The 72,089-nt window shown below is 41.0% G+C and overlaps 1 protein-coding gene across 3 annotated transcripts; it reads left to right on the top strand.

The window, feature by feature from the left end:
* The first annotated feature begins 33,602 nt into the window (after positions 1 to 33,602).
* Positions 33,603 to 69,701, top strand: LOC308629093 (signal-regulatory protein beta-1-like). Of its 3 annotated transcripts, none has more exons than XR_014017625.1 (6): positions 33,603 to 33,705; positions 49,849 to 50,202; positions 56,526 to 56,846; positions 57,425 to 57,754; positions 66,315 to 67,612; positions 69,586 to 69,701. XR_014017625.1 is itself a non-coding variant. In XM_081256563.1 (6 exons), the coding sequence occupies exons 1-5, from the start codon at positions 33,630 to 33,632 to the stop codon at positions 66,416 to 66,418; spliced, it is 1,185 nt and encodes a 394-aa protein (XP_081112689.1). In that variant the 5' UTR covers positions 33,603 to 33,629; the 3' UTR covers positions 66,419 to 66,420; positions 67,047 to 67,931. The 3 variants fall into 3 exon arrangements, 2 of the variants coding, with proteins under 2 accessions (XP_081112689.1, XP_081112688.1); XM_081256563.1 differs by lacking the exon at positions 69,586 to 69,701 and having other exon boundaries at positions 66,315 to 66,420; positions 67,047 to 67,931; XM_081256562.1 differs by lacking the exon at positions 69,586 to 69,701 and having other exon boundaries at positions 66,315 to 67,931.
* The last annotated feature ends 2,388 nt before the right edge of the window (positions 69,702 to 72,089 follow it).

The following is a 72,089-nucleotide window of genomic DNA, read 5'->3' as shown; positions in this document are numbered from 1 at the left end:
TTCGGTTGTGGCCAGATTTTGGAGTCAAATGGATCAGTGTCACCTGGCAGAGCTGCCACGGGCCATCTGGGTACCTCAGGCAAAGCACTGCTGTTTCTGAGCTCAGTTACCTCCTCTGAGCAATGAGGACTGTTATGCCCACCAGGTGGGGACCAGCTGGGACTCCTTCCCTTGACCCCTGCTTGGCATCCAGACACTGGAACGCACAGTGGGTGCTCTGTAAGGACTGATGGCAGTCTCCATGATGCCTAGACCATGCTGGGTTGAAAGTAGGAAATGATTGAAGTTCACTGATTATTATGGGGAAGCGATGGAGAAATAGAGGCAGCTGTGATGTAACAGAAAGGGCCCTTCACTTGGAGTCTGGGGTTGGAATGTGAGTTCTGTTTGCTGTGAGGAACTTGGGTGAGGTACTAACCCTCTCAGCCTTTCCCCCTCTAACATTAGAAATATGATTAATAACAATTCTTTAGGTGGTGGTTGTGAGTATTGGATGATGATAGTTATCATTTATAGAGTGATCATCATGTGTCTTATATTCTTTACTAGTTACTGTGTGTAATTTATTAATTAACTCTGAGAATTAAGAATCATCCCCATTTTACAGATGAGGAAACTGAGGCTTAGAGAGTTGAGTGGTCCAGGTTTATGCAGTAGAGGGGCTGGGAACGCAAACTTGGGCTGAGTGTGACCCCAAAGCCTGTGGTCCTACCCTGTCTCTGTGCTGTTCTGGGAGCAGTGAGACTCCTTTCCCTGTCCAGGGGCTGAGGACAGAGCTGAGCCTGGTCACTGAGCACAGACCCTGGGTCCTTACTTCCTGGCTAAGAACTCCAGCTCTACTGACCAGCTGTGGATCTTGGACAAGGTACTTAGGCTCTGGGCCTTAGTGTCTTTGTCTGTGAAATGGGGATAGGAGTAGCTCCCTCCTCCTAGGGCTGCAGTGAGAACTTGGTGGGATAGGTCTCAGAGTCTGTAAGCAGGGTTGTGGGATGTGGGTGTTGGCTGTGAGGTGTGGTTGGGAGTCGGACTCCTTACAAACTGCTGTGGTCCCTGTAGCTTCTTGTCTGGCCTCTGATATCAGCTTCATAACTGAACTGTCAGAATGTAAACTTTAAAGCCTATGGAGGGGAGGTGATGGGGCTCCTCCACGGTGATGCTGAGGATTTGTTCTCACTGAGTTTGGGCTCCTCTGCATCCTCTCACAGGTGGGGTCTCTCCTACAGGCAGGAGCAGACACTCTTATGTCCTGCAAGGCCCCCTTCAGTGATCTGAACCGGGCAGAAGCATCCAAGTGACCTTCATGTCCTCTGGATTCTGCACATGTCAGGTTACTGTGACCTGCATTAAAAACACCCACCAGCTATTAAAGCTCCAGACCAGCGTCCACCTTAGTGGAGACACCTACAGTGTGACTAGAAGTGTGCCCATCTCTCTGCAGGCTGACAACACGTACTCCTTTGTCCTCTGCCAAGTCAAGCACAGGTCCACACTGGTTTCCCAGAAAACCATCCAGCTAGACCAGTACCTCCGTGATAAGGACATTCTCTTTGTCCAGACGGGTTAGTGCAGAGTTGGGCTTGAAGTTTCTGAGCCTTAGTTTTCTCAACTGATAAATGGGATATTCCTCACTTTGTTGTGGCAAGAATTCACTGAAATGATACTGGTAAAGTAATTAACACATTTCTTGCTCATTAACCACAGAGAAGTGACAATTGTTATTTGTCTTTATCATTACTATTCACATCATTTCTCAGAACTCAGTTTCTTCAGCTGTAAAATGGAGAAAAAAATATCTTCTGGGAATTTAATTTTATTATTATAATTTTTTTATATGAAGAGGATTTAAAGCCCTTTGTGAACGTCTAGATTTTAGATGCAATGATGATTTTTTTAATCTTTACTCATATCTGGGTAAGGGCCTAATTTTCCATCAGTTTTTTTTTATTGATTTTGATTTTCTTGGCCTAGATCAATACTTGACTGGTCTGCAAATCACATTATATGAAATCCCTTCATAGTGTACCTAGTAGGAATAGTAGTGATCATCTCATTGTTTACAACTCTAAAGCCCAGAGGAGGCAAGTGAGTTGTCCAAGGCTGCACAGCAGTAAAATTAATTCCTTAAATATTTATAGGACTTTAAAGTTTACAAAATATTTTCCTCATTTTTTTTGCTATTATTGTGGAGGGAAACACATCATTTTATATGGATAAAACATTGATACTAATGACTCAAATGAGCACAGCACACTGCCAATATACACATTTGTATGGATTGGCTTATTTAATGTGTACAGCTGCCCTGTACTGCTTATTGTATTCATGGTTTATAGAAGGAAACTGAGGTTGTAAGAAGTGAAGTCTGCACGCGGCTGTGAAGCTGGTGAGTGAGAGACTTTTTGGCATGAATTCAGGCTCTGACTGCTATTCACCAGCTGTGGGATCTCCTGCTTGTTGTTTAAGTTCTCTAAGTCTCAGTATCTTTGAGTGTAAAATAGGAAAATGATAATGCAGGGAGTATTTTTATATAATTCCCTGGAGTTAGGACAATTGTTTGGAGAAGTAAAAGTCATAGATAATAAAAATATTAACAAATTGATTATTTATAAATTAGCTCCCTCATTAAACTCTCCCTGCTCAACACCTCCTGCATCTCAGGTTGGGTTTCCCATCATGGAAATAACTTTCTGGGTGTCTTTCTTTGTGTTTCCCTGGAGGCACAGCCTGAAACTAGGTCTTGGGTGCAGGTGGTTGTGAGATGATTCAGTGAGGCTGGGATAAGAGATGGAGCTAGTGAGACAGGGAATGAGGGCCACCCCAGAATGGGTATTATTGAACTGGGTGCCCCTGTGAGTGACTGAGGCTCAGTGCCACTGTGGACCCTCTGAGGAACTCTGTAGGCTCTTCCTCAGGGCTGTCCTTGGAGGAGGGAGGCTGGGATGTGCCTGCATGGGCTGCATGGCATTTCACGACTGTGGAGAACTCCTGAGGCAGAGCGTTGCGGAAGAGCTTCAGGAATCTGAGATAGAAGGTGGCACCACCCAGCACTGCTGCCCTGAGAGCAGGTGGCTGCAGGAGGTGGTGTGGCGCCCAGAAACTCTCTGCTCTAGGGGGTGGGTCTTTCCTTGATTGAAATGTGGCAAACATCAGACCACACTGTACAATTAGAATCCACATCCATTGCTAACTGAAATCAGAAACTTGGCAAAGTGCATTTCAAGCAATTGATGTAAATGATATTTTAGAACTGCTGGGATCCCAAGTGAATCTTCCCACATTTAAAGATGAAACAAAAAAGAAAAAAATCTATGATCATAATCATCCTGCGGGCACTTCAAAAGAGAACATTTTGACGAAAAGAGGCCCCTTAAAATTGATAGAACAGTTAAATAATTTCAAATAATTTTTCAAAATTACCTTTTTAATTTATTTTTATTTTTTAAAATTTTTATTTATTTATTTTAAACATCTTTATTGGAGTATAATTGCTTTACAATGGTGTGTTAGTTTCTGCTTTATAACAAAATGAATCAGCTATACATATACATATATCCCCATATCTCTTCCCTCTTGCATCTCCCTCCCTCACGCCCTCCCTATCCCACCCCTCTAGGTGGTCACAAAGCACCGAGCTGATCTCCCTGTGCTATGCTAGCTGCTTCCCACTAGCTATCAGTTTTCCATTTGGTAGTGTATATATATTCATGCCACTCTCTCACTGTGTCCCAGCTTACCCTTCCCCCTCCCCATGTCCTCAAGTCCATTCTCTGGTAGGTCTGCATCTTTATTCCCATCCTGCCCCTAGGTTCTTCATGAACTTTTTTTTTCTTAGATTCCATCTATATGTGTTAGCATACTGTATTTCTTTTTCTCTTTCTGACTTACTTCACTTTGTATGACAGACTCTAGATCGATCCACCTCACTACAAATAGCTCAATTTCATTTCTTTTTATGGTTGAGTAATAGTCCATTGTATATATATGCCACATCGTCTTTATCCATTCACCTGTCGATGGACACTTAGGTTGCTTCCATGTCCTGGCTATTGTAAATAGAGCTGCAGTGAACATTGTGGTACATGACGCTTTTTGAATTATGGATTTCTCAGGGTATGTGCCCAGTAGTGGGATTCCTGTGTCGTATGGTAGTTCTATTTTTGGTTTTTTAAGGAACCTCCATACTGTTCTCCATAGTGGCTGTATCAATTTACATTCCCACCAACAGTGCAAGAGGGTTCCCTTTTCTCCACAACCCCTCCAGCATTTATTGCTTGTAGATTTTTTGATGACGGCCATTCTGACGGTTGTGAGATGATATATCATTGTAGTTTTGATTTACATTTCTCTAATGATTAATGACTTTTGATTTGCATTTCTCTAGTGATTAATGACTTTGAGCATTCTTTCATGTGTTTGTTGGCAATCTGTATTACTTCTTTGGAGAAATGTCTATTTAGGTCTTCTGCCCATTTTTGGATTGGTTTATTTGTTTTTTGGATATTGAGCTGCATGAGCTGCTTGTAAATTTTGGAGATTAATCCTTTGTCAGTTGCTTCATTTGCAAATATTTTCTCCCACTCTGAGGGTTGTCTTTTAGTCTTATTTATGGTTTCATTTGCTGTGCAAAAGCTTTTAAGTTTCACTAGGTCCCATTTGTTTATTTTTGTTTTTATTTTCATTTCTCTAGGAGGTGGGTCCAAAAGGATGTTGCTGTGATTTATGTCATGGAGTGTTGTGCCTATGTTTTCCCCTAAGAGATGGATAGTGTCTGGCCTTACATTTAGGCCTTTAATCCATTTTGAGTTTATTTTTGTGTATGGTGTTAGGGGGTGTTCTAATTTCTTTCTTTTACATGTCCAGTTTTCACAGCACCAATTATTGAAGAGGCTGTCTTTTCTCCATTGTATATTTTTGCTTCCTTCATCAAAGATAAGGTGAGCATATGTGCGTGGGTTTATCTCTGGGCTTTCTATCCTGTTCCATTGATCTATATTTCTGTTTTTGTGGCAATACCATACTGTCTTGATTACTGTAGCTTTGTAGAATAGTCAGAAGTCAGGGAGCCTGATTCCACCAGTTACGTTTTTCTTTCTCAAGATTGCATTGGCTATTCGGGGTCTTTTGTGTTTCCATACAAATTGTTAAATTTTTTGTTCTAGTTCTGTGAAAAATGCCATTGGTACTTTGATAGGGATTTCATTGAATCTGTAGATTGCTTTGGATAGTATAATCATTTTAACAATGTTGATTCTTCCAACCCAAGAACACGGTATATCTCTCCATCTATTTGTATCATGTTTAATTTCTTTCATCAGTGTCTTATAGTTTTGTGCATACAGGTCTTTTGTCTCCTTAGGTAGGTTTACTCCTAGGTATTTTGTTTTTTTTGTTGCAGTGGTAAATGGGAGTGTTTCCTTAATTTCACTTTCATATTTTTCATTAGTGTATAGGAATGCAAGAGATTTCTGTGCATTAATTTTGTATCCTGCAACTTTACCAAATTCATTGATTAGCTCTAGTAGTTTTTCTGGTAGCATCTTTAGGATTCTCTGTGTATAGTATCATGTCATCTGCAAACAGTGACAGCTTTACTTCTTCTTTTCCAATTTGGATTCCTTTTATTTCCTTTTTCTTCTCTGATTGCTATAGCTAAACTTCCAAAACAATGTTGAATAATAGTGGTGAGAGTGGGCATCCTTGTTTTGTTCCTGATCTTAGGGGAAATGGTTTCAATTTTTCACCATTGAGGAAGATATTGGCTGTGGGTTTGTCATATATGGCCTTTATTATGTTGAGGTAAGTTACCTCTATGTCTACTTTCTGGAGAGTTTTTATCATAAATCGGTGTTGAATTTTTTCGGAAGCTTTTTCTTCATCTATTGAGATGATCATATGTTTTTCTTTTTTTTGCGGTACGCGGGCCTCTCACTGTTGTGGCCTCTCCCGTTGCAGAGCACAGGCTCCGGATGCGCAGGCTCATCGGCAATGCCTCATGGGCCTAGCTGCTCCGCGGCACGTGGGATCTTCCCGGACTGGGGCACGAACCCATGTCCCCTGCATCGGAAGGTGGACTCTCAACCACTGTGCCACCAGGGAAGCCCGATCATATAGTTTTTATTCTTCAGTTTGTTAATATGGTGTATCACATTGATTGATTTGCATATATTGAAGAATACTTGCATTCCTGGGATAAACCCCACTTCATCATGGTGTTTGATCCTTTAATGTGCTGTTGGATTCTGCTTGCTGATATTTTGTTGAGGATTTTTGCATCTATGTTTATCAGTGATATTGGCCTTTAGTTTTCTTTCTTTGTGACATCTTTCTGGTTTTGGTATCAGGGTGATGGTGGCCTCGTAGAATGAGTTTTTGGGAGTGTTTGTTCCTCTGCTATATTTTGGAAGAGTTTGAGAAGGATAGGTGTTAGCTCTTCTCTAAATGTTTGATAGAATTCACCTGTGAAACCATCTGGTCCTGGGCTTCTGTTTGTTGGAAGATTTTTTTTTTTTTTTTTTTTGCTGTATGCGGGCCTCTCACTGTTGGGGCCTCTCCCGTTGCAGAGCACAGGCTTGGGACGTGCAGGCTCAGCGGCCATGGCTCACGGGCCTAGCCGCTCTGCAGCATGTGGGATCGTCCCAGACCAGGGCATGAAGCCGTGTCCCCTGCATCGGCAGGCGGACTCTCAACCACTGCGCCACCAGGGAAGCCCTGTTGGAAGATTTTTAATCACAGTCTCAATTTCAGTGCTTGTGATCGATCTGTTTATATTTTCTATTTCTTCCTGGTTCAGTCTCGGAAGGTTGTGCTTTTGTAAGAATTTGTCCATTTCTTCCATGTTGTCCATTTTATTGGCATTGACTTGCTTGTAGTAATCTCTCATGATCCTTTGTATTTCTGCAGTGTCAGTTGTTACTTCTCCTTTTTCATTTCTCATTCTACTAATTTGAGTCTTCTCCCTTTTTTCTTGATGAATCTGGCTAATGGTTTATCAATTTTTTTTATCTTCTCAAAGAACCAGGCTTTAGTTTTTTTTTTTTTTTTTAAAGTTTATTTATTTATTTTTTTAATTAGTTTCTGCTTTATAACAAAGTGAATCAGTCATACATATACATCTGTTCCCACATCCCTTCCCTCATGCATCTCCCTCCCTCCCACCCTCCCCATCCCACCCCTCCAGGCGGTCACAAAGCACCGAGCTGATCTCCCTGTGCTCTGCGGCTGCTTCCCACTATCTATCTACCTTACGTTTGGTAGTGTATACACGTCCATGCCTCTCTTTCGCCTTGTCACAGCCCACCCTTCCCCCTCCCCATATCCTCAAGTCCATTCTCAAGTAGGTCTGCGTCTTCATTCCCGTTTTGCCCCTAGGTTCTTCATGACATTTTTTTTTTAAATTCCGTATATATGTGTTAGCATACGGTATTTGTCTTTCTCTTTCTGACTAACTTCACTCTGTATGACAGACTCTAGGTCTATCCACCTCATTACAAATAGCTCAGTTTCGTTTCTTTTTATGGCTGAGTAATATTCCATTGTATATATGTGCCACATCTTCTTTATCCATTCATCCGATGATGGACACTTAGGTTGTTTCCAGCTCCGGGCTATTGTGAATAGAGCTGCAATGAACATTTTGGTACATGTCTCTTTTTGAATTATGGTTTTCTCAGGGTATATGCCCAGTAGTGGGATTGCTGGGTCATATGGTAGTTCTATTTGTAGTTTTTTAAGGAACCTCCATACCGTTCTCCATAGTGGCTGTACCAATTCACATTCCCACCAGCAGTGCAAGAGTGTTCCCTTTTCTCCACACCCTCTCCAGCATTTATTGTTTCTAGATTTCTTGATGATGGCCATTCTGACTGGTGTGAGATGATATCTCATTGTAGTTTTGATTTGCATTTCTCTAATGATTAATGATGTTGAGCATTCTTTCATGTGTTTGTTGGCAGTCTGTATATCTTCTTTGGAGAAATGCCTATTTAAGTCTTCTGCCCATTTTTGGATTGGGTTGTCTGTTTTTTTGCTATTGAGCTGCATGAGCTGTTTATAAATTTTGGAGATTAATCCTTTGTCAGTTGCTTCATTTGCAAATATTTTCTCCCATTCTGAGGGTTGTCTTTTGGTCTTCTTTATGGTTTCCTTTGCTGTGCAAAAGCTTTGAAGTTTCATTAGGTCCCATTTGTTTATCTTTGTTTTTATTTCCATTTCTCTAGGAGGTGGGTCCAAAAGGATCTTGCTGTGATTTATGTCATAGAGTGTTCTACCTATGTTTTCCTCTAAGAGTTTGATAGTTTCTGGCCTTACATTTAAGTCTTTAATCCATTTTGAGCTTATTTTTGTGTATGGTGCTAGGGAATGATCTAATCTCAAACTTTTACATGTCCCTGTCCAGTTTTCCCAGCACCACTTATTGAAGAGGCTGTCCTTTCTCCACTGTACATTCCTGCCTCCTTTATCAAAGATAAGTTGGCCATATGTGCGTGGGTTTATCTCTGGGCTTTCTATCCTGATCCACTGATCTATCTTTCTGTTTTTATGCCAGTACCAGACTGTCTTAATTACTGTAGCTTTGTAGTATAGTCTGAAGTCAGGGAGCCTGATTCCTCCAGCTCCGTTTTTCGTTCTCAAGATTGCTTTAGCTATTCGGGGCCTTTTGTTTTTCCAAACAAATTTTGAAATTTTTTGTTCTAGTTCTGTGAAAAATGCCATTGGTAGTTTGATAGGGATTGCATTGAATCTGTAGATTGCTTTCGGTAGTAGAGTCATTTTCACAATATTGATTCTTCCAATCCAGGAGCATGGTATATCTCTCCATCTATTTGTATCATCTTTAATTTCTTTCATCAGTGTCTTATAGTTTTCTGCATACAGGTCTTTTGTCTCCTTAGGTAGGTTTATTCCTAGATATTTTATTCTTTTTGTTGCAATGGTAAATGGGAGTGTTTTCTTGATTTCATTTTCAGATTTTTCATCATTAGTGTACAGGAATGCCAGAGATTTCTGTACATTAATTTTATATCCTGCTACTTTACCAAATTCATTGATTAGCTCTAGTAGTTTTTCGGTAGCATCTTTAGGATTCTCTATGTATAGTATCATGTCATCTGCAAACAGTGACAGCTTTACTTCTTCTTTTCCAATTTGGATTCCTTTTATTTCCTTTTCTTCTCTGATTGCTGTGGCTAAAACTTCCAAAACTATGTTGAATAAGAGTGGTGAGAGTGGGCAGCCTTGTCTTGTTCCTGATCTTAGTGGAAATGGTTTCAGTTTTTCACCATTGAGGACAATGTTGGCTGTGGGTTTGTCATATATGGCCTTTATTATGTTGAGGAAAGGTCCCTCTATACCTACTTTCTGCAGGGTTTTTATCATAAATGGGTGTTGAATTTTGTCGAAAGCTTTCTCTGCATCTATTGAGATGATCATATGGTTTTTCTCCTTCAACTTGTTAATATGGTGTATTACATTGATTGATTTGCGTATATTGAAGAATCCTTGCATTCCTGGGATAAACCCCACTTGATCATGGTGTATGATCCTTTTAATGTGCTCTTGGATTCTGTTTGCTAGTATTTTGTTGAGGATTTTTGCATCTATGTTCATCAGTGATATTGGCCTGTAGTTTTCTTTCTTTGTGACATCCTTGCCTGGTTTTGGTATCAAGGTGATGTCGGCCTCGTAGAATGAGTTTGGGAGTGTTCCTCCCTCTGCTATATTTTGGAAGAGTTTGAGAAGGATAGGTGTTAGCTCTTCTCTAAATGTTTGATAGAATTCACCTGTGAAGCCATCTGGTCCTGGGCTTTTGTTTGATGGAAGATTTTTAATCACAGTTTCAATTTCAGTGCTTGTGATTGGTCTATTCATATTTTCTATTTCTTCCTGAGTCAGTCTTGGCAGGTTGTGCATTTCTAAGAATGTGTCCATTTCTTCCAGGTTGTCCATTTTATTGGAATAGAGTTGCTTATAGTAATCTCTCATAATCTTTTGTATTTCTGCAGTGTCAGTTGTTACTTCTCCTTTTTCATTTCTAATTCTATTGATTTGAGTCTTCTCCCTTTTTTTCTTGATGAGTCTGGCTAATGGTTTGTCAATTTTGTTTATCTTCTCAAAGAACCAGCTTTTAGTTTGGTTGATCTTTGCTATCGTTTCCTTCATTTCTTTTTCATTTATTTCTGATCTGATCTTTATGATTTCTTTCCTTCTGCTAGCTTTGGGGTATTTTTGTTCTTCTTTCTCTAATTGCTTTAGGTGCAGGGTCAGGTTGTTTACTCGAAATGCTTCCTGTTTCTTAAGGTGGGATTGTATTGCTATAAACTTCCCCCTTAGAACTGCTTTTGCTGCGTCCCATAGGTTTTGGGTCGTCGTGTCTCCATTGTCATTTGTTTCTAGGTATTTTTTAATTTCCTCTTTGATTTCTTCAGTGATCACTTCGTTATTGAGTAGTGTATTGTTTAGCCTCCATGTGTTTGTATTTTTTACACATCTTTTCCTGTAATTGATGTCTAGTCTCATAGCATTGTGGTCGGAGAAGATACTTGATACAATTTCAATTTTCTTAAAATTACCGAGGCTTGATTTGTGACCCAAGATATGATCTATCCTGGAGAATGTTCCATGAGCACTTGAGAAAAATGTGTATTCTGTTGTTTTTGGATGGAATGTCCTATAAATATCAACTAAGTCCATCTCGTTTAATGTATCATTTAAAGCTTGTGTTTCCTTATTTTCATTTTGGATGATCTGTCCATTGGTGAAAGTGGGGTGTTAAAGTCCCCTACTATGATTGTGTTACTGTCGATTTCCCCTTTTATGGCTGTTAGTATTTGCCTTATGTATTGAGGTGCTCCTATGTTGGGTGCATAAATATTTACAATTGTTATATCTTCTTCTTGGATCGATCCCTTTATCGTTATGTAGTGTCCTTCCTTGTCTCTTCTAATAGTCTTTATTTTAAAGTCTATTTTGTCTGATATAAGAATTGCTACTCCAGCTTTCTTTTGATTTCCATTTGCATGGAATATCTTTTTCCATCCCTTTACTTTCAATCTGTATGTGTCTCTAGGTCTGAAGTGGGTCTCTTGTAGACAGCATATATATGGGTCTTGTTTTTGTATCCATTCAGCCACTCTGTGTCTTTTGGTGGGAGCATTTAGTCCATTTACATTTAAGGTAATTATTGATATGTATGTTCCTATTCCCATTTCCTTAATTGCTTTGGGTTCGTTATTGTAGGTATATTCCTTCTGTTGTGTTTCTTGCCTAGAGAAGTTCCTTTAGCATTTGTTGTAAAGCTGGTTTGGTGGTGCTGAACTCTCTCAGCTTTTGCTTGTCTGTAAAGGTTTTAATTTCTCCATCAAATCTGAATGAGATCCTTGCTGGGTAGAGTAATCTAGGTTGCAGGTTTCTCTCCTTCATCACTTTAATTATGTCCTGCCACTCCCTTCTGGCTTGTAGGGTTTCTGCTGAGAGATCAGCTGTTAACCTTATGGGGATTCCCTTGTGTGTTATTTGTTGTTTTTGCCTTGCTGCTTTTAATATGATTTCTTTGTGTTTAATTTTTGACAGTTTGATTAATATGTGTCTTGGTGTATTTCTCCTTGGATTTATTCTGTATGGGACTCTCTGTGCCTCCTGGACTTGATTAACTATTTCCTTTCCCATATTGGGAAAGTTTTCAACTATAATCTCTTCAAATATTTTCTCAGTCCCTTTCTTTTTCTCTTCTTCTTCTGGAACCCCTATAATTCGAATGTTGGTGCGTTTAATGTTGTCCCAGAGATCTCTGAGACTCTCCTCTGTTCTTTTCATTCTTTTTTCTTTATTTTGCCCTGCATCAGTTATTTCCATTATTTTATCTTCCACCTCACTTATCCGTTCTTCTGCCTCAGTTATTCTGCTATTGATCCCATCTAGAGTATTTTTCATTTCATTTATTGTGTTTTTAATCGATGCTTGATTCATCTTTAGTTCTTCTAGGTCCTTGTTAACTGTTTCTTGCATGTTGTCTATTCTATTTCCAAGATTATGGATCATGGAAATAGAATCTTGGATCAGCTTTACTATCATTATTCTGAATTCTTTTTCAGGTAGACTGCCTATTACCTCTTCATTTGTTAGGTCTGGTAGGTGTTTATCTTGCTCCTTCACCTGCTGTGTGTTTTTCTGCCTTCTCATTTTGCTTATGTTACTGTGTTTGGGGTCTCCTTTTTGCCGGCTGCAGATTCGTAGTTCCCGTTGTTTTTGGTGTCTGACCCCAGTGGCTAAGGTTGTTTCAGTAGGTTGTGTAGGCTTCCTGGTGGGGGGGACTAATTCCTGTGCTCTGGTGGTTGAGGCTCGATCTTGTCTTTCTGGTGGACAGGTCCACGTCTGGTGGTGTGTTTTGGGGTGCCTATGGCCTTATTATGTTTTTAGGTAGCCTCTCTGCTAATGGGTGGGGTTGTGTTCCTGCCTTGCTAGTTGCTTGGCATAGGGTGACCCGCACTGTAGCTTGCTGGTCGTTGACTGAAGCTGGGTGCTGGTGTTGGGATGGAGATCTCTGGGAGATTTTCGCTGCTTGATATTATGTGGAGCTGGGAGGTCTCTTGTGGACCCGTGTCCTGAAGTTGGCTCTCCCACTTCAGAGGCACAGCACTGGCTCCTGGCTGCAGCACCAAGAGCCTTTCATCCACCCGGCTCAGAGTAACAGGGAGAAAAAGTAGAAAGAAAGAATTAGTAGAAGAAAGAAAGAGAGAGGGAAAGAAAGGAAGAAGGGAAGAAAGAAAGGAGGGAGGGAGGGAGGAAGGATGGAAAGAAAGAAGGAAAGAAAGGAGGGAGGGAGGGAGGAAGGAAAGGAAGAAAGACAGGAGGGAGGGAGGAAGGAAAGAAAAAGAAAGTGGAAAGAAGAAGGGTGGGAGGGAGGAAAGAAAAAGAAAGAAGGAAAGGAGGAGCGGAGGGAGGGAGGGAGGAAGGGAGAGTAGGAAAAAAAGAAAGAGCAGGTAAAGTAAAATAGAATAAAGTATGAAATATAGTAGCGTTATTAAAATTAGAAAGTAATTATTGAAAAAAAAAAAAAAAAAAACCGGACCGATAGAACCCTGAGACATATGGTGGAAGCAAAGCTATACAGAGAGAATCTTACACAGAAGATTACACATACACATTCACAAAAAGAGAGCAGGGGGAAAAATCAAAAATCTTGCTCTCCAAGTCCACCTCCTCAATTTGGGATAATTCGTTGTAAAAAGAGGAAAAGGGCGAGAAGTCTGAAATCTTGCTCTCTAAGTCCACCTCCTTAATTTGGAATAATTCGTTGTAAAAAGAGGAAAAGGGGGGAAAGTCTTAAATCTTGTCCTCAAAGTCCACTTCCTCAATTTGGGATGATTCGCTGTCCATTCATGCACTCCACAGACGCAGGGCACATCAAATGGACCGTGGAGCTTTAATCCGCTGCCTCCGAGGCTGCACAGAGAGATTTCCCTGCCTCTGCTCTCACAGCTCCCGGGTCTCAGCCTTGGACCTGGCCCCGCCTCTGCGCGTAGGTCGCCGGAGGGCGTCCGTTCTTCGCTCAGACAGGACGGGTTTAAAGGAGCCGCTGATTCGGGGGCTCTGGCTCACTCAGGCAGAGGGGAGGGAGGGGCGCGCAGTGTGGGGCGGGCCTGCGGCGGCAGAGGCCGGCGTGACGTTGCAGCAGCCCGTGGCGCTCCGTGCGCTTTCCCGGGAAAGCCGTCCCCGGGTCTCGGGGACCCCGGTAGTGGCGGGGTGCACAGGCCCCCCGGAAGGCGGGGCGGACAGTGACCCGCGCTCGCACACAGGCCCCGCGGCGGCGGCAGCAGCGGCGGCGGCGGGCCGCGGCGGGCGGCGGCGGGCGCGGCGGCGGCGGGCCGCGGCGGCGGGCGGCGGCGGCCCACGCCCGTCTCCGAGGTCCGTGCCTTACCCGCGGCTCGTGCCTGTCTCCGGCGCTTCCGCAAGCAGCCCTCTTAATGCCCTCTCCTCGCGCACCAGGAAACAAAAGGGAAAAAAGTCTCTTGCCTCTTCAGCAGCTCCAGACCCTTTCCCCGGACTCCCTCCGGGCTAGCCGTTGTGCACTAACCCCTTCAGGCTCTCTTCCTGCCGCCAGCCCCAGTCCTCTCCCTGCGCTCCGACTGAAAGCCGATACCCGAGCCTCAGCTCCCAGCCCCGCCCGCCACGGCGGCCGAGCAGACAAGCCTCTCGGGCTGGTGTGTGCCTGAGGGCACCGGTCCTCTGTGCCAGAATCTCTCCGCTTTGCCCTCCGCACCCCTGTTGCTGTGCTCTCCTCCGCTACTCCGAAGCTTTCCCCCTCCGCCACCTACAGTCTCCGCCCGCGAAGGGGCTTGTAGTGTGTAGAAACCTTCCCCCCTTCACGGCTCCCTCCCACTGGTGCAGGTCCCGTCCCTATCCTATTGTCTCTGTTTATTCTTTTTTTCTTTTGCCCTACCCAGGTATGTGGGGAGCTTCTTGCCTTTTGGGGGGTCTGAGGTCTTCTGTCAGCGTTCAGTAGGTGTTCTGTAGGAGTTGTTCCACGTGTAGATGAATTTCTGATGTATCTGTGGGGAGGAAGGTGATCTCCGCGTCTTACTCTTCTGCCATCTTCCTCCGGGCTCATGTCTTCTTCCGGGGCAGCGGGGGCAGCCGCAGCTCTTCCGACCGCGGCGAGGCGCCAGGCCCCGAGGCGCCGATGTCGCAGGGCTTCCCGGAGAACCTGAGCAAGCTGAAGAGCCTGCTGACCCAGGTCCGCGCGGAGGACCTGAACATCTCCCCGCCCAGGCTTTAGTTTTATTGATCTTTGCTATTGTTTCCTTCATTTCTTTTTCATTTTTTTCTGATGTGACCTTTATGATTTCTTTCCTTCTGCTAACTTAGGGTTTTCTTTGTTCTCCTTTCTCTAATTGCTTTAGATGTAAGTTATGTTGTTTATTTGATATGTTTCTTGTTTCTTAAGGTAGGATTGTATTGCTATAAACTTCCCTCTTAGAACTGCTTTTGCTGCATCCCATAGCTTTTGGGTCGTCATGTTTTCATTGCCATTTGTTTCTAGGTATTTTTGATTTCCTCTTTGATTTCTTCAGTGATCTCTTGGTTATTAAGTAGTTATTGTTTATTCTCCATGTGTTTGTATTTTTTACAGCTTGTTTCCTGTAAGTGATATCTAGTCTCATAGCATTGTGGTCAGAAAAGATAGTTGATATGATTTCAGTTTTCTTAAATTTACCAAGGCTTGATTTGTCACCCAAGATCTGATCTATCCTGGAGAATGTTCCATGAGCACTTGGGAAGACAGTGTATTCTGTTGTTTTCGGGTGGAATGTCCTCTAAATATCAGTTAAGTCCATCTTGTTTAATGTATCATTTAAAGCTTGTGTTTCCTTATTTATTTTCATTTTGGATGATCTGTCTGTTGGTGAAAGTGGGGTGTTAAAGTCCCCTACTATAATTGTGTTACTGTCGATTTCCCTTTTTATGGCTCTTAGTATTTGCCTTATGTATTGAGGTGCTCCTATATTGGGTGCATAGATATTTACAATTGTTATATCTTCTTCTTGGATCAATCCCTTTATCATTATGTACTGTTCTTCTTTGTCTCTTGTAATAGTCTTTATTTTAAAGTCTATTTTGTCTGATACGAGAATTGCTACTCCAGCTTTCTTTTGATTTCCATTTGCATAGAATATCTTTTTCCATCCCCTCACTTTCAATCGGTATGTGTTCCTAGGTCTGAAGTGGGTCTCTTGTAGACTGCATATATACGGGTCTTGTTTTTGTATCCATGCAGCCAGTCTATGTCTTTTGGGTGGAGCATTTAATCCATTTACATTTAAGGTAATTATCAATATGTATGTTCCTATTCCCATTTTCTTAATTGTTTTGGGTTTGTTATTGTAGGTCTTTTCCTTCTCTTGTGTTTCCTGCCTAGAGAAGTTCCTTTAGAATTTGTTGTAAATCTGGTTTGGTGGTGCTGAATTCTCTTAGCTTTTGCTTGTCTGTAAAGGTTTTTTTTTTTTTTTTTTTTTTTTTTTTTTTTGCGGTACGTGGGCCTCTCACTGTTGTGACCTCTCCCGTTGCGGAGCACAGGCTCCGGACGTGCAGGCCCAGTGGCCATGGCTCACGGGCCCAGCCACTCGGCGGCATGCGGGATCCTCCCAGACCGGGGCACGAACCCGTGTCCCCTGCATCGGCAGGCGGACTCTCAACCACTGCGCCACCAGGGAAGCCCCTGTAAAGGTTTTAATTTGTGTATCGAATCAGCATGAGATCCTTGCTGGGTAGAGTAATCTTGGTTGTAGGTTTTTCCCTTTCATCACTTTAAATATGTCCTGCCGCTCCCTTCTGGCTTGCAGAGTTTCTACTGAAAGGTCAGCTGTTAACCTTATGGGGATTCCTTTGTATATTATTTGTTGTTTTTCCCTTGCTGCTTTTAACATTTTTTCTTTGTATTTAATTTTTGATAGTTTGCTTATTATGTGTCTTGGCATGTTTCTCCTTGGATTTATCCTATATGGAACTCTCTGTGCTTCCTAGACTTGATTAACTATTTCCTTTCCCATATTAGGGAAGTTTTCAACTATAATATCTTCAAATATTTTCTCAGTCCCTTTCTTTTTCTCTTCTTCTCCTGGGAACCCTATAATTCCAATGTTGGTGCGTTTAATATTGTCCCAGAGGTCTCTGATACTGTCCTCAATTCTTTTCATTCTTTTTTCTTTTTTCTGCTCTGCAGTAGTTATTTCCACTATTTTATCTTCCAGGTCATTTATCCATTCTCTTGCCTCAGTTATTTTGCTATTGATTTCTTCTAGAGAATTTTTAATTTCATTTATTGTATTGTTCATCATTGTTTGTTTGCTCTTTAGTTCTTCTAGGTCCTTGTTAAACGTTTCTTATATTTTCTCCATTCTATTTCCAAGATTTTGGATCATCTTTATTATCATTATTCTGAATTCTTTTTCAGGTAGACTGCTTATTTCCTCTTCATTTGTTTGGTCTGGTGGGTTTTTACCTTGGTCCTTCATCTGCTGTGTGTTTCTCTGTCTTCTCATTTTGCTTAACGTACTGTGTTTGGTGTCTCCTGTTCGCAGGCTGCAGGTTCATAGTTCCCTTGGTTTTTGGTGTCTGCCCCCAGTGGCTAAGGTTGGTTCAGTGGGTTGTGTAGGCTTCCTGGTGGAGGGGACTGGCACTTGTGTTCTGGAGGCTGAGGCTGGGTCTTGTCTTTCTGATGGGCAGGACCATGTCCGGTGCTGTGTTTTGGGGTTTCTGTGAACTTATTATGATTTTAGGCAGCCTCTCTACTAATGGATGGGGTTGTGTTCCTTTCTTGCTAGTTGCTTGGCATAGGGTGTCCAGCAGTGTAGCTTGCTGGACATTGGGTAGAACTGGGTCTTGGTGGTGACATGGAGATCTCTGGGAGATTATTGCTGTGTGATATTATGTGGATCTGGGCGGTCTCTGGTGCACCAATGTCCTGAACTCAGCTCACCCACCTCAGAGGCACAGGCCTGATGCCCGGCCGGAGCACCAAGAGCCTGTCATCCACTCAGCTCAGAAAAAAGAGAAAAAGGGGGGAAAATATATATATATATATGTATCATTGCTCCCAAAGTCCACCTCCTCAATTTGGAATGATTCGTTGTCTATTCAGGTATTGCACAGATGCAGGGTACTTCAAGTTAATTGTGGAGATTTAATCCGCTGCTACTGAGGCTGCTGGGGGAGTTTTTCCTTTCTATTCTTTGTTCGCACAGCTCAGGGGGTTCAGCTTTGGGTTTGGCCCCGCCTCTGCATGTAGGTCGCCTGAGGGCATCTGTTCTTCGCTCAGACAGGACGGGGTTAAAGGAGCAGCTGATTAGTGGGCTCTGGCTCGCTCAGGCCCGGCGAGGGAGGGGAATGGAATGCGGGGCAAGCCTGTATAATGTTGCAACATCCTGAGGCTCCGTGTGTTCCCCCGGGGAAGTTGTCCCTGGATCCCCCGGCCCTGGCAGTGGCGGGCTGCACAGGCTCCCGGGAAGGAAAGTGTGGATAGTGACCTGTGCTTGCACACAGGCTTCTTGGTGGCTGTAGCAGCAGCCTTAGCGTCTCATGCCTGTCTGTGGGGGCCGCGCTGGCAGCTGCGGCTCCTGCCCATCTCTGGAGTTCGTTTAGGCGGCGCTCTTAATCCCCTCTCCTTGTGCACTGTGAAACAAAGAGGCAAGAAAGTCTCTTGCCTCTTTGGCAGCTCCAAACCTTTTCCTGGACACACTCCTGTCTAGCTGTGGCTCACTAGCCCCCTGCAGGCTGTGTTCACGCATCCAACCCCAGTCCTCTCCCTGGGATCTGACCTCCGGAGCCCGAGCCTCAGCTCCCAGCCCCCACTCACCCTGGCGGGTGAGCAGACAAGTCTCTCGGGCTGGTGAGTGCCGGTCGGCACCGATCCTCTGTGTGGGAATCTCTGCGCTTTGCCCTCCGCACCCCTGTTGCTGTGCTCTCCTCCGTGGCTCCGAAGCTTCTGTAAGGTCAGCTGGCCTGAGGCAGGTGATGCAAACAAATTCACCGGTTGCATCAGCCCAGGGACTTTAAGCCTTCCTGCTCTTGAGAGGGGCAGAACTAACGGTCCTACAACTGATGCAACTGGTGTCCGATATTGCCACAGCACCCGAAGAAAACCGCCAAATGAGGACTAATCTACACCAAGAACGATCTGCCACCCTTTCCTTTCTACCCCCTATAAATCCCACCCAAGCCCTCAACCGGGCGCGACTTCTCTGGCCCTGCCCTTCGGACCAGCGAACCTCGTCCGGGAGCGCTCCCAAATAAAGCTTATTTAAAGCTCTTTGTTTCACGGTGCCATCCTTTACGGCCAGGCCCTACAGCTTCCCCTCCCCCCCCCGCCCCCGCCACCGCCACCGCCACCGGCAGTCTCCGCCCGCGAAGGGGCTTCCTAGTGTGTGGAAACCTTTTCTCCTTCACAGCTCCCTCCCACTGGTGCAGGTCCCGTCCCTATTCTTTTGTCTCTGTTTTTTCTTTTGCCCTACCCAGGTACGTGGGGGAGTTACTTGCCTTTTGGGAGGGCTGAGGTCTTCTGCCTGCGTTCAGCAGGTGTTTTGTAGGAGTTGTTCCACATGTAGATGTATTTCTGATGTATTTGTGGGGAGGAAGGTGATCTCCACGTCCTACTCTTCTTCCATCTTGAAGCTCCTCCCTCAAAATTACCTTTTAATGATTGTGTGTGAATGTGAAATTTTAAATGAAGGGTTTGATGGTACTTGGTATAAGTTTTTAGGAAAAAAATAATGCCAACTTCCTTACACTCCCAACACTTGTTCCTTCCAAGAGTTGGTGCATAGTTGTCATTATATTCTATGCTTAATTAAAATACAACTTAAATAAAGTTATTTTTTGTTTGTTTGTTTGTTTGTTTTTTGCGGTACGTGGGCCTCTCACTGTTGTGGCCTCTCCTGCTGTGGAGCACAGGCTCCGGATGCGCAGGCTCAGCAGCCATGGCTCACGGGCCCAGCCGCTCCGTGGCATGTGGGATCTTCCCAGACCGGGGCACGAACCCGTGTCCCCTGCATCGGCAGGCGGACTCTCAACCACTGCGCCACCAGGGAAGCCCCCTAAAGTTATTTTAATAATTGAAGTGTTTTTCAAGTTCAAATTTGAATCAATTCCTCTTTGACAATTTCACTGAAACTGGGACATGATTTTGTAAGGTCCTTCTATTGGTTTTTTGTTGTATTTTCTAATACCAAATAGCTGTATGTGTTTATATCATTTGGTTGTGAAGAATAAATAAGTTAACACATATGCAGTGGCTCCAACATTGCTCCCAGTGCAGGGGAGCAGTTATCATCAGCTGTGCCTGGGTCTTTGTCCTCCCAACAGTGTCCTGGACCCCTTACAGCCAGAGAACTCACTGGTGACTGGAGTGGTCTCACTGAGACCCTCCATCCTTTTATTGGTCCTTGTCACCCTCTGGAGACCATGGCATTTGCTTGGTGGTACCTTGCCCTGGCCTGTTCTCCACAGGCACCACCTAGTTACCAGACCGTCACAATCTGTTCTCAGGGTTCTGCTCTTTGCTTGGTAGGAATCCCTGCCTGTGTGCTGAAGGGGAAAGACTGAGAACCGATAGTGACCTTCTGGGGATGGTGTCTTGCCTGGCTGTCCCACCCATTAGCAGTATCATTGATGTAACCATACAGTTCGAGATGGTTTGAGTATAAAGACACAATATTTGGAGAACAAACATACGCTTAGTTTTTTTCAAATTGCACTACATAAAAGGAGTTTCTCTCTCTACCCTAGACCAAGAACTGAAGTCTGTCTTAACTGGACCCCTGAAAGCTGATCTGATCTTAGACAATTTCATAATAAGGGTCTTGGAAACAGAGGGAAGGTGACCTTCACAGGGTCTTGCATTTGTCTGTGGTGTCAGTGCAGGGACCAGAATCTGGTTCTCCCATCACTTGGTTTAGTGTGAAAACTGCACCATGCTGTGTGTTCTTATGAATTCTACTGAAACCCTTAATGGCTTTTAGTATTTTAGAAATCTCCCAAATTTTCTTCAGTATACATATATTCTACTTCATAGCTGAAAAATCTGGTTGAAAAAAATTCCAGAAGTTTTTAGGTAATAATTCCAGCAGCCTGCAATCATAAATGCTTATAGCCTTATAGTTGGGGTGTCAGAATAGCAAATGGTTAAACCCTGTGTCTGGCATAACTTTGTGACCTTGCGTAAATATTTAACTTCTCCAAACCTAAGTTTCTTCCTCTGTCAAATATTAGTATCGTGGAGTCATGAAGATTAGAGGCTAGGAATCTTCATAAAGTCATAGAGTAAGTCAACTGATATATAGGTTCTTAAATAGAATTCAGGTTCACCTTTTCCTATTTAATGGCCACAGTGGAAAAGAAAGGAAAGATTAGGACAGCTTCATCATTCCATGCTTCCATCCAAGCATGCATTCACTCATGCATTCCCACTCTCATTCAACCATGAGATTACTTATGCATGCATCTGTTAACCAATATCTAACTCCTCCTCTGTGGCAGGCCCTGGGCAGATGACCCCATGCTCAAGGAGCCCCCAGGTTCCCACAGTGAACTTCCTACAGTAATTGTCTGCTTTCTCTGGGCTGTGTCAGTTTCCCCTTGCAGTGACCGTTTCCAAGTCTTCACCCTCCTTGGACTTGCTCGCTGTTACTTGCCTTGTGCAGTGATTCTATCCACAGAGTATGCATCTCACCTGGTTGAAGAACTTCTGTATATTCAAGGGAGCTGAGCAACCCAGGTCAAAGCAGAATAGTGATGGGACCTACACCCTGGAAGGCTTGCATTTGGTGAATGCCTCGGTGCAGGGGTCTGAGCGTGTGCTCACCTGTAAGGTGCAGCATGAGGCACAGGCTCGCATCCAGGCCAGCCTCATACTGTTCGCTGCATATACAGACCCATTGTATGTAACCTGGGCACATACAAATGTACTGGGAGCCCAGGTAAGTGCACCTCTACACCTGTGAGAAACTGGGTGACCTCTGTCTTCAAGTGGAGTGAGGTATTAACTCACAGAGTCCCATTTGATATCTTTTCTGCCTATTGTCACCTAGGCCCAGAGATGCCTGCCCTTATCTTTGTGGCTTTCCTCCTGGGCTTCACGGTTCTGCTGGTAATCAGTTTCATAGTCACCTACTTCCACAGGTGCTGGAGCCTATAACGGGTGAGTTGATGGCAGCCTTAATCCTTAGAGAGGGAGATCAGGGCCACCTTCCTGAGCTGGCAAGAGGAATCCAGGGTGAGCCCAAAAGTCACACAGCAATCCAGCCTCAAGGAAGAGTTCTGAACAATCTTATTTCCTCCCAATGTGTCTTGGAATTCTCAGAGGCTTTCAACTCTCATACATTATTTAGTACCCTGGAATTGAAGTTTTTACAATTACGTTCGTTGGGACCCTGGAGGTGAGGATCCGAGGTACTGAGTTGTGATAAAGATCCAAGATTTGAGACCCAAACTCCAAAGAGTCCCTCTATAAACCACTGTATATTCAGTTGTCACATGGTATATCCTAGGAATGAATAAGGAAAGTATTATTAAAATCAACTAATGGAACCTATCTGGGGGACTTGGATGTGCTGACTAGTAACACAGATGAATGTGGGTATGGAAGAGAGTTCACAACTTAGAAAGTGGTGTTGGGTGTTGTGAGTAAGGACTTCATTTCTGATCAGTGCCATGAACCCAGGCCGTGCTGAGTGCCTGCCACATAGTATGTACTCAGGAAACATTTGTGGAATTAATTAATGAATGTTTTCCCCAATAGCTGTTGCATACTCTTCGATACACTGCTTCCTGCCCTGTGCAAGGGGCTCAAGTGGAGAGAAGCTGTAAGGACCGGAGGTGACCCAAGACCGCCCCCCTTCACTCTGCTGTCCCCACCTCTACCATGCACATGCTCCCTTCCACACACCCTCCTATGTTCCTTCTGTCTGAGCTTTGGAGCTGAGTTAAGGATGGACATAGGTCATGGATATCCGTAATGTCTGACCCTGATGCATTGAGCTTCAAATTGCCTCCATCCAAAAGAGAAACAAGTAGATCCAGGAAACAGATTTCCATTGTGCCCCTGATCGTGAACAACCTTTAATTTTCAGAGCGCTTCTTACTTACATCCAGAGTTTTCGCAAGTGTGATTTCATTTTAACACATATATATTTAAAACCAATAAGTTGAATAAGCACTTTTCTATTCTGAAATTTATAGAGAATAATATAAAAATATCCATGGACCTATCTACCATGGTATCTTTGCAAACTGTTCACATTTTATTATGATCTGTTGTTCCTTTTAAAATTACTGTCCTGGATTTGGTATTTATAATCTCAATCATGATTTCATACTTCTGCAACATATGTATAAATCCTTAAGCAATATATAATACTACTTGCATGTTTTAACTTTTATATAAATGCTATTATACTGTATACAGCATCCTTGAAGTTTTATTTTTATACTTAACACAGTTTGTGGGATTTATTTATGTTAGTATATGTAGCTTCATTTTCTTAATTTCCACTGCTCTATAGCTTCTATTTTAAGAGTATGCTACAATGTATTGATATTTTTGTGATGGATATTAAATCTTTAATGTTTTGCTAGTACCATTTTGCACAAATATTCTTATCTTTGCTTCCTTGGCATATATGGGAGAGTCCCTCTTCCTTTGGTGTTGTCCACAAAGCAGACTACTGGTATCATTTGGAGATTTTTTTTTTTTAAAGAGGATGTTGGGGGTAGGAGTTTCGAGGGCTTTCTCTAGTTGTGGCAAGCGGGGGCCACTCTTCATCGCAGTGCGCGGGCCTCTCCGGAGCACAGGCTCCAGACGCGCAGGCTCAGTAGTTGTGGCTCACGGGCCTAGTTGCTCCGCGGCATGTGGGATCCTCCTAGACCAGGGCTCGAACCCGTGTCCCCTGCATTAGCAGGCAGATTCTCAACCACTGCGCCACCAGGGAAGCCCTCATTTGGAGATTTTGTTATATGTTTTTTAAAAAAGGTTTTCAATTCTTTTTCTAAAAAATTTTTTATTGGAGTATGGTTGCTTTACAATGTTGTGTTAGCCTCCACTGCACAACAAAATGAATCAGCCATACACATATAGATATCCACTCCTTTTTGGACTTCCCTCCCATTTAGGTTCCACAGTGCATTAGGTAGATTCCTTGTGCTATACAGTATGTTCCCATCACTTGTCTATTTTATACATAGTATCAATAAAGTATATGTGTCAATCCTAGTGGTTTTCACTTCTCGATCAAGTTTTGCTCTTTCCATTAATGCCTTTGATCTCACTTTATTTTTCGTGTGTGTGTATGTGTGTGTGTGTATTACAGGTGGGGATCTTATTGAGATATTATTATTATTATTATTATTTTGATCCGCACTGCCCCTTTGCCATACATCAAGTTTCCATAAATTTCTGGTTCTTTGAATGTGGTTTTCGTTCCATTGAGCTCTTTATCTATCTCTCTGACCAAACTACCCTGTCTTAGTTAGAATAGCTTTATAATAAGTTTTAGTACCTCATTTGGGTAAATCTTCCCACCTTTTCTGGTTGTTCAAAGCTGTCATGGCTATTTTTGGCCCCCATGTGGTTTTTTTTTGTTTTTTTGTTTTTGTTTGTTTTTTGCGGTACGCGGGCCTCTCACTGTTGTGGCTCGCCCGTTGCGGAGCACAGCCTCCGGACGTGCAGGCTCAGCAGCTGTGGCCCACGGGCCCAGTCGCTCCGCGGCATGTGGGATCCTCCCGGACCGGGGTACGAACCCGTGTCCCCTGCATCGGCAGGCGGACTCCCAACCACTGCGCCACCAGGGAAACCCCCCCATGTGTTTTATTTTACTTTATTTTCTGCTTTTCAGAAATTGAAGTATAGTTGATTTACATATTATGTTAGTTTTAGGTGTACAACATAGTGATTCAGGATTTTTATAGATTGTACTCTATTTAAAGTTATTACAAAATAATGGCTATATTTTCTTGTGCTATACAATATATCCTTGTTGCTTTTTTTTTTAAATAGTAGCTTTAATCTCTTAATCCCCTTCCCTCTCCCCACTGGTAACTACCAGTTTGTTCTCTATATCTATGAGTCTCTTTATGTTTTGTTATATTCATTCATTTTTTTATTTTTTACATTCCATGTATAAGTGATAACACAGTATTTGTCCTTCTCTGTCTGACTTAGTTCACTAAGCATAATACCCTGCAGGTCCATCCACGTTGTTGCAAATGGCAGAATTTCATTTTTAAAAATGACTAACATTCCATTATATATATGTATATAATATATATAATATATATTATATATTATATATATACCACATCTTTATTATCCATTCATCTGATGATAGACACGTAGGTTGCTTCCATATCTCAGCTATTATAAATAATGCTGCTATGAACATTGGGGTTCATGTATCTTTCCAAATTAGTGGTTTTGTTTTCTTTGAATACAGTGGAATTGCTGGGTATATGGTAGTTCTATTTTCAGTTTTCTGAGGAACCTCCATACTGTTTTACATAGTGGCTGCATCAATTTATAATGCCACCAACAGTGTACTACGGTTCCCTTTCTTCAACATCCTTACCAATATTTGTTATTTGTAGAGTTTTTGAGGCTAGCCATTTTGACAGGTGTAAGGTGATGTCTCATTGTGGTTTTAATTTGCATATTCTGGTGATTAGCAATGTTGAGCATCTTTTCATGTGCCTGTTGGCCATCTGTATGTCTTCTTTGGAAAAATGTCTATTCAGGTCTTCTGTCCATTTATTAATCGGGTTGTTTTTTGGTATTGAGTTGTATGATCTGTTTATATATTTTGGAAATTAACTCCTTATCAGTCATATTATTTGCAAAATATTTTCTTCCATTCAGTAGGTTGTCTTTTTGTTTTGTGAATGATTTCCTTTGCTGTTCAAAAGCTTTTAATTTTAATTAGGTCCCATTTGTTTGTTTTTGCTTTTCTTTCTTTTGCTTTAGGAGTCAGATCCAAAAAATATTACTACAACTTATGTCAAAGAGTGTTCTGCCTAGGAGTTTCATGGTTTCGGGTGTTACGTTTAGTTCTTTAATCAGTTACAATTTATTTTTGTGTATGGTGTGAAACAATGTTCTAATTTCATTCTTTTACATGTTGCTATCCAGTTTTCCCAGCACCACTTATTGAAGAGACTGTCTTTTCTCCATTGTATATGCTTGCATTCTTTGTCATAGATTAACTGACCGTAAGTGTGTGGGTTTATCTCTAGGCATTCTATTCTGTTCCATTGAGCTATGTGGCTGTTTTGTGCCAATACCATGCTGTTTTGATTACTGTAACTTTGTAGTATAGTCTGAAGTAAGAAAGCATGATACTTTTTTTCTCAAAATTGCTTTGGGAATTCAGGATCTTTTGTGGTTCCATATAAATTTTAGGATTATTTGTTCTACCTGTATGAAAAATGTCATGGGTATTTTCATAGGGATTTCATTGAATCTGTAGATTGCTTTGTGTAGTATAGTCCTTTTCACAATATTGATTCTTCCAATCCATGAACATGGTATATCTCTCCATCTGTTTGTGCCACCTTTGATTTCTTTCATCAGTGTCTTATAGTTTTCTGAGTACAGGTCTTTTACCTCCTTAGGTAGATTTATTCCTAGGTATCTTATTCTTTTGTTGCAATGGTGAATGGGATTGTTTCCTTAATTTCTCTTTCTGATCTTTCATTGTTAGTGTATAGGAATGCAAGGGATTTCTGTACATTAATTTTGTGTCCTGCACTTTACAAATTCATTGATTAGTTCTGGTAGTTTTCTGGTGGCATCTTTTTCAAACATTTATTTATTTATTTATTTATTTATGGCTGAGTTCAGTTTTTGCTGCTGCACCCTGTCTTTCTCTAGTTGCGGTGAGCAGGGATTGCTCTTCATTGCAGTACACGGGCTTCTCATTATGGTGGCTTCTCTTGTTGTGAAGCATGGGCTCTAGACATGTGGGCTTCAGTAGTTGTGGCTTGTGGGCTGTAGAGTGCAGGCTTAGTAGTTGTGGTTCACAGGCTTCGTTTCTCCACGGCATATGGGATCTTCCTGAACCAGGCATGAACCTCTGTCCCCTGCATTGGCAGGTGGAATCTTAACCACTGTGCCTCCAGGGAAGCCCTCTGGTGGCATCTTTAGGATTCTCTATGTATAGTATCATGTCATCTGCAAACAGTGACAGTTTTACTTCTTCTTTTCCAAGTTGTATTCCTTTTATTTCTTTTTCTTCTCTGATTGCTGTGACTAGGACTTCCAAAACCATGTTGAATAATAGTTGTAAGAGTGGATATCCTTGTCTTGTTCCTGATCAGAGAGGAAATGCTTTCAGTTTTTCACCATTGAGAATGATGTTTGCTGTGAGTTTGTCATATATGGCCTTTATTATGTTGAGGTAGGTCCTCTTTATGCCCACTTTCTGGAGAGTTTTTATCATAAATGGGTGTTGAATTTTGTCAAAAGCTTTTTCTGCATCTATTGAGATGATTATATTGTTTTTATTCTTCAGTTTGTTAATATGGTGTATCACATTGATTGATTTGCACATATTGAAGAATCCTTGGATCCCTGGGATAAATCCCACTTGATTGTGGTGTATGATCCTTTTATATGTTGTTGGATTCTGTTTGCTAGTGTTTTGTTGAGGATGTTTGCATCTATATTCATCAGTGTTATTGGTCTGTAATTTTCTTTTTTTGTAGTATTTTTGTCAGGTTTTGGTATCAGGGTGATGGTGGCCTCAAAGAATGAGCTTGGGAGTGTTCCTTCCTCTGCAATTTTTTGGAAGAGTTTGAGAAGATGGGTGTTATCCTTCCCTAAATGTTTGATAGAATTCGCCTGTGAAGTCATCTGGTCCTGGACTTTTATTTGTTGGAAGATTTTAAATCACAGTTTCAATTTCATTACTTGTGATTGGTCTGTTCATATTTTCTATTTCTTCCTGGTTCAGTCTGGAAGGTTATATCTTTCTAAGAATTTGTCCGTTTCTTCCAGGTTGTCTATTTTATTGGCATAAAGTTGCTTGTAGTAGTCTCTTATGATGCTTTGTATTTCTTTTCTTTCTTTTTTTTTTTTTAAAGGGAATGCTATTTATTTATTTATTTATTTATTTATTTGGCTGTGTTGGGTCTTTGTTTCTGTGTGAGGACTTTCTCTAGTTGCGGCAAGCAGGGGTCACTCTTCATCACGGTGTGCAGACCTCTCACTGTCACGGCCTCTCTTGTTGCAGAGCACAAGCTCCAGACATGCAGGCTCAGTAGTTGTGCCTCACGGGCCTAGTTGCTCTGCAGCATGTGCTATCTTCTCAGAGCAGGGATCGAACCTGTGTCCCCTGCATTGGCAGGCAGATTCTCAACCACTGTGCCACCAGGGAAGCCCCGATGCTTTGTATTTCTGCAGTGTCTGTTGTACCTTCTCCCTTTCCATTTCTAATTTATTGATTTGAGTCCTCTCCCTCTTTTTCTTGATGAGTCTGGCTAAAGTTATCAATTTGTTCATCTTCTCAAAAACCAGCTTTTAGTTTATTGATCTTTGCTATTGCTTTCTTTGTTTCTATTTCTTTTATTTCTGCTCTGATATTTATGATTTCTTTCCTTCTGCTAACTTTGGGTTTTGTTTGTTCTTCTTTGTCTAGTTCCTTTAGGTGTAAGGTTAGATTGTTTATTTGAGATTTTTCTTGTTTCTTGCAATAAGATTGTAGTGCTATAAACTTCCCTATTAGAACTGCTTTTGTTGCATCCCATAGGTTTTGTATCATCGTGTTTTCATTGTCATTTGTCTCTAGGTACTTTTTTATTTCCTCTTTGATTTCTTCAGTGATCTCTTGGTTATTTAGTAATGTATTGTTTTTCCTCCATGTGTTTGTGTTTTTTATGTTTTTTTCCCCTGTAATTTATTTCTAATCTCATAGCGTTGTGGTCAGAAAAGATGCTTGATATGATTTCAATTTTCTTAAATTTACTGAGGCTTGATTTGTGAGCCAAGATGTGATTTATCCTGGAGAATGCTCTGTGTGCACTTGAGAAGAAAGTGTAATCTGCTGTTTTCGGGTGGAATGTCCTATAAATATCAATTCAATCTATCTGGTCTATTGTGTCATTTAAAGCTTGTGTTTCCTTATTAATTTTCTGTCTGGATGATCTGTCCATTGGTGTAAGTGAAGTGTTAAAGTCCCCCACTAGGGCTTCCCTTGTGGTGCAGTGGTTGAGAGTCTGCCTGCTGATGCAGGGGATGCAGGTTCATGCCCCGGTCTGGGAGGATCCCACATGCCGCAGAGCGGCTGGGCCCATGGGCCATGGCTGCTGAACCTGTGCATCCGGAGCCTGTGTTCTGCAACGGGAGAGGCCGCAACAGTGAGAGGCCCACGTACCACAAATAAAAAGTAAAGTCCCCCACTATTATTGTGCTACTGTCGATTTCCTCTTTTAGAGCTGTAGCAGTTGCCTTATGTATTGAGGTGCTCCTATGTTGTGTACATATATATTTATAATTGTTATATCTTCTTCTTGGATAGATCCCTTGATCATTATGTAGTGTTCTTCCTTGTCTCTTGTAACATTCTTTATTTTAAAGTCTATTTTATCTAATATGAGTATTGCTATCCAGCTTTCTTTTCTTTTTCTTTTTTTTTAAATAGATCTTTTTTGGAGTATAATTGCTTCACAATACTGTGTTAGTTTCTGTTGTACAATAAAGTGAATCAGCCATATGCATACATATTTCCTCATATCCCCTCCCTCTTGAGCCTCCCTCCCACCCTCTCTATCCCACCTCTCTAGGTCATTGCAAAGCACTGAGCTGATCTCCCTGTGCTATGCTGCTGATTCCCACTAGCTAACTATTTTACCTTTGGTAGTGTATATATGTCAGTGCTACTCTCACTTTGCCTCAGCTTCACCTTGATTTCCATTTGCATGGAATATCTTTTTCCATCCCTTCACTTTCAGTTTATATGGGTCCTAGGGTCTGAAGTGGGTCTCTTGTAGACAGCATATATATGGATCTTGTTTTTGTATCCATTCAGCGAGCCTGTGTCTTTTGGTTGGAGCATTTAATCCATTCACATTTAATATAATTATCAATATGTATGTTCCTATTACCATTTTCTTAATTGTTTTGTATTTGTTTTTGTAGCTCCCTTTCTTCTCTTATGTTTCCCACTTAGAGAAGTTCCTTTAGTATTTGTTGTAGAGCTGGTTTTGTTGTGATGAATTCTCTTAGCTTTTGCTTGTCTGTAAAGCTTTTGATTTCTCTGTAGAATCTGAATGAGATCCTTGCCAGCTAGAGTAATCTTGGTTGTTGGTTCTTCCCTTTCATCACTTTAAATATATTGTGCCACTCCCTTCTGGCTTGTAGAGTTTCTGCTGAGAAATCAGCTGTTAACCTTATGGGAGGTCCCTTATATGTTACTTGTTGTTTTTCCCTTGTTGTTTTAATAATTTTTCTTTGTCTTTAATTTTTGTCAATGTGATTACTATGTGTCTTGGAGTGTTTCCCCCTGGGATTATCCTGCCTGGGACTCTCTGCACTTCCTGGACTTGGTTGGCTATTTCCTTTCCCATGTTAGGGAAGTTTTCAACTATAATCTCTTCAAATATTTTCTCAGGTCCTTTCCCTCTTTTCTCCTTCTGTGATCCCTATAATGCAAATATCTGTGGGCTTAATGTTGTTCCATAGGTCTCTTAGGCTGTCTTCATTTCTTTTTATTCTTTTTTCTTTATTCTGTTCCATGGCAGTGAATTCCACCATTCTGTCTTACAGGTCACTTATCCGTTCTTCTGCCTCAGTTATTCTGCTATTGATTCCTTCTAGTGTATTTTTCATTTCAATTATTTTATTATTCATCTCTGTTTGTTTGTTCTTTAATTTTTCTAGGTCTTTGTTAAACTTTTCTTGCATCTTCTTGTTCTTTGCCTCATTCTTTTTCCGATGTCCTGGATCATCTTCACTATCATTATTCTGAATTCCTTTTCTGGAAGGTTGCCTATCTTCACTTCATTTAGTTGTTTTTCTGGGGTTTTATATTGTTCCTTCATGTGGTACATAGTCTTCTGCCTTTTCATTTTGTCTATCTTTCTGTGAATGTGGTTTTTTTTCCATAGGCTGCAAGATTGTAGTTCTTCTTGCTTCTGCTGTCTGCCCTCTGGTGGATGAGGCTATCTAAGAGGCTTGTGTAAGCTTCCTGATGGGAGGGACTGGAGGTGGGTAGAGCTGTGTGTTGCTCTGGTGGGCAGAGATCAGTAAAACTTTAATCCACTTCTCTGCTGGTGGGTGGGGCTGAGTTCCCTCCCTGGTGCTTGTTTGGCCTGAGGTGACCTAGCACTGGAGGCTACAGCCTCTTTGGTGGAGCTAATGGCAGATTCCAGGAAGTCTAATGCCAAGGAGTACTTCCCAGAACTTCTGCTGCCAGTGTCCTTGTCCCTGCGGTGAGCCACAGCCACACCCCACCTCTGTAGGAGACCCTCCAACATTAGCAGGTAGGTCTGGTTCAGTCTCCTATGGGCTCACTGCTCCTTCACCCTGGGTCCTGATTTGCACACTAGTTTGTGTGTGTGCTCTCCAAGAGTGGAGTCTCTGTTTCCCCCAGTCCTGTTGAAGTCCTGCAATTAAATCCCAGTAGCCTTCAAAGTCTGATTCTCTGGGAATTCCTTCTCACGTTGCTGGACAGCCAGGTTGGGAAGCCTGATGTGGGGCTCAGAACCTTCACTCCAGTGGGTGGACTTCTGTAGTATAATTGTTCTCCAGTTCTGGGTCACCAACCCAGCGTTTATGGGATTTGATTTTATTGTGATTGCCTCTCTCCTACCATCTCATTGCTGCTTGTCTTGTCTTTGGATGTGGGGTATATTTTTTGGTGAGTTCCAGTGTCTTCCTGTCAATGATTGTTCAGCATTTAGTTGTGATTCTGGTCCTCTTGCAAGAGGGAGTGAGCACACGTCCTTCTGCTCTGCCATCATTAACCAATCCCTCCTTTGTCTTTTGTTATAACATTTCCATAAAGTGTATTTTGTCTGATGCATTGATACACCTGTTTCCTTAGCATTTCCATTTGTATGATTTCCCTTTCTCATCCCCTTAGTTTCAGTCTCCAAATGCATTTTAGAATCACTCTTTCAAGTTTCATGAAAAACAGTTTTAGAATTATTATTTGATTACATTGAATTTATATATTAATTTGGGAAAAGTGAAATCTTTTCAAATATTGAGTTTTCTTATTCATGGATATGATATACCTCCATTTATTCCATTGTTAAAGTAATTTTAAATTCACAGTTTTACAATTTTTCCCCCTAATTGTCTTATGCATCTTTAGTTTCAGCTATCTTTAGTAATTTCTAGTTTATGTAATCTGTAAAAATTATTATTACTGCTTCCACTAGTTTTGACTACTGATTGTAATTGAGGTAGATCATCAATATTTTATCCAGCAAGCTTACAAAACTCCAGCATTGCTAATTGTAAGGGCATTTTTGTGTGTGTAACTCTGTTAACTTTAACCCAATTATCCAAATTAGTTTCATCTTTATCAAATATTCATATCCAAATGATTTATAAGACAAATAGTTCTACAAGTTCTACATATGAAAACTGGAGTCTCTCTAACCTCCTGCCATTTTCCACCTCTGAGGAGAAACCACTTTCAAATCTTTCAACTGATTATTTTAGGTTTTAATGTCAAATGTCATACAGCATGCTTCTATAGCACTTCTTGTTTTCTCACTCTTAGACATTATTTATTGATATCCCACTATGGAAGACGGGTATGTAATGTTTTGTTACTCCTGACCTCATGACACATACGCACATTATATATCCTTATCATCCTAAAGTAAGCATAGTTTTGGATAACTTAATAGACAGTGTCTATATTATTGTGACTATGAAATTCTTATTTATAGCTGAGTTTGTAACATTCTCAGTTTTGGTTCATGTTGATCCTCTTGTCTGTACGTTTGTGTAACCACCACCATGGTCAGAATGCAGAACATTCCATGACCACAAAGTCTCCCATGTGCTAGCCCTTTAAAGTGACACATCCCCACCAAACCAAACCTCTGGCAAATGCCATTCTGTTTTCTCCCTATATATAATTTTGAGACTGTTATATCAGTGGAATTGATATTTTGAGATTGTCTTTGTTTACTCAACATAATGCCTTCAAGAGACTTTCGGTTGTTACACACATATATAACTTATTCCTTTGTATTGCTGAGTAGTATTTCCTGGTATGGATGTACCACAGTTAGTTAAACTGTTCACTTCTTGTGAGACATTTTAATTTTTTTCCATTTTTTTGCTTTACAAAGAAATTTGCTATAACATATGTGCACCAGTTTTGTGTAGACATAGTTTTCATTTCTCTTAGATAAATGCCTGGGAGTGTAATTTCTGGGTCCTATAACCCACTTCCTCTCCTGAAAGAAGTAGGAAATGATTCCTTTTTTAGATGCAGGTGATACAAGTTCTGAGGTCCTCATTGCACTGTGCTTTTGGGCTAAGTTTTACCAGTTATATCAATAAAGGCTTGGAATAGAAAGTCATTTCAGGAGCAGATCTAGTTCCATCCCATATTTGAGAGGCCTGGAGAACCCTCTTCCTTTTTTAAGTTGAGTTGGTCTTTGTTGAGGTGGGTTCCAGAATGAGGCCACAAGCCAGCCACATCCTAGGCTCCTGGGCTTGGGACTTTGGAACACAGCCCACAACCACAGATCCTTCTTGGGATCTGTGAGTTTGCCTGGGGCTTCCAAATAGGGGTTCACTATGAATGGAGTGAGGGGCCCAGTGGAGAGAACAGAGACCCCCAGTAGGGAGCAAGTTTATTTCTATTAGGCTTGTCCAATCCCTCTGAAAACATAAGATGAGTAACTCCTCACTTTCCATCTGCTTTCTCTGCCTGATTTCCATTTCACCATCTGAAGCAGGAACTGTCTAGAACCTAGAAGTGGATTAAGATCTCACAGCCATTTCATCCCATCATAGGCACTTCCTCTTACATCATTGGGAGGTGGGGCTTCCTTCCTCTCCACAGAGCACGGAAGTGCAGGTTCTCCCCAGGACGCACATTTGGACAGAGCAGGCTCCTCAGGCTTCCATGATGCCCATCCCTGTCTCCTTGTCCAACCATCCTCCTCCTTGCCTGCTTCTGACTCTACTGCTAGGACTCACAGGTAAGCATTCCTTGGGGTAGAATCCCCTTTCCCTGACCCCTGGACCTCCCCCTGCCCCTGCACTTTTAGGTCTTAAATGTAAACATGGGTGTGCCACCTGGGCAGAAGTCCAAGGACTGGGCATTATTCAAGAGCATGAAATCAGGGATCTGAGCATTTTCTCTGTGGATCCATTGCCTGCAGCTGGTTACCAGAGGCATTGAAACAGATGATGCTTCAAACACCAACAATGAAAGCTTTGTGTGTATTAACTTGTTTAATCCTCACAAAATCCTAGTGTGGTAGCTATGACTATTATCCCTGATTTGCAAATGGGGAAACTGAGGCCGGGACAGTAACTTGCCTGACATCACCTATCTAAGGCAGTGGAGCACAGGATTCTTGTCCAGGCCGTACAGCTCCAGAGTTGATTCTTTTAACCATGTTGTGCTGCTCAGCTTCTCAGAGAAGGCTAATGGAAGAAAAATCAGAAAATTCTGAGAAGGAAACAATAGATTTGTCATCACCCATCATGCCACTCAGAGAACAGCAGAGTTCAAATCTTGCAATGTGTACTCCCAAATTTTTGTCAATGATGTGTTGGATGGTTTTTCTATGTGCTAAATTTTTTTTTCACTAAGCTTTTAACATGCATTTTAATTTCGTTTGATCCTCAAAACAAGTACACTAGCATAATAGGTTACACTTTAATACATGTTTGTGGATGCATGTATTAATGTGTGCGTGTGTGTATGTATGTGTATAAGTGGGTGTGAGGAATTGTTCCCAGACACATTGGATTTCAAAAAGACTTCCTTATTTTTCCCCTAAATCATTTTTCAGTCTACATGAGATGACATCAGATGTTTAGTCTTTGCTGTCTTTCAGCAACATCCCTCCTTTTCTACTTCTCTATAAATCTACCCCTTACCCACACCCAAGACAAGAAAACTCTCCTGGTAAATGAGTAGAATTTTGTGCATTACTATCTTGGAGTCCACTCTTCCATGCTGGATAGGGGTGAGGAAGAAAAGAGGGTATCAAAGACACAGAGACTCTTGCCTATATGACCTATATATTCATATCCATATCTGTATCTGTAATTATATTTATATCCATATCTATAACTATCTATAGCTATATCATTGAATGCTAGTTGAAGCCTCCATGCTTCAAGAAATCTAATGAGTAATAACTATTCATTTTCTTGAACACTCATCGTGTGCCAGACACTGTTGGAAATGCCCACAGCTGTTAACTCATGTAATCATTATATCCAAGCTAGATCCTCTTGTCACCCCTAACTTACAGATAAGAAAACTGAGCAAGGAGAAGTTCAAGGTCACTCAGTGGTACATGGTAGAGGTATGATTTGTACTCAAGCAATCTCATACTAGAGCTCATAATTTTAACAATTGCTCTTCTTGATACCGTGGCCCTGCTTCCATCCCATGAGATTTCTGCAGTTTCTGCCAATGGGTGTGTACAAGGGTGGAGTGTGGGAAAGAAGGTTTGTGGTTTTCCTTTACCTAGGTTCTTCTGCTTCCTGCATACATGCAAGTTCCTTTTTGTTTTTCACCAACTCATCTACATGGGAAACTCAGTTTCTGACATAATTTTCACAGAGATTACCCACTTAGAACTAAATGCCTCAGGGAGATGTCACACTGGGCAATTCCCACAACATACATATATTTTTTGCATACTACTATATGCCAGGAACTCTTAGAGGAATGTGGGGTACCTTGGTGAATAAAAGTCAAAGTAGTAGCCTGCATGGGTCTTTATCTTAGTGGAAGAACTGACAATAACAATAGACTTATAATTAAGTAAATAACATAGTATATTAGAAAGTGGTGTGTTAAAAAAAAGAGTAGCCGGATGACAGAATTTGGAGAATCTGTAGCGTGGGATGTATTTTAAACCTGGTAGTCTTGTGGCGGGGGCGGGGCATCACTTAGAAGGGGAAATGTGAGCCAAGATTGAAAGAAGGTTCTGGAGTGAGCCATGTGGTTATCTGGGGGAGGAGACCTCCTGACAGGAAACAGCATGTGCAAAGGTCCTGAAAGTAGAACCATCCTCCTGTGTTGAAGGATTTGGGCTTTTGCTCTGAGTGAAATCTTTGCCATTGCAAAGTTTTGAAGGGAGAAGTGACATGATCTAACATGAGTTTTAATTTATTTTAGCATTTCGTTGAGAATAGACTGCAGAGGACACAGACAGAGGAAACTAGAGCATTTGAGGTCATGACATTCATGCAAAAAAAGTAAAAGTGAGTTGCACCTGGAGAGTACCTAGTAGAGATAAGAGAAGGAGTTCAGATTCTGGATGGACGCTGAAGAGGAGGCAACAGGATTTCTTGATGTGTAGGATTTGTGGTGGGAGAGAAAAGCTCCAAGGTTTTGAGATCTGAGCATCTGGAAGAAGAAAGGGGATTCAGGTGAGATATAGAGGGTGTAGGGGAAATTCAGTTCAGTTTTAGATGTGTTAACTGTGGGATGTTTATTTCTATCCAAAGAAGATGACGAGTGGATAGTTGGACATACAAGTCCAGAGTTCCGGGGAAAGGCCTAGACCAGAGAGGTAATAGGAGAATTATTGATACACAGATTGTAGAGTTTTTGCTATCCCTTGGCTCCTCTCAACCCTCTGATCCCTCTTTTCTCCTCCTCTCCTTTCATTTCTCCCTCCAACGTTCTTTCATATTTCTTCCCATTTCTGTCTTAGCAGTTCAGCTTCCCTGACCTCACTCTTCTTCTCCAGACTTAAAAACCCAAACCACTTGATATTCTTGGCACATCACAGCACCTGCCCTGTAATAGCATGTGCCCTCCTTACGTGGCATGATTGGTTAGAAACAGTGCTTAGTGGGTGGGTTTACCAGCTCACACTCTGCAAAGGTGAACCACAAATTTTCTCCCTAAGGAGTAGGGAAGAAATAGAAAAGAACACAGGATTTGCTTGTGGCGCCACAACAGCCTGCTCCTCTGGTTTATATCTCTGCAGTTAGACCCATGCCTGTTTAATAGGACATTTCAGATAAGATGGAATGTGTTTACATTTCTCTGTATCTCCAGAAACTTGGTAGTCAGTGAGGCTGTGAAATCAACCTGGAAAACTTGCAACTGTAGTTAAATGATTGGCCCAGCGGTGACTTATGTTCCTTCAACTCATAACTCATTGTCTAAACATAGTCAACCACCCACAATTCTTTTCAAAACACGATTTTGGAGTTTACTGTTTCCTTGCTTGCCTCCATGGTTCCATCTCCTCACTCACTTGTAGGTTTCTCAAATGTATCAGCGTTTAGAACCACACATTTTATTTTCTTTTGAGCTATTTAGTCCAATTCAAAGGCTCTGCATGGGGCAATCATCTTATTTCAGTTCACATCTTTTATTGCAGTAAAATATACATAACATGAAATTTACCATTTTAACTATTTTGAAGGTTACAAAGTGGCACTATGTTCCTTCACAGTGTTGTGAATCCATCACCAGTATACACTTCCAGAACTTTTTCAACATCTGTAGCAGAAATTCTGTATCCATTAAGCTATAACTCCCCAGTTCTCCTTCCCTGCAGCCACTGGTAACCTGTATTCTACTTTTTCTCTGTGAATTTGCCTATTCTATGGACTTCATATAAGTGGAATAGTCTATTTTCCTTTTGAATCTAGCTTATTTCACTGAGCATATTTTTAATGTTTATACATGCTGTGGAAGGTGTCAGAATATCATTGATTTTTGGGGCTGAAATATATTGTATATATTTCATACATATTTCATATATATTTTATATGTATATGTGTATATATAAAGATATATATATATATCACATTTTGTTTATCCTTTCATCCATTAATGGAATTTTGGGTTGTTTATACTACCCCTTTTTATTGAAATATAGGTGCTGTAAAATATTACATAAGTTACAGGTGTACAATATAGTGATTCACAATTTTTAAAGGTTATACTCCATTTATAGTTATTATAAAATATTGACTACATTTCTGGTGTTGTACAGTATATCCTTGTAGCTTATTTTATACATAATAATTTGTAACTCTTAATCGCCTACCCCTATATTGCCCCTCCCACCTTCCCTCTCCCCGCTGGTAACCACTAGTGTGAGTCTGTTTCTTTCTTGTTATATTAACTAGCTTGTTGTATTCTTTAGATTTCGCATATAAGTGATATCATACAGTATTTGTCTTTGTCTGACTTACTTCACTTAGCACAACGCCTTCCAAGTCCATCCATGTTGCTGCAAATAGCAAATTTTCATTTTCTTACAGCTGAGTTGTATTCCATTTTACACACACACACACACACCACATTTTCTTTATACATTCATCAGTTGACGAGATTTTGGGTTGTTTCTACTACCTTTTGGTATTGAGAATAATGGAGCTATGAACATTGATGGACCATTGTATGCTTAATTTCTGCTTTTAATTATTTAAGGTAAACACCTAAGAGTGGATTTATTGGATCATATAGTAAATTCTACGTTTAACTTAAAAAAATAACAAAGAGTTTAAAAAAACTTTTTAAAAAACACTAGTGTTTTTTAGTGTTTTTAGTGTTTTTAGTGTTTAGTGTTTCCATGGAGACTCCACCATTTTTGCACTCCTATCAGCAATGCACAAGAGTTTCAATTTCTCAACATTTTACTAACCATTATTTTCAATTTTTTTGTTTTGTTTTTGGTAACAGCCATCCTACAGGATATGTAGGGGTATCTCACTGTGGTTTTAATTTGCATTTTCCCAATTATTAGTGATGTTGAACATCGTTTCACATGCTTATTGACCATCTGTATATCTTCTTTAAAGAAACATCTATTCAATTCTTTTGTTCATTTTAAAATTGAGTTGTTTGTTATTTTGTTGTTGAATAGTAGGATTTCTTTAAATATTCTTGATACATATCCCTTATGAGATATATGCTTTGCAAATGTTTTCTCTCATTCTGTAAATTGTCTTTTCACTCTCTTGATAGTATCCTCTGGTGCAGGAAAGTTTTAATCTTGATGAAGTCAAGATTAAAATTTCTAAAAATTTTTTTGTTGCCTTCAGTGTCATATCCAAGAAATTATTGCTAAATTCAATGTCATGTAATGTTTCACCTCTGAGTTTTTCTCAGAATTTTATAGTTTTAGCTCTTACATTTAGGTCTTTGATTATACACCTTTTTTGTATATGGTGTAAGGTAACGATCAGCTTCATTCTTTTGCATGTAAATATCAAGTTTCCTCAGATTCATGTATTGAAAACACTGTTCTTTGTCCATTGAATGATCTTGACACCCTTGTTAAAGATCACTTGACTAGGGCTTCCCTGGTGTCGCAGTGGTTGAGAGTCTGCCTGCCGATGCAGGAGACGTGGGTTCGTGCCCCGGTCTGGGATAGTCCCACATACCGCGGAGAAGCTAGGCCTTATACTATACACCATAAGAAACTAGAGAAAGAAGAGTAAAGTAAACCCAAAACCCAAAGCTAGAAAAGAAAGGAAATAGTCAAGGTTAGTGAAGAGAAAAATAAAATGTGAATTAAAAAATAACAGAGAAAATCAACAAAACCAAGAGTGGTTCTTCAAAAAGATTAATACAATTGACAAAATTTTAGCTAGATTGACTAAGAAACAAAAAAACAGGGAGAAAGAGAGAGAGAAGGCCCAAATAACTAAAATCAGAAATAAAAGAACCTACTAATAATTTTACAGAGATAAAAATGATTATAAAAGGGTACTATGAATGATTAAACACCAAAAAATTGGATAACCTAGATAAAATGGACCAGTTTCTAGAAATATACTACACCAAGGCTGAATTATGAAGAAATATAAAATCAGAGTAGTCCTATAACTAGCAATGATATTCAATCAATAATCAAAAACCTCCCAACAAAGAAAGCCCAGGACCACTTGGCTTCACTGCTGAATTCTCCCAAACTTTTAAAGAAAACTAACATTATTCCTCCTCAAACACTTCCAAAACACGGAAGAGGAAGGAAGACTTCTTAATTTTTTCAGAGCCTATTAAAACTCATTCTCGGCATTATTCTGACACCAAAGCCAGACAAAGGAATAAGAAGAAAATACAGACCCATATCTTTTATGACTATTGATGCAACAATCATCAACAAAATGTTATCAAACCCAATTCAATAGCATATTAAAAGAATTATGCACCATGACCAACTGGGATTTATTGTGAAAATGGTTCAACATATGAAAATCAAACAATTCATTTTACTACTTTAATAGAATAAAGAGGAAAAAAGATCATCTCATCTGACGCAGAACAAGCATTTAATAAAAGTCAACATTTTCCATGATAAAAACAATCAATAAACTAGGAATAGATGGAAAATTGCCCAATAAATGAAGTCATATATGAAAAACCCACAGCTAACAGCCTAGTTGATGGTGAAATTCTGTAAGCTTTTCCCCTAAGATCAGGAATAGAACAAAGATGTCCACTTTTGCCACTTCTAGTCAACACAATAATGGAAGTTCCAACAAAAGCAATTAGGCAGGAAAAATATATAAAAGGCATTCAAATTGGAAAAAAAAAAGTAAAACTCTCTTGTTTGTACATGACATGATTTTTTATGTAGCAGTTCTAAAAATTCCAACATTTAAAAGCATTAGAGCTAATAAATAAATTCAGCAAATTTTTGAGATATAATGTCAACACACAAACATCAGTTGCTTTTCTACACACTAGTGACAAACAATCCAAAAAGGAAGTTAAGCTAGCAATTTCATTTGTAATAGCTACAAAAAGTGTAAAATACTTAGGAGTAAACTTCACCATGGAAATGAAAGACTTGTGCATCAAAAAGTACAAAACATTGCTGAAAGAAAATAAAGAAGACATAAATAAATGAACAAAACATCTTGTTATTATAGATTGGGAGACAATATTGTTAAAATGTCAATATTAACTGAAGAAACTACAACATTCTATACAACCCCTATTAAACTCTCAAAGACATTTTTTTTCAGAACTAGAATACTCCATTCTAAATTTCATATGAAATCTCAAGGAACCTCAAATCAGCAAACAATCTTGAAAAAGAAGCATATAGTTTGTGGAGTCACATTTCCAGATTTAAAAGCTTAATACAAAGCTACAATAATCAAAATAGTGTGGTACTCACATTAAGAAACATATACAGACCAATGGCAATGAATAGAAAACCTAGAAATAAACCCTCACATATATAGTCAAGTGATTTTTTTTTTTTTTTTTTTTTTTTTTTTTTGCGGTATGCAGGCCTCTCACTGTTGTGGCCTCTCCCGCTGCAGAGCACAGGCTCTGGACACGCAGGCTTAGCGGCCATGGCTCACAGGCCCAGCTGCTCCGTGGCATGTGGAATCCTCCTGGACTGGGGCATGAACCCACGTACCCTGCATCGGCAAGCGGACTCTCAACCACTGCACCACCAGGGAAGCCCTGTGATCTTTTCTTAAATGTCTGCATTTTCAGCCATAAATTTCCCTTTAGGATTGCTTTCTGTGCATCTTGCACGTTTTGGTGTTATGTGTTTATGTTTTCATTTTTCTCCAGGCATTCTAATTTCCCTTGTGATTTCTTCTTTGACCTACTGATTTTTTAAGAGAAGGTTGTTTGATTTCTATGTATTTGTGAACATTTTATTTCCTCTTCTGTCATTGATCTAGTTTAATTTTACAAACTATTTGACCAGTGGGCTGCTTGAATAGCCCTTCTTCAGATTCCAATAAGTTGCCCTGTCATTCATCCTGTGTGACAATGACACATACATAGAGTTTTCTTATGGCAACTGGTTTTTGTAACTGTCAGGACAGATGTGTGTGGTAGACAGAAAGTACCCCTTCAATATAGGAGGAGCAATCAAGATGGTGGACGAGGAAGATGTGAAGCTCAACTCCTCCCATAAATACATCAAAAATATATCTACATGTGGAATAATTCTCACAGAATATCTAATGAACACTGACAGAAGAACTTAGACTTCTGAAAGGGCAAGAAATTCTCCATGTAACCGGGTAGGGCAAAAGAAAAAATAATGAAAATGAGACAGGAATCTGGATGGGACCTGTACCCATTGGAGGGAGCTGTGAAAGAGGAAAGGTTCTGCACCCTGGCAAGTCCCCTCACCAGTGGGGAGATCAGCTAGGACAGATGGGGAGCTTCAGAACCTCAGAAGAGAATACAACAACTGGTTTGCAGCAGCCAGAATGGAAAGGGACTGGCACAGATGGTCAGTGCCACAGCCCTGCACTCCCCAGCCTGAGATGTACTTCTGCCCATGCGGTGGGTGGCTGGGTGCTGAAGCTTGGGATTCAGAGATCAGACCCGGGGAAGGATTGGGGTGGTCTGCGTGGGAACAGCTTGAAGGGCCTGGAGCCTGGTTCATCGCCACCTGAGGGTGTATGCAGAGGAAGCCTGGGCCACCTTAGAGGCCAGGCACCATTGTTTGGGTGATGTGTGAGGGGAGGAGCAGGACATGCCATTGCAGCCTTTTTCCCCAGGCATGCTTTCAGGTGGCAGGACACTGCCTACACAAGCTCCAGGAGCTATTGTCAGTCACCACCACCAACCCTTTGCTTCAGGAACAGTCACGAGGAGCAGTTACAGTATGCCACTGCTGCCCCCTGGGGCTACAGGAGTGGTTGAGAGCTGCCTCCACTCCCATCACATGCTCCAAGGCATGTGTGAGCCAACACTCCTGCCAAGAACCCCAGGACCAGGCACCAACCACTGCATCTTCATACCCCCTACCAAGGGGATAATGGCCAACACACACTGAGGAAAGAGTTGGCAGGCATCCATACTAAAAACAGCCCTCACATCAAAAATGTTAAACCCACACAAGCTACACAGGGACATTCCCACATGTAAATAGTCTTCCAAGACCACAGTAGATAATTTTTTCTCCTAAACTCACAGAATAAGAAAAATATAAGTAAAATGAAGAAGCAGAGGAGCCAATCCCAGTTAAAAGACCAAGAGATTCACCTGAAAGAATAAACACTGAAACAGAGCTCTTTAGTCTAATAGACACAGATTTCAAAAAGGAGATAATGAAAATACTGACGGAATTTAAAAAGGGTATCAACAGAAGTGCAGAACACTGTAAAAAGGAAGTAGAAACTAGGAAGAGGAACCAAGAAAAAATAGAAAACTCATTTGCTGAGACGAAGAGTGAACTAAAGGCAATGAATAGCAGAATGAATAATGCAGAAGAACACATAAGTGATCTGGAAGATAGAATAATGGAAATCACCCAATCAGGACAGCAGACAGAAAACCAAATTAAAAAAAATGAAAGCAATGTAAGAGACCTATGGGATAATATAAAACTTGCCAATCTACACAAAATAGGGATTCCAGAAAGGAAAGAAAGAGAAAAGGGGATCAAAAATGTATTTGAAGAAATTGTGGCTGAAGACTTCCCACACCTAAAGAAGAAAACAGATATCCAGGTACAGGAAGCACAGAGGGTCCCAAACAAGGTAAGCCCAAAGAGACCTACACTAAGATGTATTCTAATAAAAAATGGCAAAAGTTGATAAAGAGTGGATTCTAAAAGCAGCAAGAGAAAAACAGTTAATTACAAGGGAACCCCTATAAGGCTGTCAGCAGATTTCTCTACGGACACTTTGCAAGCCAGAAGGAAGTGGCAAGATATATTCAAAGCCCTGAAAAGGAAAAATCTGCAACCTAGAATACTCTACCCAGCAAGATTATCATTTAGAAGGAGAGATAAAGAATTTCTCAGACAAGCAAAGCTAAAAGAAAACAGCAATACTAAACCTATTCTAAAGGAAATATTGAAAGGTCTTCTCTAGAAAAGAAGTAAGAATATATAGGAAAGACAAAATCACAGTTGGAAAGCAAATCACTTAAATAAGCTAGTATGCAGATTTTAAAAATCAAAAAAATTCTGTGAAAGTGATGATAACCACAATGAACAGCAAAAGGATGAACATGAAGACTTAAAGGAGGACATCAGAATCATACTGATAAAATGTGGGGGAGGAGAGTAAGAAAATGTACATTTGTTTTCATTTCCTAGAATGTGTTTGAGCCTCTATGACTACCAGTCTAAGGCAAGTAGATATAGATGGGGTTAATATACTTGAAAAACGAGTAACCACAAATCAAAAACATACAATAGACTCACAAAAACCAGAAAGAAGAGAAATAAGTATAATACAAAAGAAAATCATCAAACCACAAAAAGAAAATGAAAGGGACAAAGAAGAAATACAAAATCAATGGGGAAACAGGCTTAAAATGGCAATAAATACACAGCTATCAATAATTACATTAAATATCAATGGAATGAAAGCTCCAGTCAAAAGGTACAGGGTGGCAGATTGGATAAAAAAACAAGAGACTACAATATGCTGCCTACAGGAGACCCAGTTTAGGGCAAAAGACACACATAGATTGAAAGTAAGGGGATGGAAAAAGATATTTCACGCAAACAGAAATGGGAAGAAAGTGGGGGTCACAATACTCATATCAGACAAAATAGACTTTAAAGCAAAGGCCCTATACATACGTTCCCATATCTATAGGGCCTTTGTTTTAAAGTCTATTTTGTCTGATATGAGTATTGTGACCCCCACTTTCTTCCCATTTCAGTTTGCGTGAAATATCTTTTTCCATCCCCTTACTTAAGTTGTGTGGCAGCCACACATTAGAATGAAGCAAGATTGAATAAATTACTACTATATGGAACAAAGTGAGTGAATCTCACAAACGTAATGTTGAGGAAAACAATGCAAACTGCTTGATTCCATTTTACACAAAGTTCAAAAAGAGGTATAACCAACCTATGGTGTTAGAAGTCACGACAGCAGTAAATTTCAGAAAGAAGAAAGAGAGGAGTCACTGGGAGGAGACACGAGGAATGCTTCTGGGGTCCTGGTAACATTCCACTTCTTGACCTAAGTGGTGACTACGTGGGTATGCTCACTTTATGATAACACACAATATGCTCATGACTTATGCATGTATATGTATTTGTGTATTTATGTGATTTGTATGCATATAATGCTTCCATTTTAAAGCCTTCTTTAGAAAAAGATAATGTATGTAAAGCACTAAATATAGTGATTGACACATATTAGGCTCTTGATATTAGCTATAATGAATAAAATGATGGAAGCTCAAAAAAAAAACCAAAGGCCATAAAGATAAAGAAGGACACTATATAATGATAAAAGGCTCAACATAAGAAGAGGATTTTACACTAGTCAACATATATGCACATAATATAGGAGCAGCCAAATACATAAAACAGAAATAAAGGGAGAAATTGACAGGAATACAACAATTAGACTTTAACACCCCACTCACATCAATGGACAGATCTTCTAGACAGAACGTCCTAGATGATACAATAGAACAGTTAGACTTCATTGATATTTTTAGGACTTTACATTAAAAAAAAAAACAGACTACACATTCTTTTCAAGTGTACATGGAACATTCTTTAGGAATGATCACATATTGGGACACAAAACAGACCTCAATGAATTTAAGAGTATAGAAATTATCTCAAACATCTTTTCTGAACACAACAGCCTTCAACTAAAATCAACCACAGAAAAATAAATGAGGAAAAAGATTACATGGAGACCAAATAACATGCTACTAAAAAACCAATGGGTCGACGATGAAATCAAAGAGGAAATTTAAAAAAATTACCTTGAGACAAATGACAATGAAAACACAACAATACAAAATCTATGGGATGCAACAAATGCAGTCCTTAGAGGGAAGTTCATAGCAATACAGTTCATAGCCTTCATCAAAAAAACAAGAAGATCCTCAAATAAGCAACATAGTCTACCACTTAAAAGAATTAGAAAAAAAGAACAAACAAAATGTAAAGCCAGCAGAAAGGAGGAAATAATAAATATCAGAGAGGAAATAAAATAGAGATTAAAAAAACAGTAGAAAAAAATCAATAAAACCAAGAATTGGTTCTTTGAAAGGGTAACAAGATTGACAAACCTTTGGCCAGGCTCACCAAGAAGAAAAGAGAGAGATCCTGAATAAACAAAATAAGAAATGAAAAAGGAGACATTACATCTGATACTGCAGAAATACAAAAAACCATAAGGGAATACTATGAACAATTATATGCCAACAAATTTGACAACATAGAAGACATGGACAAGTTTCTAGAAACATACAGCCCACCAGTAATGAATCAAGAAGAAATACATAATTTGAACAGACTGATCATGAGAGGTGAAGTAGAATCTGTAATAAAAAAACTTCCTACAAACAAAAGTCCAGGACCAGATGGCTTCACAGGTGAACTCTACCAAACATACATAGAAGAACTTACACTGATCCTTCTCAAACTCCTCCAAAAAGTTGAAGAGGAGGAAACACTCCCAGAGACATTCCATGAAGCCACAATTACCCTGATATCACAACCACACAAAGACACCACCAAAAAAGAAAATTACAAGCCAATATCTTTGATGAATATAGATGCAAAAATTCTCAACAAAACATTAGCAAACCAAATCCAGCAACACATAAACAAGATCATACACCACAGACAAGTTGGATTCATCCCAAGTTCACAAGGATGTTTCGACATACAGAAATAAATCAATACGATACACACACATACAGAAATAAATCAATACGATACACCCCAGAAACAATACCACATGATCATCTCAATAGATGCAGAAAAAACATTTCACAAAATTCAACATCAATTCATGATAAAAACTCTTGCTAAAGTGGGTATACAGGGAACAAAACTATTTATGACAAATGCACAGCTAAAATAATACTCAATGGTGAAAATCTGAAAAATTTTCCACTAAAATCTGGAAAAAGACAAGGATGCCCACTCTCACCTCTTCTATTCAACATAGTACTGGAAGTCCCAGCTACAGAAATCAGAGAAGAAAAAGAAGTAAAAATATCTAAATTGGAAGGGAAGAGGTAAAATTGTCATTATATGCAGATGACATGATACTATATATAGAAAATCCTAAAGATTCCACACAAAAACTACTAGAACTGATCAACAAATGCCACAAGGTAGCAAGATACAAGATATAGAGAAATTGGTTGCATTTCTTTACACTCACAATGTAATATCAGGAAGGGAATGTAAAAAAAACAATACCTTTAAAACTCACACCCCCAAAAATAAAATACTTAGGAATAATCCTGACTAAGGAGATGAAAAACTTATACACTGAGAACTATAAAACATTAATAAAGGAATCGAAGATTATTCAAAGAAAAGGAAAGATAGCCCATGCTTTTGGATTGGAAGAATTAATATTGTTAAAATGGCCATACTACTCAAAGCAATCTACAGGTTTATTTCAATCCCTATCAAATTACCCATGACATTTTCCCCAGAACTAGAACAAATGCTCCTACAATTTATATGGAACCACAAAAGACTCAGAATTGCCAAAGCAATCCTGAAGAAAAAGAACAAAGCAGGAAGCATAGCCCTCCCAAACTTCAGACAGTACTACAAAGCTACAGTATTGGCAAAACAACATGGTATTGGCACAAAAACAGACATATGGATCAATGGAACAGAATAGAGAGTGCAGAAATAAACCCACACACTTACAGTCAATTAATCTTTGACAAAAGAAGCAAGAATATATAATGGGAAAAAGACAGTCTCTTCAGCAAGTGGTGTTGGGAAAGTTGGACAGCTGCATGTAAATCGAACATACCCTTTCATCATATAAAAAAATAAACTCAAAATGTCTTAAAGACTTAAACATAAGTCATGACACCATAAAACTCCTAGAAGAGATCATAGGCAAAACATTTTTTGACATAAATTGTACCAAAGTTTTCTTAGGTCAGTCTCCCAAGGCAATAGAAATAAAAACAAACAATGGGACCTAATCACATTTACAAACTTTTGCATAGCAAAAGAAACCATAAACAAAACAAAAAGACAACCTACTGAATGGGAGAAAATATTCACAAAGGATTTGACCAACAAGGGCTTGCTTTCCAAAATATACAAACAGCTCATACAACTCAACAACATTTCTCCAAAGAATAAATACAAATGGCCAATAGGCACATGAAAAGATGCTTATTAATTATTAGAGAAATTCAAATCAAAACTAAAATTAGGTACCACCTCACATCAGTCAGAATGGTCACCTTTAAAAGCTCTACAAATAACAAATGCTGGAGAGGATGTGGAGAAAAGAGAACTCTCCTATACTGTTGGCAGGAATGTAAGTTGGTACAGCCACTATGGAAAGCAATATGGAGGTTCCTCAGAAAAATAAAAAAAGAATTACCATATGATCCAGCGATCCCACTCATGGGCATATATCCAGACAAAACTCTTATCCAAAAAGATACATGCACCCCTATGTTCATAGCAGCACTATTCACAATAACTAAGACATGGGAACAACCTAAAAGTCCATCAACAGATGAATGGATAAAGAAGATGTGGTACATATATACAATGGAATACTATTCAGCCATAAAAAAGAATGAAATAATGTCATTTGCAGCAACATGGACACAACTAGAGATTATCATACTAAGTGAAGTAAGTCAGAAAGAGAAAAGAGAAACACCATATGATATTTATATGTGGAATCTAAAAGATGACACAGGGAATTCTCTGATGGTCCAGTGGTTAGGACTCCACACTTCCACTGCAGGGGGCCTGGGTTCGATCCCTGGTCGGGGAACAAGGATCCCGTAAGCTACGCCACATGGACCCACCTCCCCAAAAAAGATGAGGCAAATGAACCTAACCACAAAACAGAAACAGACTCATGGACATAGAGACCAAACTTGTGGTTGCCAAGGGGGAGAGGGTAGGGGTAATGTAATCTATTATATATGGAATGGGTAAACAACAAGGTCTTACTATATAGCACAGAGAACTAGATTCAGTATGCTATGATAAGCCATAATGGAAAAGAACATATTAAAAAAAGAATGTATATATGTATATACAAGAATATATATATGTAGAAATGAGTCAATTTTTGTACAGCAGCAATTACCAAAACATTGTAAATCAACAATATTTCAGTGTAAAAAGTTATAAATCAAGTAAAAAGAAAAAAAGAAAGTAGCCCCCCCAAAGAGACCTATGTCCTATACTCACCTGTGAATATTTTACTTTACTTGGAAAAAGAGATTTTGTAAAAGTGATTAAGTTAAGACCCTTGCTATGGGGAGAATATCGTAGATTATCAGTGTGGGCTCAATATAATCTTATAAGAATGAGTCAGGAAAGCCAAAGATAGAGACGTACAAGTGACAATGGAAGCAACATTAGAGTCATAAGAAGATGGAAACCATGAGAAAAGGCGTGTAGACAGTCTCAAAAATTTGGAGAGACAATGATCAGAGCCTCCAGAAGAAATGTAGCCCAACTAACTCCTTGATTTTAGTCCAGTAATACCATTTCTGGTCCTTTGACATCCAGAATTATAATAAAACTGTTACTTCAAGCCACTAAATTTTTGATAATTTATTACAGCAGCCTTAGGTAATTAATAAAACATGACTATGTCATTGGGAAAAAATGCTAGGGACTTGAAACAATATTTTACTTTCTTCTTAAACTAAATGTTCATTGTGTTGGGAGCTCTGCACATCATTGCAACTCAAGTATCCAGGTTGTTGGAGCCAACCTCATCATGAGAATGTGGATCTCTGGGGAAGATGGAAGTTGGTCCATAAAGGCTCTTGCAGTTAAATGAATAACCTACGAAATATATCCATCATTTCTCCTCACAACTCAGTGGTCTAAAGAAGCCATGTGGTCCCACCTAATGCAAAGGTCAGAAGTGCAGCACTCCAGGAGGCCACAAAGTGAACAGCCAGAAATATTTGGTGAAGTATGACACTTCCAATGAGGGCTCAATTACTCAAACCCATTCTCTGCCACATCATTTAACCTCTCTGTGCCTCAATTCCTCTCTTGTATTAGGGTCTCACGTTATAGGGTCATTGTGCAGGTTGCATGCAATATACACACAATGGGCTGAGTTCAAGGCTAGCTCATGGTGCACTAAGTTAATGAAAACTGTTGTTGATAAATAATTGAGAAAACCTACAGGATCACCTAAGGATGAATAAATAACTGGATTGTGTTTCCCTCCAGGAGTGGCAGGTGAGAACAAGCTGCAGGTGATTCAGCCTGAGAGGTCAGTTTCATTTGCTGCAGGAGAGACGGCCACTCTGTACTGTGACGTGACCTCCCTGCTCCCCGTGGGGCCCACCAAGTGGTTCAGGGGCACAGACCCAGGCCGAGAGTTAATCTACAGTTTCAAAGGAGGCTCCTTCCCTCGAGTAACAACTGTTGGAGATACTACAAGGAGAGACAACACGGACTTTTCCATCCGCATCAGTAACATCACCCCAGCAGACACCGGTATGTACTACTGTGTGAAGTTCCAGAGGGGAAGCCCTGACATCGAGGTTATATCTGGACCAGGCACTCATCTCACTGTGAGTGGTGAGTATGGCCTGGGTCTCCTTTGTCCCCCTGGTCTGTGACAACAAGTCAACAAGAATGCCCTCCACCCTTTGAGAAAAAAGAAAAAAAAAGAATCAAGTGCAGCAGTGGGTGCTTATATCATGATCTGATTTCAATCCCTTCTACAAATCAGGGAAACTGAGGCCTGCAGTGGTTGTGTTACTTGCCAAAGGCCTCACAATTGGTAAAGCTGGGAAAAGTCTGGAATCCTAGTCTGCCTGCCTCCACAGCCCTTGCCTTTTCCATCCCATCTAGCCCTTTGGTTCCAGGGATGAGGGAACTGAAAGTCTGAGCGACCTGCCCCGTCACAGCCCAGGTATCACCTCCTGCCTCCAGAGAGTGCTCCCCTCAATGTGGCTGAGTCTTCTCTTTATTCAGCAACTATTGAGCACCTACTGTGTGCCAGGCCCTGCTCCAGATGTTGTGGAAGCAGCAGTGAACAAAGCAGACAAGGCTCTTCTCCCATGGAACTTATGTTCTCTCCCCTTCCAAAGAGAAGTCTATCCAGGGCAGGGTTTCTTTATTTCCTCTTCAGAAACATCACACTGAGAAGAAATTCTTACTGCACAGGTTCAGTGTTTACTCTGACGGCTAGAGGAGATACCCAGAGGTTGGGTGTTTCCTGGGGGTCTGTTGGGAAAACCCTCCTGTGACTCAGGGACCGACTCACACAGTCACTGAAGGCTCCCAGCAGAGCTGGGTCATCTCAGAATGTCCCTCCCCAGGGAAGAGGTTCCCCATGAGTGTGACTTAGGGGCTGCCCCATTGAGGCAGCAAAGGCACTCATTAAGAGTTTTCTGACAAAGACCCTGGATCCTCTTCCTGACTCCTGAATCCTGGACTGTGACACAGGAGGGACCTTTTGACACTGTCTGCCCAACCCTCCATGTACAGATGGCGGCCTGAGGCCAAGAGGTGACTGGAACCCAGACCACAGTCCCATGGTCAGTGAGTGAGGGTATCCTTCCAAAACCCAATCTGATTCCAGGCCAGGCTCTTTCCTGTACCAGCATTGGAACTGGTTTCATGGAACAGCCTGGTACATGGAAGTTGAAGAATAAAAGCTCCTTGAATTAACCATTGAACATGATGTTTTCATTGCTTTCCCATAGGGTCAGAAGGCTCCTCGCATTCAGGCCCTAAGTCCTAAGGCAACTGGAAACTTCTCCCTACTTTCAGCCACATGATCCCAAATCCATCATTCCATATCAGCACCTAGAGCTGCGCATTGTTTCAATAGCTACTTAACATTCAGGGTATGGAGACAATCGTTTACATTTTACAGTCTCCTGTTGACCGGTACTACTGGTGTTCCTAACCTCAGGCTATCGAAACAGCACTGCAGTGGATAACCTTTCCATGTGCCACTCTCCTCAAAGGGGAAATACCCACTGGAAGTAGCATTGCTAGATCAGAGAGTATGTGTATTTTAATTTGTGTGATTATATTGCCAACTTTCCCTCCTAGTCATGGTAGCAAATGAATCTTCCCAGAGCTCCAGGCATTAGCAGGGAAGGTGGCTTTGTCCTGATTTTGCCGATATTACTAAACTTCCCAGTTTGTCGGTTCCTTGCTCAGCCAATCACAGCTAATAAGTGGTTCCACTGCCACTCAGATCTGCTGCCTCCCAGGAGGCTGCTCATCCTCTTCCCCAGGCTGCCTGCTCAGAAGATTCCCTGGATGAGAAGGGAAGGACGGGGAGGGGAGCAGCAGCCTGTCAGATTCTGAATCTTCCTCATGGCATTTACTCCTTATAACCAGTGCTCTGAGGGTAGGGCCGTCTGTTGTCCCTTTTACATATGAGAACACTGAGGCTCAGAGACAGGACCTGATTTGTGAGCAGGTAGGGGAGCCAAGATTGAACCCAAGTACCTAGACTCACGACCCTGCTCTCTGCACACCCCACTGTGCTTGTCAAAGTGTGGAGAAAACTCCAGGCCTGTCCTCTTAAAACCTTGTATTGTTCTGTTCTTTAGCAATAAGCATTTTAAAAAGTCCTGTATGGAGGCAAGTCTAGCTTTACCACAGATCAGACAGATACTACAGTGTCTCATGATGTGCTGAATGTTCCTAAAATGCAGGGCTCAGCACACTTAAAAGCATCAGGAGTTTTTCTCTCTGTTGTTGCGATCTTGCTCCTTCACTAGGCCTCATGGGGGAGCAGCTCTGGGAAGGGTAGAATGGACAGAGCAAAGAGGGGCCAGTGCAATCCCAGCAGCACCATGCACGCCCATTCCTGGCTCTGCAGACTGCGGATGGGGAGGGGGAGGTGTTCCCTAGAGGGTGCTGGGGGCCCCGTGTGAGCAAGAGTTCATATCCTAGACTCAGGTGTCAGGAGCCCATGTCTTCCTATGTTGCTACAGGGTCCCCAGGCTGGGCACTCAGAAGCCACTCTTCCCTGTAGTTGCTTGAAGTCAAGAATCTCACAGGGAAAAGGGGAGGGTGGTGGTCAGTGGGGGGACTTGTGAAGGTGGGGCGCTTCCTCTGCTGATAGACATGAAAGCTTGGATGCGACAGGAAATACTTCTGGGACACAGTGGGCGGGTGAGGAGACAGTCCCTTCATTTCTCTCAGCCTCAGTTTTCTCATCTGTAAAATGGTGATCATCATGGTCTCCTTTCAGGAGAGTTGGAAGGATTTGAGGTGCTCTGTCTAAATCACCAGCACAGAGTAGGGACCCCCCAAATCGAGGTGTTATTTCAAGGCGGTGAGCCAGTTCCCTGTGCTGGGTCCCATGTCCTCACGTGTAGAAAGAGGATAATCACACAGCCTTTGCATTATGTCCTGAGGGTACAACGACCTGGTGACAGGACAGCCCCTCAGGGAGCGATGGTGCTGGCCTCCCAGACTGTGTGATCTTGGCAAGTCTCAGTTCCGTCTAGTCTTCAGTTTCCCCGTCTGTAAAATGGTGGTAATCACGCTGCCTTTCAGGGGTCTGTGATGACTCGAGAGCATCTAGGAAGCCCTGGATGGGGTGGACTGGGTATCACTGAGCTCAGTGCACAGTGGTTGAGAGCCTGGGCAGAGCCCCCCTGCCTGGGCAGAGCCCCCCTGCCTGGGCCTCCATCCCAGCTCTGCCCCGTCCCAACTCTGGGACCTCTGACGAGTCCCTCCCTACACTGGGGCTTGGTGTCCTCATCCGTCAGTGACAGCCCTGCCCTCACAGAGCATCTGCAGGAACTGAATGAGGGACGCATGTCAAGAGCTTAGAGCAGATCCTGGCATATGGTACGTGTTCCACCAACGTGAGCTCTGATGTGCTGGAGCCAGAGGACCTCGGATGGGGTCGCTTTCTCTACAGGACTAAGTACAACTGGGGTTGTGATGGAGCTGGGTTCCTTTTGACCTTGGCTGCTTATTAGAATCACCTGGGAGATGGTAAAAGATCCCTAGACCCTGGTTCCACCCTAGAAATTCTGATTTAATTGGTCAGACGTGGGCCTGGGCAGCTGAGTGTTTTCACTCCTGCAGAGGATGCTGGTGCCCAGTCAGGGCAGAGGAGCCCTGAGTCACGTGTTCTCTGAGGTCAGAGGGAAGGCTGTGGTTTTTCCAGGACAGAGGTGGGTCACCCGTGGTGCCTGGGTTGTAAGAACAGCTCTCCTGGGTGTGAGTGCTTCAGGATAGCCCGTGACAGTGACAGCTCTTAGGATGCCCAAGAAAGTCATTCAGAGTCGATTGGCATGCACACACCCCACCTCCAACAGAGCTCACCTGGGCTGAGAGGTGCGTCCTCCCAACTCAGACCACCCTGTTCAGACCCGAGCTTCATCACTGGGGAAACCTTCCCATCTTTACACACGTGTGTGTGTAAACAGGCTCTGGAATGCCTGCAAACGCTCCCTGCTCAGCCTGGAGACCTCCTGCCTCAACACACCACAGTGACACTGACAAAATCTGTTCTTCCTCCTTTCAAAATGCTTACAGCTTCTGTAAAGAGCTGATCTGCAGGAAAACGCCTGTGATCTCTTGTGTGTTTTGAAAACCAATTCCCCAAACTTGTTTCTTGAGGGAATTTTTTTAAAAAATGGGAACAGATTTATAATTTGGTGTTTCTACTAGTTTTTTCATGTGGATTTTTGCATGACAGCTGCATGGAGCACGATTTGAGACTCTTCTTGGTGTTTCTGTTGTGCTTTTGTTTTGCCTTCTTACTGCCTAAAAAATAAATAGGTAGTTTTAGAACTAGAATGGCCAGATCTTAGGATAACAATCATGGGTGTTATTCATTCTTTTTTAATTATGGGTGTTATTGATTAAGCACCTACTATATGTCCATTTCTTCCAGGTTGTCCATTTTATTGGCATTGACTTGCTTGTAGTAGTCTCTTAGGATGCTTTTTATTTCTGCAGTGTCTGTTGTAACTTCCCCTTTTTCATTTCTATTTGATTGATTTGAGTCCTCCCCCTCTTTTTCTTGATGAGTCTGGCTAATGGTTTATCAATTTTGTTTATCTTCACCAAGAACCAGCTTTTAGTTTTATTGATCTTTGCTATCATTTTCTTTGTTTCTATTTCATTTATTTTCTGCTCTGATCTTTATGATTTCTTTCCTTTTGCTAACTTTGGGCTTTGTTCTTCTTTCTCTAGTTCCCTTACGTTTAAGGTTAGATTATTTATTTGAGATTTTTCTTGTTTCTTCAGGTAGGCTTGTATAGTTATAAACTTCGCTCTTAGAAGTGCTTTTGCTACCTCCCACAGGTTTTGGATCGCGGTGTTTTCATTGTCATTTGTCTCTAGGTACTTTTTGATTTCCTCTTTGATTTCTTCAGTGATCTCTTGGTTATTTAGTAAGGTATTGTTTAGCCTCCATGTTTTTGTGTTTTTTATGCATTTTCCCCTGTAATTTTACATATATCCTGGCTCATCTTACCAGGTGGTGCTTGTATCTACTTTGTCCAGAAACAGACACTGAGGATCAAGGATAAAGAACAGTGACACTAAAATCGATGTGTCCTGCATGCAGTGAGATGAGCTCTGACCTTTCCTCGCTGGGTGCCCTTGACCAGCTTCGTCCCCCCTGAGCCTCATCCCATATATGGAGTCACTCTTGGGTCTCTCTCACAGGGCTGGTGAGGGGATTAAAAAGCTGAGGGTGATAGAAAGATCAGGCCATCTTTAGGCTCTGAAGAAACTCTGGACAAGTGGTAACTGATCAGAGTATCTTGTCCCTTTAGGGGTGTCCAGGATGCTGGTGTTTATACAATTTGACATATTAAGGTAACTCCTTTTTATGTCCTCAAATGTTTGATGAGTTTTAGGAAGCAAGTTAAGTATCTACAAATGCAAATATTTGTCATGTTTGCTGTCTGCCGACTTTTACAGGAGGCGTTGAGTAACAATGAACAATTGGGAGACACCCTACAGGAACCTCCTAAAGAGAGAAACCACCCTCACATTTGATTGACCGATTTGTGTGCTTCTGGGTGCTTTATAGGCCTGTGCCTGTGTCTCTACAGATTTAATAACAATTAAGAAATTAACCACCACTGCTTTCTCAGCACTCAGTGATCTTTCTTCTCAACCCAAAACTGAACCAAGAGAACAACCCAGACTCAGAAAAATATCCCTTTGCTCCCTTCCTTTCAAATTCAAGGATTGGCACATTAGTCCTACTGGAATATTCGTGGAAAGAATGAAAACTATGCAGTAAATTCATAAACACCTGAAGGCACAGCTCTGGGTATAAATACAGTCTGGGTTAAAGAGGGATCTGTGTTTGTTGGTTTTGTGAATAATCTTCTGTTTTACTCATAGCAAAAATGCTCCCACTGCCTGATTTAACCCTCACTGCAGCCTGGGAAGGGTAATGCCTGCTGTCCCCTTTCACAGACGAGGAGCTGGGAGGTGCCATGGCCACACCTCTTGTTGGATGGCCAGCCTGGTTCAGCTTCCATGTGGTCCTGCAATGACACCGCTTCCCCTGCATTTACTTCTGTAAACACTTCTCCGAACTTACCTAAGTTTTCCCGGGGGAGCCCAGCTAGGAACAGTTAATGGGAGAGTAAGACCAATCAGTACTTTTGTTCCTTTGCCCAAACTGGTGGGAAATCACCTGGCAGATGTAAGAAGGTGGACTTTGAACTCAGGCCTGGAATTCCATGTCAGCCCTGCCCCTGACTCAGAGCCACCTCCGGAAACCTGTCTGTCTCCTCTGTCAGATGAGGATGATGACACTGCCCTCCCAGAACTATGTGAAGAATTTAAAAAATAATATGTGTGGTGGTTCTTAACTGTGTCACATTTTTATCATTAGTGATGATAATTACAATCATGTTCATCATTTATAAATGTTCCTTTTGTAGCCAAACCCTCTCCTCCTGTGGTATCAGGGCCCGCAGTGAGGGTCACACCTGAGCAGACAGTGAGCTTCACCTGCAAATCCCACGGGTTCTCCCCCAGAAACATCTCCCTGAAATGGTTCAGAAATGGCAATGAGCTCTCAGCCTCCCAGACCAACGTGGAACCAGAGGGAAACGACGTTTCCTACAGCATCTCCAGCACAGCCAAGGTGGTGCTGGCCCCGGGGGATGTTCGCTCCCAGGTCATCTGCGAGGTGACCCACATCACCCTGCAGGGAGACCCTCCTCTTCGTGGGACAGCCAACTTGTCTGAGACCATCCGAAGTAGAAGCCCCTCACGCCAGCCTGAGCCCACACCTGCCCTCAAGGCCCCAGCCTGTTCCTCCTCCCTGCTTTTTGCTCCAGGCCTCAAATTGCCTGGAATCTACTTCCTGACAGTCCTGCCCCATCACCAGGCTCCTAGATGAGCTGGTCACTAACTACTGTTTTAACGGCAGGTGGGCACCCATCATGTGCCAAGCACTGTGCTAAGTAGTTTCCTTTACTTTATCAATAGTTTCTCCAACTACTGAGTACCTACTATAATCCAGGCCCCTATGTGCTTGGTGATTTCATACATTTTGCTGCAGTTATTATATTCCAACTGCATGCCAGGGGCTGTGCTTTTAGATGGCACACATTATTAACCTAATAGGAGCTCAGTCCTTGAGCACCTACTGTGTGCCCTGTAGTGTGCTTATGATTTCATTTATATGCAAAGAGACCCTCGGTGTTTGAGCACCTGCTGCATGCCTGGCCCTGTCCTCTGGTTACTCCCTTGCTGTGCTGGAAGCTGTTATCCAGCCCCTCTCCTGTGACCTGTTGGTTCCAGAAGGTCAGAGCTTCTTCCTGTGCTGTTTCAGTTCCGCCTACCTTGACGATTACCCAGCACCCCATGGTGGGGAACCAGGTGAATGTCACCTGCCAGGTGAACAAGTTCTACCCCCAGCGCCTACAGCTGACCTGGTTGGAGAACGGAAATGTGTCCCGAATAAACATGGCCTCGACCCTCCTAGAGAACAAGGATGGGACCTTTAACCGGACGAGCTGGCTCGTGGTGAACTCCTCTGCCCACAGGGAGGCTGTGCTGCTCACCTGCCAGGTGGAGCATGACGGACAGCCGGCGGTCACCAAAACCCACACCCTGGAGACCTCTGCTCCCCAGAAGAACCAGGATGCAGATGAACCTCTTGGTGAGGCCTCCACTCCAACTGACCCAGTTCTTTACCATTTTTACTTAACATTAAAGGTAGTAATTCATGCTTATTATAGAACAATCTAGAAGTCAATAGGTGTAAAACAGAATTTTAAAATAAGTTCCCTCCCCCAAATCCCACACCCCCAAGAGTGACCACTGGTAAGAGTTTGGCATATTCTTTATAGATCTCTTGACATAAGTATCCATGAAAGAAAGTAGGAAGGAGGGAGATCATCCTGTTCATAGAATCCTGCCTCTCGCTCTCTTCAACTAACAGTAATTATGTTCCTCATTCCCTGTCCACCCACCCACCTCCCTCCTCCTTGTTCTTTCTAACCTCTGCTTAGTCTCTCTCCAGCCTAGACTTTTCCATCCATATCAGTAACATCACCCCAGTAGACACCTGCACCTAATGCTCTGTGAAATTTTGGAAGGGTACCCCTGAGGACATGAAGGTTGAGTCTGAACCTGGCACCCAGGTGACCATGAGTGCTCACTGCACAGGGCTCCTTTGTCCCCTGATTTGTGACAATGGACTACTAATGATCACAGTCGCTCACTGAACATTTTCTAAATGCAGATCTCAGTTCAGCTGTGATCTCTTTTCCTGCTTCAACAACCCAGAGGGTTTGGAGTTTAACAGAAGAGACTCAGAGAGAAATGAGGGATGGGGGATGTTGTTGAAGATTTGTTGCCTTTAGTTCAGATGATTGGGCTAAACTAATAAAGGTGAATCTGAGTCCCTGAGGACAGGAATCACCAGCCTGTATAACAGATATGTGCTAATTAAAGACAGGTTCCCACTCAGCTGGGCATTTTCCCAAGGACAGTCCCCCTTTCTATGAATAAAACATGTCTTATAGGCTGTCATGTAACATCAAGAGAGGGTCGAGTCACATCCAGGAGTCTTTCCTCCAGAAGACCTTTCAAAGTCCCACGTTCCTTCCAACATGCCTGTGGTGTTGTCCTCATCTTCTGGGTCAATGCTGGGTCACTGAGTGGCCATGTCCCTGCCTGCTGGAAGAATAAAGAGAGGAAGGGGAGAACAGACAACTTCCCTTAAACAAGAGGTATAGAGAAGTTGCATAATTGTGTTCACTTTAACTTACTCCTGTGTGCACAACCAGTTGTCAGTAGAGTCCACAACTGTGTGGTCATATGGTTAAGGACCTTGATTTTCTACAAAACTAATACCAGTGCACACTTAATATATAATCAATATTAATTCCCTAATATCATTTAAAATGGAGTATACATTCAAATTTTCCAAAATATATTTTATTGCTGCTTTTGTGCACCAAAATTGTTTTTAATTCATCTGTATGTTCTTGCCAAAAATTTTCCATGACTCCATCTGGGCCTTGAGAATCTATTTTTTTATTTGAAAAAGAATTTGAATTGTTTAAGACTATTCAGATTATTCATTTCATATAGTGTGAGCTGTGGTAGGTTCTGCTTTTTGAGGTATTTGTTCCATTGTCTCTAAGTTGTCAAATTTCTGCCTGTATAGTTGTTCATAACATTCCCTAACTATCCTTTTGTTGTCTGAAGGATATGTAGTGATGCCCTCTGTTTCATTCCTGATATTGGAAATGTGTCATTCATTTTTTCTTTGCATTTGTACTAGAAGTTTTTCAATTTTATTGATCTTTTAAAGGAACCCACTCTTTTTTTTCTTATTAGCCATCAATTTTATACACATCAGTGTATACATGTCAATCACAATCACCCAGTTCATTACACCACCACCCCCAACCCCCCTCCGCTTTCCCCACTTGGTGTCCATATGTTTGTTCTCTACATCTGTGTCTCAATTTCTGCCCTGCAAACCGGTTCATCTGTACCATTTTTCTAGGTTCCACATATATGCGTTAATATACGATATTTGTTTTTCTCTTTCTGACTTACTTCACTCTGTATGACAGTCTCTAGATCCATCCACGTCTCAACAAATGACCCAATTTTGCTCCTTTTTATGGCTGAGTAATATTCCATTGTATATATGTACCACATCTTCTTTATCCATTCGTCTGTCAGTGAGCATTTAGGTTGCTTCCATGACTTGGCTATTGCAAATAATGCTGCAATGAATATTGGGGTGCATGTGTCTTTTTGATTATGGTTTTCTCTGGGTATATGCCCAGTAGTGGGGTTGCTGGATCACATGGTAATTCTATTTTTAGTTTTGTAAGGAACCTCCATACTGTTCTCCATAGTGGCTGTATCAATTTACATTCCCACCAACAGTGCAAGAGGGTTCCCTTTCCTCCACATTTGTTGTTTGTAGATTTTCTAATGAAGCCCATTCTAACTGGTGTGAGGTGATACCTCATGGTAGCTTTGATTTGCATATCTCTAATATAATTAGTGATATTGAGCAGCTTTTCATGTGCTTCTTGGCCATCTGTATGTCTTCTTTGGAGAAATGTCTCTTTAGGTCTTCTGACTATTTTGGGATTGGGTTGTTTGTTTTTTTAATATTGAGCTGCATGAGCTGTTTATATATTTTGGAGATTAATCCTTTGTCTGTTGATTCGTTGGCAAATATTTTCTCCCATTCTGAGGGTTGTCTTTTCGTCTTGTTTATGGTTTCCTTTGCTGTGCAAAAGCTTTTAAGTTTCATTAGGTCCAATTTGTTTATTTTTGTTTTTATTTCCATTACTCTAAGAGGTGGATCAAAAAAGATATTACTGTGACTTATGTCAGAGTGTTCTTCCTATGTTTTCCGCCAAGAGTTTTATAGTGTCCAGTCTTACATTTAGGTCTCTAATCCATTTTGAGTTTATTTTTGTGTATGGTGTTAGGGAATGTTCTAATTTCATTCTTTTACATGTAGCTGTCCAGTTTTCCCAGAACCACTTATTGAAGAGACTGTCTTTTCTCCATTTTATATCCTTGCCTCCTTTGTCATAGATTAGTTGACCATAGGTGCATGGGTTTATCTCTGGGCTTTCTATCTTGTTCCATTGCTCTATGTTTCTGTTTTTGTGCCAGTACCATATTGTCTTGATTACTGTAGCTTTGTAGTATAGTCTGAAGTCAGGGAGTCTGATTCCTCCAGCTCTGTTTTTTTTTCCCTCAAGACTGCTTTGGCTATTCGCAGTCTTTTGTGTCTCCGTACAAAATTTAAGATTTTTTGTTCCAGTTCCGTAAAAAATGCCATTGGTAATTTGATAGGGTCTCCATTGAATCTGTAGATTGCTTTGGGTAATATAGTCATTTTCATAATATTGATTCTTCCAATCCAAGGACATGGTATATCTCTCCATCTGTTCATATCATCTTTAATTTCTTTCATCAGTGTCTTATAGTTTTCTGCATACAGGTCTTTTGTCTCCCTAGGTAGGTTTATTCCTAGGTATTTTATTCTTTTTGTTGCAATGGTAAATGGGAGTGTTTCCTTAATTTCTCTTTCAGATTTTTCATCATTAGTGTATAGGAATGCAAGAGATTTCTGTGCATTAATTTTGTATCCTGCTACTTTACCAAATTCATTGATTACCTCTAGTAGTTTTCTGGTAGCATCTTTAGGATTCTCTATGTATAGTATCATGTCATCTGCAAACAGTGACAGTTTTACTTCTTCTTTTCCAATGTGTATTCCTTTTATTTCTTTTTCTTCTATGATTGCTGTGGCTAGGACTTCCAAAACTATGTTGAATAATAGTGGTGAAAGTGGGCACCCTTGTCTTGTTCCTGAACTTAGAGGAAATGCTTTCAGTTTTTCACCATTGAGAATAATGTTTGGTGTGCATTTGTCATATTTGGCCTTTATTATGTTGGGGTAGCTTCCCTCTATGCCCACTTTCCAGAGAGTTTTTATCATAAATCTGTGTTGAATTTTATCAAAAGCTTTCTCTGCATCTCTTGAGATGATCATATGGATTTTATTCTTAAGTTTGTTAATACATTGTATCACATTGATTGATTTGCATATATTGAAGAATCCTTGCATCCTGGGGATAAATCCCACTTGATCATGGTGTATGATCCTTTTAATGTGTTCTTGGATTCTGTTTGCTAGTATTTCGTTGAGGATTTTTGCATCTATATTCATCAGTGATATTAGTCTGTAATTTTCTGTTTTTGTAGTATCTTTGTCTGGTTTTGGTATCAGGGTGATGGTGGCCTCATAGAATGAGTTTGGGAGTGTTCCTTCCTCCGCAATTTTTTGGAAGAGTTTGAGAAGGATGGGTGTTAGCTCTTCTCTAAATGTTTGATAGAATTTACCTGTAAAGCCATCTGGTCCTGGACTTTTGTTTGTTGGAAGATTTTTAATCACAGTTTCAATTTCTTAACTTGTGATGGTCTGTTTATATTTTCTATTTCTTCCTGGTTCAGCCTTGGAAGGTTATACCTTTCTAAGAATTTGTCCATTTCTTCCAGGTTGTCCATTTTATTGGCATTGACTTGCTTGTAGTAGTCTCTTAGGATGCTTTTTATTTCTGCAGTGTCTGTTGTAACTTCTCCTTTTTCATTTCTAATTTTATTGATTTGAGTCCTCCCCCTCTTTTTCTTGATGAGTCTGGCTAATGGTTTATCAATTTTGTTTATCTTCACCAAGAACCAGCTTTTAGTTTTATTGATCTTTGCTATCATTTTCTTTGTTTCTATTTCATTTATTTTCTGCTCTGATCTTTATGATTTCTTTCCTTTTGCTAACTTCGGGCTTTGTTTGTTCTTTTTTCTCTAGTTCCCTTACGTTTAAGGTTAGAATATTTATTTGAGATTTTTCTTGTTTCTTCAGGAAGGCTTGTATAGCTATAAACTTTGCTCTTAGAAGTGCTTTTGCTACCTCCCACAGGTTTTGGATTGCTGTGTTTTCATTGTCATTTGTCTCTAGGTACTTTTTGATTTCCTCTTTGATTTCTTCAGTGATCTCTTGGTTATTTAGTAAGGTATTGTTTAGCCTCCATGTTTTTGTGTTTTTTATGCATTTTCCCCTGTAATTCATTTCTAATCTCATAGCATTGTGGTCGGAAAAGATGCTTGATATGATTTCAATTTTCTTAAATTTACTGAGGCTGTGATTTGTGAGCCAAGATGTGATCTCTCCTGGAGAATGTCACATGCACACTTGAGAAGAAAGTATAATCTGCTGTTTTTGGATGGAATGTCCTATAAATATCAATTAGATCTATCTGGTCTATTGTGTCATTTAAAGCTTCTGTTTCCTTATTTATTTTCATTTAGGATGATCTGTCCATTGGTGTAAGTGAGCTGTTAAAGTCCCCCTATTATTATTATGTTACTGTCAATTTCCTCTTTTAACTGTTAGCAGTTGCCTTATGTATTGTGGAGTTCCTATGTTGGGTGCATATATATTTATAATTGTTATATCTTCTTCTTGGATTGATCCTTTGATTATTATGTAGTGTCCTTCTTTGTCTCTTGTAACATTCTTTATTTTAAAGTCTATTTTATCCAATATGAATATTGCTACTCCAGCTTCCCCTTGATTTCCATTTGCATGGAATATCTTTTGCCATCCCCTCACTTTCAGTCTGTATGTGTCCCTAGGTCTGAAGTCGGTCTCTTGTAGACAGCATATATAAGGGTCTTGTTTTTGTACCCATTCAGCCAGGCTGTGTCTTTTGGTTGGAGCATTTAATCCATTCACTTTTAAGGTAATTATAGATACGTATGTTCATATGATGATTTTCTTAATTGTTTTGGGTTTGTTTTTGTAGGTCCTTTTTTCTTCTGTATTTCCCACTTAGAGAAGTTCCTTTAGCATTTGTTGTAATGCTAGTTCTGTGGTGCTGCATTCTCTTAGCTTTTGCTTGTCTGTAAAGCTTTTGATTTCTCCATCGAATCTGAATGAGATCCTTGCCAGGTAGAGTAATCTTAGTTGTAGTTTCTTCCCTTTCATCACTTTAAATATATCATGCCACTCCCTTCTGGCTTGTAGAGTTTCTGCTGAGAAATCAGCTGTTAACCTTATGGGGGTTCCCTCGTATATTATTTGTCATTTTTCCCTTGCTGCTTTCAGTAATATTTCTTTGCCTTTAATTTTTGCCAGTTTGATTACTATGTGTCTCAGCATGTTTCTCCTTGGGTTTATCCTGTATGGGACTCTCTGTGCTTCCTGGACTTGGGTGGCTATTTCCTTTCCCATGTTAGGGAAGTTTTCGACTATAATCTCTTCAAATATTTTCTCTGGTCCTTTCTCTCTCTCTTCTCCTTCTGGAACCCCTATAATGCAAATGTTGTTGTGCTTAATGTTTTCCCAGAAGTCTCTTAGGCTGTCTTCGTTTCTTTTCATTTTTTTTTTCTTTATTCTATTCCACAGCAGTGAATTCCACCATTCTGTGTTCCAGGTCACTTACCCGTTCTTCCACCTCAGTTATTCTGCTATTGATTCCTTCTAGTGTAGTTTTCATTTCAGTTATTGAATTGTTCATCTCTGTTTGTTTGTTCTTCAATTCTTCTAGGTCTTTGTTAAACATTTCTTGCATCTTCTCGATCTTTGCCTCCATTCTTTTTCTGAGGTCCTGGATCATCTTCACTATCATTATTCTGAATTCTTTTTCTGGAAGGTTGCCTATCTCCACTTCATTTAGTTGTTTTTCTGGGGTTTTATCTTGTTCCTTCATCTGGTACATAGCCCTCTGCCTTTTCATCTTGTCTATCTTTCTGTGAATGTGGTTTTTGTTCCACAGGCTGCAGGATTGTAGTTCTTCTTGCTTCTGCTGTTTGTCCTCTGGTGGATAAAGCTATCTCAGAAAACACTCTTTGTTTCAATTATTTTCTCTATTGTTTATCTGTTTTCATTTTCACTGATTTTTCTCCTTTCTTTATTATTTCCTCCCTTCTGCTTGCTTTGGGTTTATTTTGCTCCTTCATTTCTCATTTCTTGAGACCAGAGTTTAGATTGTTGACTTAGACTTTTTCTTTTTCCTAGTGCCACACCTGTGTCTCCTCTTGTGCTTGGTTCCTGACTGCTGTGTTCTTCCTCCAGTCCTCAGGTCCCTAGACAGTCTGCCTCCTCGTCCACCTCAGAGTCCTTCTATGCTTGTCCCGTGTGTTATTTCTAGGGTTCAAGTTGTACTGAACGAGGAGAGTAAGAGAGAAGAGTCCATGCCATCTTGTCTGGCATGGCCTGTAAATGCTTTTTAATCTTCCATCTTCTGCTCATGCTCAACCAGGGCTGGTACTTCTGGGTGTTACAGGGTGCCTGACCCATGATGCTTGCTAGTGTAGTAAAGCTGGAAATGTTTTTTGGAGGATCTAGGTTGACAGGCTGAAGAGATGTGTAACATGCTGATGTGATCCCTCTCCCTGGAAGCCTACCCCGGGCATCTGAGGGCTCCAGCCACTGCAGGCCTGCGTCCAGTGGGTCTGGTGTGAGGATGCACATCTTATTGTTTGTTTTTATGGTATTGGGGTTTTTTACAATATTTCTAGCCTAATAGACCTCTCTTCCCTAGTACAGCATAAATCAAGATGTTAACGGAGTTTTTGCTTGGTTGGTTGGTTTTGATAGTGGGAGAAATGTTCTGAGTCCTCTAAGTCTTTGGTTCTCTTTTGTCTTTCAGGAACCTAAATCCCTTCCCCTTACTTTTTTCTTTTTCCCTTTACCTCTTAATTGCCATCAGCACGTCTTCCTCCTTTTCAATTTTTCTACCCAGAACTTATGCACTTTAACTCATGCATATCCATTTATTCACATCTGTTTTCTCCTTGAATTAGGTTCCTATAGTCAGTGTAAGTAATTACCACATTTAGTGATTTGATACAAGACAAATGCATTATCATACAGTTGTAGAGGTCAGAAGTCTACAATGGGTGGCTGGGCTCCACTCCTTCAGAAGGCTCTAGAGAAGAATTGATTTCCTTGCCTTTTCCAACTCCCAGAGGTGTCCACACTCCTTGGCAAAGGCCTCACATCAGTCTGACCTCTGCTTCTGACATCACATCTCCTCCAACTGTTCTGCCTCAATCTTTTACTTATAAGAATCTCTGTGATTATATGGCCTCCACTAGGAAAATGTGCCCATCTCAAGATCCTTAACAAATCATTACTGCCAATCCCTTTTGACATGTAAGGTAACATATGCACAGATTCTGGGGATTCTGTTCCAACCCTTTTAAATCACACATACTTTTAAGTCCCTTTCTATGATCTGTGCTCCTTAGGACACTTTTCCAATATTTTCAAAGTTTAGACAAATTTATATTGGTGGTGGTATTTCCAAATAAGTCTAGCTGCCTTGTCTATTTCTCCATAATTTTCCTGGTGGCTGGTTGAAGATGGGATGGCAGCCTAGTGAGAGACTATTAGGATTTGCTGAATTTTCTCTTGTCTCACAGTTATTTTCACTTCTGACATTTTCTCTTCAAGTAATAACACCCTTGCAGCCTGAGAAAACAGAGTAGGAGAATAAGGGACTCCTGCATGCTGATTTCTGCCTCAAGCTTGAGACCAGGATGCAGGTCAAAGCCTCAGAGTCCTGATGGACCCAGGTGGCCGCAGATGGAGTAAGTCGAGGCCCCTGGGAATGGCTCCTGTGTGATCCCTCTAATCGCTCCTCTTGTCCCTTGATGATTTCCAGGCCCAGAGCTGTCTTCTCTCCTGGTAGTTCTCCTCCTAGGCCCCAAGGTGCTGTTGGTGATCAGTGTCTCTGTCATCTTTGTCCACAGGAAGCATTGGGCCTGACTGTAAGTTGGGGTAGGAGGGAGGGCAGGACAAGGTCTGTCCTAGATGACATAAGGTCAGTAGGGGAGCCAGCCCACAGGTCACACAGGGTCAGGGCCCACATGGAGATAAGAGAAGGGGACACTCTTCCTTCAATACCCTCAGGAGTATCCTGTTTCCCCCTAAGAGGTGCCCAACTCCCAGGAGGTGTGTGGGGTCCTGGAGGAGGTGGGCTGGATCAGGGATTTTCAAAGGGTGTCTCTTAGCAGTTCTGTGGAGGAAGTGGGCAGAGGTTGCTGAATGAGGAGGAGCTGAGTGGGTGGTTCCCTTAGAGACCATTTCTAGACACTTGAGCCCTGGGGCTCCTTGGGGAAAAAAGAATCCACATTTTCGGGTAATGTTGAGAACTCTGGATTGGCTATTCTGAGAGCGGCTTCTGCTCTGACCCTCCGTGTGACAGAATAGAAGGGCTGGGGATGGGGCATCAGGACCTGGGGAGGAGGCTGAGGGGTCAGAGTGTTATCCCAGGGGCTGCCCATCCTCTCAAGACAGGCATCCCAGGAGGAGAACACCTGGACACATAGGAGGCATGCAAGGAACGTTTCCTGAGCGATGAGCAGATAATTAAATATGGACATGTTTACCACAGCTCCTTCCTTCCTCCCTGCTGGTGTCACCGTCAGTGTCTGCTGCCTCCTCCCCTTCCTGAGGGGCCCAGCCCAGGAGAAGGACTCAGCTGAGAGCTTCCACGACTCTGCTTCAAATGCCTCCCCTCCATGGAGACTTGCCTGCCCACATGCCCCTGAAGCCACCAGAGTTGGGTCTTCATACATGGTACTGAGCAAGGATCATGGAAAGTAGCTCTGGGGGCTGACTCAGGACATTTCCCTGGAATGTGAGAAATAAGTCAGATCAACACAGATCAGTTTATCTCTCATCCATCACCTTGGACTCGGCCATGAACTACACAATAATGACCTGTGCTGAGGAGTTACTCTGTCCTCTGGATTTCTGCCTTCACCTGACTCCCCACCCTCTGAGGTGCCTCTTTAGTACAAATGACTCCCCATCTTAGTTTTAAGAAAAATTATTCTACTTCCTCATTGTTTAAATAGCCAACTTCTCAAACCCAGAAAATAGTGTTCCCTCCTCTCTCCGTGATGGGAAGAGTAGTTTTTCTATAATCTTGCATCCTTCCCAACCCTATTGCTCATGGTAAGTATACTGTGTCCAGAAACCTGGAGTCATCCTTGATTTCTCTTTCTTTTATATCATGTATTCAATTCTGCCTTCAAAATGTTTATGTCCAGTGGTCAGATGGAACTATTTAACAATTGACTATCCAAAAGGAAAAAAAAATAAAGAAAATTTCTTGGCATAAATACTCCCAATGTGGTCAATTTCAAGTTAGCAACAGTTTAACAACTAGTTTGCAAAATTCCTGAAAATGTAAATATCAGCTCTCATGAGCCAGTCCAATCCCCTCCAGCACACTTCTGAATTGCATCTATAATCTGCACATTCTCACCCCCACCACTGCTCCCTGGTCCCAGCCACCATCATCTCTTCCTGCACCATTGCTATAGTCTCTGACTGGCTTCCCTGTTTCAGCCTCAGTGATTCCTTGGGAATGTAAGTCAAATCCTATCATTCCTCTGCTTCCTCCTCCAACATGTCTGCCTGGCTCACTCTCTTCCTTCATTCCAGCCTCTGCTCAAATATCACTTTATCAAAGGCATCTTCCATATACCATCCTGTATAAAGTATCAATTCCTCTCTCAGCCTCACATTCCATGACCTCTTAACCTGATTAATTTGTTTCCTGAACACTTATTACCATCTGACATACAAAGCATAGGCAGTTCTCACTTTGCATGGTAGAAAAGGACCATAAAAATTACCGTGTAAACTGAATCATGGAAAGTGATCTCAGTAATCAATGGGATAAATAAAGATTGTTCTGTGATCATTAAAATTTGATTTCAAAATATTAGGAACTCTCTTACTCAGCTATTAATAATATGTAGTTTGACAAATTTAGAAACACTGAGAATAAAAGCAATTTATTTCTTTTTTTTGGAGTTAATTAGTTTATTTATTTTTGCTGTGTTGGGTCTTCGTTTCTGTGTGAGGGCTTTCTCTAGTTGTGGCAAGTGGGGGTCACTCTTCATCGCAGTGGGCGGGCCTCTCACTATCGTGGCCTCTCCCGTTGAGGAGCACAGGCTCCAGATGCGCAGGCTCAGTAGTTGTGGCTCACAGGCCTAGTTGCTCCGTGGCATGTGGGATCCTCCCAGACCAGGGCTCGAACCCGTGTCCCCTGCATTGGCAGGCAGATGCTCAACCACTGCGCCACCAGGGAAGCCCCCAGCAATTTATTTCTTTATAAAAACTTATCCAAAGTGTTTGAACAGTGCTTGCCTTCTTCTTCTTGCATAATTTATAATATAAGAGCATCTTTTTTACAACTTGGTGAATTATGCTCCTTGCGAAGTTTGGATCCATTTCTGACATTTTATGCCTTGTACTCTCAATGTTGTGAAATCTTTACAAACTTTCTTTAATTCAAAGTATTTGCTGTTGTCACTTCCTCTGGGACATTTTCACCCTTTTCCTCACCACCACTTTCCTCAGTTATGTGGTAAGTTTGCCTTTACTAAGTTCTTCTGATTGTATATCTAGAATCTTTCTGACACTATTAAGGTACCACTCCTTGGTCAGCTGTTTCTTCTGTAATCCATTTATATTGTTTGAATATAACTTCTCACATCATCATATTTTGTCTCTCCATGGCACTTTCATCTTTGTTGCCAGTTCCCTTTTATAATTATTCACTTTTGTAAATGTCATGTGGGTTTATCATAGCTGGGAGACCGGAGAAAATACAACTACCTATTTTTCTGTCTGTGCCTAAACTGTGTAAGAGAGTCACAGTGACCAATCACTACAGACTTTCAAAGAATTGATATGATTGGTTACTGATCACGATGAGCATCTGTTAGTACATAATGATTTGTGGAATGAAGTATGCTTAGCAGCAAAGTTGTACGTTATGTATCGTTCACAGTAAAGTTCCTGTGGTAACTGAAATCTGAACCCTGTGTTGGGGGATTGATGTTATTTAACTAAACTGAAATTCATGCACCAGGCAAAATGAACCCCGATGTATGTGTTGTCTCTTCCTCAAACAGGACATCAGTGCTCTGAGAAGGGACTCTGAATCCTCAGGTGCCAGAACAGTGACTGCCACATACTAGGCCATTGTTTAATTTAATAAATGAATGAATTAGTTTTTACTAGATGTTGGATTTCAAAATAAAAATTATCTAATTCAATCATCTGGCTCTTGTGTTCCAAAGTTTTTTCATTAAAGGCTAATCTCTCTTCTTTGTGTTCAGAAATCCTATCAAAAATTCAATATTCTTCAGAAACCAAGGAAGTGAAAAACCAAAAGAAAACAAAACCAAAAAGCAAAAACTGACATTGATAAGAGTTTGTCAAAGGGGCTCAGAAACAAACTGAAAGAGGTCCCAATGGACAAAGCTGGAACAATTTGGGCAAGAAATATTGGATATATATATATATATATATATATATATATATATATATATATACATACATATTCTGAATGTTTTTGTCCCCTCAAAATTCACATTTTAGAATATTAATGCCCAATGTGACCATGTTAGAAGTTGGGGCGTTTGGAACATGACTAGTTCATAAGGGCTCCTCTGTCATGAATGGGATTAGTACCCTTCTAAAAGAGACCCCCAAGATCATCCTAGGTCCTTCTTCCATGTGATGATACAATGAGAAATCTGCATTCCAAAAGAGGGCCCTCACCCAATCATACTGCCAAGCTGATAGTGGAATTCAAACCTCCAGAACTGTGAGCAATAAATTTCTGTTGTAAGCCATCCAGTCTGTGATATTTTGTTATAGCACCCAAATAGACTAAGACAGATTATAAACTAAAATATAATAAATATCTATGAGTCCATATAGATGTAAATAAATGATTTAATAAATTAATAAATGGAGAATTTAAAAAAATCTTCTTTGCAGGAAAGTCTCAATTTATGAAGACACTTCACCCTAAATAAGGGAAAACCCAATTCACTACCCCTGAAGTATGGGCTCTACATGGTGACTCCCTTCCAAAGGGGATGAATGGAAGGAAGAAAAAGTGTTACTTTACAGTGGGGAAACCTGACTAATATGAGTTAGCCAGGTCATCAAGAGTTCACCAACAATAAATCAATATCAATAGGCATAAATCATGTAGATTTGATGAAAATGGCACGTTTCCTCTGGGACCTTCCCCAAAACCCATAATCCTAGATTAATTATGAGAAAAGCATCAGACAAAATGTAACAGAGGGGCATCTTACAATAAATCTGAGCAGTATTCATCAAATCTGTAGAAATCATCAAAAACAAGGACAGTCAGAGAAGGTGTCACAGCTGAGAGGAGCCTAAGGAGACACGACAAGTAAATGTGTGTGGTATCCTGCATGGGACCTTGCCACAGACAAGGACTTTATGTAAAACTTAAGGAAGTCTGTTATGGACCGAATGTTTGTATCCCTCCCGAAATTCATATGTTCAAGTCTAACCCCTGAAGTGATGGTATTTGGAGGTGGGTCTTTGGGAATGAATTAAGTCATGGGGTGGAGCCCTTTCCCAGAATGTCGCATAGTTGGAATCATGCAGCATATAGATTTTTCCTTTCATTTATGAATAAGCATTTAAGATTCCTCCACATCTTTTCAGGGCTCGAGAGTGCATATCATTTTAGTTCTGAATAATATTTGATTATCTGGATTTACCAATTTCTTTACCAGTTCACCTACTGAAGGTCATCTTGGTTGTTTTCAAGTTTTTGCAAGTATGAATAAAGCTACTATGAACTTCAGGGAGAATCTTTTCCAGGCCTCTCTCCCAGCCCCTGGTAACCTCAGATATTCCTTGGATTGTAGATGGCATTTCCCTGTGTCTCCACCTCATCTTCTTTCTGTGAATGACAGCTAAGTTAAGCTGTGCCTGAACTCTTGATTCACACAAACCATGAAATAATAGACTTGTTTTTTTTTAAGCCACTATGTTTTTGGTAATAAGTTATTCAGCAGTAGAAAACAAATGCATTATATTTGAGAAATCCATCAAGAGAAAGTCCTCCATAGTTTTGTAGAATTCATCTTGCATACACTCTGTGTATCTTCCATGAACTCAATGATAATGCTGCTTGTGTGATCCCCAAGAACACATACCAAGAGCAATTAAATACTGAGGAATAAGATTTTGTTGGATAGGGTTGGGCATTAACATGAAATATTGTGATAGTTAAGATTTTTTCACACTCTAAGAACCAATTTTCACCCATTAGGAAAAATATCAATTTCATGGAGAATGCAAGTCTCAACGTTTATTTTGGATGAGTTGGCTTTTGCATCATGAAAGAGCTTGCAGAAAATGGGAGATGGCTACTTCTCCAGTTCACTCTCTGAACACAGTATGTTGGCTATGAATACCTTGTCCTTAGCTTGAGGCCTTGTCTCTGATCCCAGAACATAAAGAAAAATCTGACACAAATTCTATTTGACATTTCTCATTTAATAGAAATGTATTTGTCCTCATTGTAAATATGTTTATTTAAGTGCCTGCTATCCTGTAGGCCATCCTCATATCCTGATGC

This window comes from Mesoplodon bidens (assembly GCF_964165515.1).
Source record: "Mesoplodon bidens genome assembly, chromosome: 15".
Lineage (NCBI taxonomy): Eukaryota > Metazoa > Chordata > Mammalia > Artiodactyla > Ziphiidae > Mesoplodon > Mesoplodon bidens.
This window is presented reverse-complemented; position numbering and strand designations above follow the sequence as displayed.

Bases quoted from the DNA above. Each gene is read 5' to 3' on its own strand.
- LOC308629093 (XM_081256563.1), top strand. From the start codon at position 33,630: ATGATGCCCATCCCTGTCTCCTTGTCCAACCATCCTCCTCCTTGCCTG. The intron at 50,203-56,525 runs GTGAGTATGGCC...TTCCTTTTGTAG, and splicing joins CACTCATCTCACTGTGAGTG to CCAAACCCTCTCCTCCTGTG. The intron at 56,847-57,424 runs GTAGAAGCCCCT...GTGCTGTTTCAG, and splicing joins CTTGTCTGAGACCATCCGAA to TTCCGCCTACCTTGACGATT.